Here is a 72,089-nt window from a genome sequence, read left to right as displayed (position 1 = left end):
CAGTGAGTAGGGATGGATGGAGAGAGAGAGGGAGGGGCGAGGGAGGGAGAGAGGCAGAGGGAATGGGAGAGGGAGAGAGAGTGAGTGGGACAGGCGTTGGTACGGGGGAAATGGTGAGGGAGGGTGGTGGGTGAGGGTGAGAGATGGATTGAGTAGAGGTAGAGGGTGAGATAGAAGGAGAGAGGGACCGGGGGAGGAAGGATGTAGGGTGTGAGGGAGGAGGGCAAGAGAGGGAAGGGAGGCGGGAAAGGGGAGAAGGATTGGGAAATGGGGAGAGGGTGAGGGTAAGTGAGGTGAGAGAGGGTCTGGAGAGGGGGGAGTGAGACAAATAGAGTGAAAGAGGATGACTGAAAGAGCAAGTGAAAGAGAGTGTAACTGAGAGAAAGGAGCAGGAGGGAGAGGGTTAGAGAGAGGGGAGGGGAAGAGAGAGGATTGGAGAGAGGAGGGGGGAAGAGAGAGATGGTTGGAGAGAGGTTGGGAAGGTAAAGGGAGTTGAGAAACGAGAGATTGAAAGTAACAATGAGACTGAAAGAGAAAGTGAGAGCAAAAGACAGAAAGAGACAGAGAGAGACGAAGAGAGGAACAAAGAGAGAGTCACAGGGAAAGAGATACAGAGAGGAGCAATCACTGCCCACGTATTTCCAGGTTGGAGATAGTGTAGAAGTATTTGGAGAGGTTGAGTGGGTCTACACTGGGATTGAGGAGGTGTAGGGTATAGCAATAGGGAGGGGTGTAGGGTGGGAGCAGGTTACAGAGATAGGGAGGGGTGGAGGGCTGGAGGGGGTTACAGAGATAGGGAGGTGTGTCGGGGCTGGAGGAGGTGACAGAGATCGGGAGGGGTGAGGCAATGGAGGGATTTGAAAGCAAGGATGAGAATTTTAAAATTGAGGCATTGCTGGACCGGGGGCCAATGTAATGTAGCGAGCACAGGGGGTTGATGGGTAAACAGTGTTTGGTGCAAGTGAAGACGTGGGCAGCAGAGTTTTGGATGACCTCAAGTTTAAGGAGGGTCGAATGTGGGAGACCAGCCAGGAATACACCAGAATAGTCGAGTCGAGAGGTAACAAAGGAATGGATGAGAGTTTCAGCAGCAGATGAGCTGAGGCAGATGGTGTGGTCAACCGTGTCAAAGGCTGCCGACAGGTCGAGAAGGACAAGGAGGGAAAGTTTACCTTTGTCACAGTCACATAGGATGTCATTTGTGACTTTGATAAGAGCTGTTTCAGTACGGTGAAAGTGGAAGAAACCTGATTGGAGGATTCAAACATGGTGTCCTGGGAAAGATGGCCATGGATTTGGGAGGTGACAACAGGTTCAAGGACTTTAAAGAGGAAAGGGAGTTTGGAGATGGGGCGTTAGTTTGCAAGGACAGAGCAGATCAAGGGTTTTTTGCTTTAGGAGAAGGGTGATAACCAGAGATTTGAAAGAGAGAGGGACAGAACCTGAGGAGAGGGAACAGTTAACAATATCAGCTAACATGGGAGCCAGGAAGGGACTCGGCCCCGTTCATCCGAGCACAGAGAAGCTGAGGCCCCGGGGCTGCCGGCTCCTGTGCCGAGCCCAACCCCACTCGCTCACCCCGGGTCCTGAATCCTTATCCTAGTCCCTCAGCTGGACTTGTCCTGAAGAAAACCGTCCACACACAACACCGTCTGACTCGGAGAAAGAGGGAGAAAGAGAGACGGCAGTGATCAGGTGGTGGGAATGAAAGAGAGACGGACTCAAATAAAGTGTCTCCAGAAAAAAATTAATTCACATGAGAAGATTTCCAACATCTTCAGCATTTTGACTTTTGTGAGAATGTTTTTGTTTTCTGAACAGATGTGAGGAGCTGAGAATTGAACCAGTGGAGGTGGAGGAGAGACTGTGGCTGCTGTTTCCCCTCCTGTCCTGCAGGGGGTGGTGTTAGTCTCTTCCAGCCACCACTCCCGCCGCTGGGGGTATTTTCACATCCCCAGCGATTCCTGCTGTCATTCAGTTGATGGAAGTCTGGGGATAAATATTCCATTCATGGACTGGAAACACTGGGACCTGCCTCTGGGCTGCTCTCAGTTGTTTTGTTTATTCATTAATTGAATAATTGATGTAACCGGATATTTCACCGCACTCTTGACCTGCTCTCTGAACTTGGACTGAGTCACCACATAAATAAATGTGTTTGTGCAGCAACTTAAATTCGACAGCATCATTCCGACTTCTTTAAATGTATATTTAGAATCAGAATCAAAGTGATATGCGATTCCAAAGTGATATAAAACGTATATCAACCACAGAAGTATGAAGTTGCCTGATATGGAGAAGAGTAAAATCACAGACTTCCTTCTGCTCTCCATCTCTGGGTCACTGTGATTCTCTCCCTTCCTCTGACCCCTCAGTCCCATACGGACTCGACTGGCCACTAAAATGTATCTGACTGTCAGAGCATTGAGCAACAGAATTAAAGTGAATGGGAGCAATGGGGTTAAAACCGTATCAAACCAGTCAAATCCCACCCATCCGGGCTCAGTATAATAGCTTGTCTTCATAAAACAGAACCACGGTACATTGTCGATTATCTCTCCAGGTTCATATACAAAGTAGAAGGGGATGTTTTTTGAACAGAGCAGAATGCAGGTTGTTGCTAGAACCACAGCCGCAGTTTTCTTGGTGCAATATTTTGTTTTCAGCTTCTGGCAACAAATGGCCACAAATCGATCAAAGGTGAAAGTGACGGTGAACCAGACAGAACATTCTATGGCAACAGAGAGCAGGACATTGATAACACTACACACAGGGGTGATGTCCAAGAAGGACACTGGGAAATAATAATAATTGATCTGGAATAGTATGACCTCAGTGATAACGACCAGTAGATCCGCCGTTGCCATGGCCACCAGGTAGCGAGTGGTGCAGGTGGAGAGGCCGCACTTTCCCCGGGACAGGATCACAATCGCCAGTAAATTAACTGTAAGAGGGAGAAGAGAAAAGAGACTGGAAATTACTGATCAAACATTCTCCATGTCTCACCCAGACAGTAAAGGCAGGATTTTAGCAAAAAAAACAGTGAGGACTGGGGGCAGGTCAGAGGTTAAAATTAGAAAATCTCAACCCCGACTCCAAATGACCTCTGACCCACCCACTTCCCGGTTTAACGGTGTCGGGAAAGGGGAAGGACAGACAACCGCTCCCAGGAGGTGGGTTGGTAATTTAAATATTTTAATGAGGCTGGAAGTCTCCGATTTAATCTGTTTTACAGCTTTAACTCAGTCCGGAGGGTTTCCCCGTTATACCCCATGCCACAAACAAAGACACCCAGGATTGGCGATTGGAACACGCTTATGGGCTGTGGATGGTGGAACAAATGAGACACAACCTCGATCAGATCCAAAGGGGGGAGGTACCAGATTGGATCGATAGCACACAGTTGGCCCAGTTAGCTGGACTCAGGGGAATACTGGACAACTGTATCCTAAAGGGTTTGACCAGGGTATATCCAGTAGTCCCCAATTGCGAAGTCAGCCATATCATCGAGATAGAATGGTTCTTATGATTCCCATTGTGACTGCGGATACCAGACCTCTCCATGGATGATGCCATGTGCTCAAATGCTTGGGAGGTGGCAGCTGTCATGGCCTGGATGGACTCCCGCATCATCTGTTCAAGACTGCACACGGTCTTTGGCATCTCCATCGGATGTTGCCAGGAATGCTACAGTTCCAGAATGCCCTGTGCTGTCCACAACAGAGGGTCCTCAGTAGCCTAGGCTCAGCATGGGCCTGGCCACCCACAGTCCTCTGACTGTCAGGGGCCTTGGCTTTCTCAGACAGGTGCATGGGCGTGTGTGCAGTGCTCTCACCAGCTTGTGACCCAGACTCGAAAGCTAATCGCATTCCCACCGAGGTGACAGTATCTGCGCTGGTGAAAGGTGCAGGGGTGTCATGGGACGCTGCTTCCTCAGAGGATGTCTCTTCCTCTGAGGTGCAGGAGGTGTCCTGGGCCACCAAGGCGTTGACCTACATAATACAATGAGAATAGTACACTGTCAGTCTTGATGGTGTTGATATAACGATGATGACAGCATTGTCTCAATCAGTACGATTTTCACAGTGATCATTGTGTGAATGGCTGTATGTTCACACAGGAAACCGAGCTCAATGTCACCGACTGCACGGTCCACATGTATCACTGCCAGTTTCAGGGCCTCCTCCTCAGCCTGTGTCAGTGTCTGGAGATCCAGCACTCCTCCACCAGTCCGACTCGCCTCCTGAGTATTGTGGGGTCTCTTTGCCTGGAGGAGCAAGGAGGTAGATATAAAGGATGATAGATCAGCAAGATGACACATGTCACAAGAGGGGTGCTGGGCCCAAAGTTGGGTGATGTTCTGTCTGCACTACTGAGTGAGCCACCCATGTAGATGCCATGCTCTGAGCATCAGACTAGGGTGAGTTCTTTCACTAAGGAGGACACAAATAACCTCCCAGAAATGTTAGGGAACCAAGGGTCCAATGAGAGGGAGGAACTGAAGGAAATCAGTATTAGTAAACAAATAGTGCTAGGTAAATTAATGGGGTTAAAGGCTGACAAATCTCCAGGCCCTGATAATCTGCATTCCAGAGTACTAAAGGAAGAGGGGCTGGAAATAGTGGATGCATTGGTGGTCATCTTCCAAAATTCTATGGACTCTGGAGTGTTTCCTGCAGATTGGAGGATGGCAAATATAACCCCGCTATTTAAAGAATGAGGGAGAGAAAAAATAGGGAATTACAGACCAGTTAGCCTCACATCAGTGGTGGGGAAAATGCTAGAGTCTATTATAAAGGATGTGATAGCAGAACACCTGGAAAGCATGGGTTTACGAAAGGGAAATCATGCTTAACAAATCTACTGGAGTTTTTTGAGGATGTAACTAGCAGAATAGATAAGGGAGAACCAGTGGATGTGGTGTATTTGGATTTTCAGAAGGCTTTTGATAAGGTCCAACATAATAGGTTTATGTGCAAAATTAGAGCACATGGGATTGGGTGTAATATACTGGCATGGATTGAGAATTGGTTGATGCACATGAAACAGAGAGTTGGAATAAATGGGTCTTTTTCCAGGTAGCAGGCAGTGACTAGGGGTGTACCGCAGGGATCAGTGCTTGGGCTCCAGCTATTCACAATATATGTTAATGACTTGGGTGAGGGAACTAAATGTCACATTTCCAAATTTGCAGGCAATGCAAAGCTGAGAGGGGAATCTGAGCTGTGAAGAGGATGCAAAGAGGCTCCAATGTGATTTGGACAAGTTGAGTGAGTGGACAAATGTATGACAGATACAGTATAATGTGGATAAATGTGAGGTTATCACTTTGGTTGTAAAAACAGAAAGGCAGATTATTATCAGAATGGTGATAGATTGGGAAAGGGGGAGGTGCAACGAGATCTGGGTGTCCCTGTACACCAGTCGCTGAAAGCAAGCATTCGGGTGCAGCAAGCAATTAGGAAGGCAAATGATATGTTGGGCTTCATTGCAAGAGGATTTGAGTACAGGAGCAAGGATGTCTTACTGCAGTTATACAGGGCCTTGATGAGACCACATCTGGAGCATGTGTGCAGGTTTGGCCTCCTTATCTGAGGAAGGATGTTCTTGCCATGGAGGGAGTGCAAAAAAGATTTACTAGGCTGATTCCTGCAATGGCAGGATTGACATATGAGGAGAGATTGGGTCGACTAGGCCGATACTCGCTAGAGTTTAGAAGAATGAGAGGGGATCTCATAGAAACCTCTTAAATTCTAACAGGACTAGACAGGCTAGATGCAGGGAGGATGTTCCTGATGGCTGGGGAGTCCAGAACCAAGGGCCACAGTCTCAGGACACGGGATATGCCATTTAGCCATATAAATACCGTGGCGACAAGAGCAGGTCAGATGCTGGGAATCCTGCGGCGAGTAACTCACCTCCTGACTCCCCAAAGCCTGTCCACTATCTACAAGGCACAAGTCAGGAGTGTGATGGAATACTCTCTATTTGCCTGGATGGGTGCAGCTCCAACAACACTCAAGACGTTCGACACCATCCAGAACAAAGCAGCCGCTTGATTGGCACACCATCCACAAACATTCACTCCCTCCACCACTGACGCAGAGTGGCAGCAGTGTGTACCATCTACAAGATGCACTGCAGCAATGTACCAAGGCTCCTTAGACAGCACCTTCTAAACCCACGACATCTGCCACCTCGAAGGACAAGAGCAGCAGATGCATGGGAACACCACTACCTGTAAGTTTCCCTCCAATTCACACACCATCCTGACTTGGAATTATATCGCCGTTCCTTCACTGTCGCTGGGTCAAAATCCTGGAACTCCCTTCCTAACAGCACATGGACTGCAGCAGTTCAAGAAGGCAGCTCACCACCAGCTTCTCAAGGGCAATTAGGGATGAGCAATAACTGCTGGTCTAGCCAGGAATGCCCACATCCCAGGAATGAATAAAAAAAAGAACCAAGTTGAGGAGAAATTCATTCACTCAGAGGGTGGTGAACCTGTGGAATTCTTGACTGCAGAAGGCAGTGGACGCCAAGTCATTAAATCTATTTAAGAAGGAGATAGCTATATTTCTTAATGCCAAAGGGTTCAAGGGATATGGGGGAAAAGCGGAAACAGGGTACTGAATTAGATGATCAGCCATGAACTTTTTTGAATGGTGGAGCAGGCCCAAAGGGCCGAATGGCCGAGTCCTGCTCCTATTTTCTATGTTTCAATGTTTCTTCCCTTCTGTCATAACCATGTGAGAAAGAGGTCTCGCGGTCCCTTTCAGCCTTCACCTGGTCTGACTGTAACAGGGTTTAATTTTAAACACACCGTGCTTTTAGCTCCAACAAAAACAAGAAATGCTGGAATCACTCAGCAGGTCTGGCAGCATCTGTGGAAAGAGAAGCAGAGTTAACGTTTCGGGTCAGTGACCCTTCTTCGGAACACTTTTAGCTCCCCCTGGGTGAATCCTTGTTCACCGCTTTCCAATTATAAGGCAAAGAAACCAGCACAAACAGGCTTTCTCAGGTTTAAAGAAGAAAAGATGAAATTTATTAAACTTAAACTCTAATTCAGTTAATACCTGTGGATACACACTGCGCCCCACACTAGCATGCATACACGATAGGTACATGCAAATAGAGACAGAAAAGAGCAGAAGAAAAATAAAGTGGAAAGGTCTGAGGCAATATCTGAAGAGTTGCTGTTACGGTTCTTTGAGCTCACTGTAGAGTCCTTGATTGCAGGTAAATCTTGCTTTTCATTGGGCCCAGTATTCTTCTTAAACCTTGTTTGCAGTCGGAGACTTTTCTTTCTTGGGGTTCATGTGTCTTCAGTGGATTCAGAGGCTTGTGAAAAAGAGATGGGGGCAGACAGGAGAGAGATCTTCTCAGTCCAGGAGCAAACAGCTTTCTACCCAAACTGTTTGTACAAATTCAAAAACTCAGGTTGCCCAGCAGGATAGTCCTGTGACTAGCTGGTTTGACCATGTCTGTTTGTGTATTCGGCCATCTTAGCAGTCAACCTGGAATGTGAGTTCCCCCACCCTCAACGTCTGGTGATCAAAAGTCCATTATAGTTTGAATGTCAGGGAATGACTGCTTTGTCCTTCCAAACACCGTCTATTAATATGCAAATGTACTTTCCAGCCACGGCTGATCTGTTCAACAAGTATTGCTTAACTCCAGTAACAGTTTAAAATGTTTAAACAGTTCATGACAAAATCAATGTGCCCCGTTCTTGGCAGGTGGGGGCGGGAATGACAATACATTCATCCATTTATATAACGTCATTCCTCCCTGCCCAAACTCACTGTCTTTGGGCATCGCAGTGGCACACATGTGTCACTTTGTGAGGGGGACACCCAGGTTCAGTGGAGACATGATACAAAGTGCCACTTACTTGTGCGGTGTGGAGAAGATCGTTCAGCCTCTTTTCACACTGAACCCAGTTACGCCAGATCACGCCTCGGCTACTGACCTCCTCTGCCACCTCCAGCCAGTCTGCCTTGGTCGGGTGGGAGGACATCTTCTTACCATTGCTGTGGATAAGGAGCTCCCGCCTTGCTAGCACAGCCTGGAGGAGAATGAGCAGGGAGGCTTCCCTAAACCTGGAACGCCCCTCTGACATCTTTGGATTTTTGTCTGCTCCTTTAAATGCACAGGCTATTCCGTAATGTAACTGCTCGAACTTCTGGCTGCAAGGGTCTTTTTTCAGGTTTGAAAACTAATGCAGGACTGGCTGCCCTTTAAATAGGGCCCAACACCTGTTTATCATATAACCCAACACAGGAAATCCCGCCCCCACCACGTCTTTTGTGGAGAGGGGGGTGGGGGATGCACATCGCGTGTATGTTAATGAGCCGCCGCGCTCAAGATCAGCGGTGAGCTGGTAAAATGCAGCCAAGTGTCTCCCACTGTCTCCGAGCTCGAAACGGAACAAAGAGGGCTGTAAGATAACAGTTAAATCATAAGTAGATGTGAATGGTCACCATCCATCCCCATTGTGTAGAAATAACTTAGACCTTCAAATCATTCTGGTTGGACAATAGAAGCTTTGATCAGCTGCAAATGAAAAATACTATCCTGAGTGCTTATAAGTTAGCACCGGGACCATATCACCAAAAGTTTAGGAACTCCCACAGAAAGCCCACTCAAACCCTCCTCGAATTTGAGAGAATTAATCAACTTGCCTTTGACCAGTGGGTGCGAGATCTCAAAATTAACCACAAGGTCTTAAGAGAGGTAACCTGGTCTGGCCTACACATCACTGCAGATCCACAGCAATGTGGTTGACTCTTAAATGCCCTCTGAGATGGTGTCGCAAGACACGCAGTTCAAGGGCAATTAGGGATGGGCAATAAATGCTGGCCTAGCCAGCGATGCCCACATCCATGAATGAATAATAAAAAATCCTGTGAGAGGATTTCAAAAACTATCTTTCGTTCAGCCTGAAGACTCATGTGGAAGAGCAGAGGGTTCGAACAGCCAGGAATACTGCAACCCTCACTGCTGATTACGAGCTCACGCATAGACCCAGGAGCACAGGCAATCCTTTACCTAATAACCCCCAGAAATTCAGAAAATATAGAAAAGGGGAATACGATAGGGGATGGGGTAGCCAGGAGAAAGAAACGAGGAATGAGGGTGTGAGATGTTCCCCCCAAGTCAGAAGAGAAGGTACAGGGCGCAGGACTGACAGCTGAAGACCTGTGTGTTCCCATTGCAGTAAAACAGGATACACAAGGTCAGACTGCTGGAAACTCAAGGGGAAGTCCGTCAACTTAACAGGGATCCACAAAAGCAGCCCTGAGAAGGATACCCCTGTGGGTGGTGTCGCAGATCAGACTGTGGCCCTAGCTCCCAAAATTTACCCCTCTATCAGTATCGCCCAATGCATGGTAGAACTGGACAAAATCCCTGAAAGTCACTCGAGTTGTGTCCTCTAGGGAACAGTATCCCCATATCCCCCTATGGAAATGAGCAAGTCCATCTTACTGCTCAGGGATACCAGGGCCACTCATTCCCTGATGTTGGGTAAAGACCTGACACTTCTCCCAGAATGCTCCATGAATGTCAAGACCCTAGTCAATGGTATTGGAGGAGGATACATGTCCATTCCCCTCATTGAGTTCACTTGCACTGTGACCTAGTCTCTAGACCAGTCACTGTAGGGATTGTCCCTGAGCTGTCGGTGGCTGGGAAAGATTTCCTGCTGGGTAATAATTTGGCTGGCAGTAAGGTGGTACATAAGAACATAAGAAATAGGAGTAGGGGGAGGCCATTCAGCCCCTCGAGCCTGCCCCACCATTCAATAAGATCATGGAGCTAGACCCTTCAGGGGTGCCGTCAAAAGCACATCATCACACAGAAGGTCACGGGAATTGGAACTCTCTCCTCCCAAAAAGCTGGCAAGACTGGAGGTCAATTGAAAATTTCAAAACTGAGATTGATGGATGTTTTCTTCGGTAACAATATTGAGGGATACGGAATCAAAGTGGGTAAAGGAGTTAAGATACAGACTAACAATGATCTAACTGAACAGAGAGGAACAGGCTCGGGAGGCTGAATGGCCTTCTCCTGTTCCTGTGAATCACAGAGGTACAATTAGGCCCAGGAATTGCCCAATCTGATAACCTCTTTTAGGATCACATGACCCTCCTGGAGAGCTTTGACCCTCAAAATGAGTACATGATCCAGGATGAGAAAGGGACATTGAGATTCCAGTACCCACAATCTCTCCACATGCAGTCGATCAAATGTAAGGAAAGGGTTCGATAGGAGGATTGTGCAGAAACGGTTTCTACTTGTAAGTCAGTCCAGATCAGGGCAATGTCGATATAAGATAGTCACTAACAGATGAAATAAAGAATTACCTTACACAGAGAGTGGTGAGAATGTGGAACTCACTGGCACATGGATTGAGGTAGAGAGCACTGATATGTTGACAGGGAGGCTGGATGTATACATGAGGGAGAAAGGACAAGAGGGGCATGAGGGGGACAGGCTGGGAAGAGGGAATTAGGGTGGGAGGAGGCTTGTTCAAATGCTGACGCAGACCAGTTGGGCCGAATGGCCTGTTTCTGTGCAGTAGATATAATATAATATGGCTGGTCTGTCCTAGGACGAAGTGGAGACCTCATGGGAGACTGGTAGAAGAGGAGTGGACAGTGCTCCACCAGACTGTCGTGCCCCCAGAGTATCGTACGGAAATCTGACAAATTGCCCTTGTCCTTCCAATGACTGTGGGTGTCCACAAGACCCTAGCCCAAATAAGCAGCCATTTTTACTGGCCTCAGCTGCAGTCGGATGTGGCTGAATTCTGTAAGAGCTATCGCACTTGTTAGTCTGTTCATGGTGTGGATGTTATAATGTGTGTACAGAAAGTGTGTTCATATTTCTCTTGCTTTACCGGGAAAGCAATGTAAAAAAAATGATACTCCATTCTTTTTCCATGTGGTGGAGGTGTGTCATGCCCAGTAAAGTTATGGCCTATTCATGACTTTAAACATGAACTGGATTCCGTAGAGAACCTTCTGGAACTGAATTGTCTTTTTAAATGAACCACAATGGACATTTAAGGCTACACAAGGTGGCTGCCTAGGGTCAGGTGACTTTTGCAATTTCAGCCTGGACTCAAAGTTATCTCCAGCTTCCGGAAAGTTCCTAATTGAATGACCATGGGTGGAGTGCCTCCCTTTAATGGACATAACAAAGACAAAACTATTTGTGGAATTCACACCTCAGGTTGTTTGTGGTCTGACCCAAAACTCAATATCTATGAACTCACTGTCTCCGAGCTCGAAACTTAACAAAGAGAGCGATAAGAAAACAGTTAAATCATATGTCGGTGTGAATGGTCACCGTCCATCCCCATTGTGTAGAAATGGCTTCGACCTTTAAATCATTCTGGGTGGACAATAGAATCATTGATCAGGTGGTCACCTGACTGAAACTCATCACAAATAATGAATCTTATTATTCCAAGCACCAGGGAGAAACTGGTCATTCTGCAAACAACAGGTGGAGAGACAGCAACAAAGTTTGGAAGTTGTAACATCCTATTGTCTCCAAGCCTGTTCCTTTTCAAGTCCTCCAGTCCAGAAAACTGATCTCCGAGTGATGAGACTACAGGCAACTAACTTCATGACCTGCTGAAAATCCACACCTTAGAGAGAATCCGGTAGCGACTTTGATTTACTATTCCGGCTATCAAATCCACATAATTACACTGCAGGATTAAAAACTCCTTCATCACCAGGCCCGTAATGCATCCCTTTCTTGTCAAAAACACACTGATTACAAATGTAAAGGGAAGGGAACTGGGGTTTCAGTTCTCTCTGGTTCCTGTCAGTAACAAAGACATTTAAAGTAGAAAGTGGGGAGAGATTTGATAATAAATGAGATGGTAAACTCTCTGGTTTGGATGGATTGCATCCATACATACTAAAAACATAGGGAAGCGATAGACATTATGTTCTGAGGCTCGTTAAGTGTTCACAGTAACAATATACATAGTACGAAATTTCATTATTCAAAGGATTCGAATGATGTAACAGTGCTGTCCTGCTGTTTAACTGTCAGTAAGTAGTTAACATCTTTTTCTGTTGGAGCAGTTCAATAGGAGAAAGAGCAATATCAATACATTTCACTTTATACACTTAGTACCAAACATAAAAAAAAACACTTTGCAATCAATTACATTGTTAAAACACAGAGGCAGCTTTATGGAATGGAGAGATCAGATACCTGAAACAATGATTTCAAAATAGAACTGGGTTATACAATTGTACTTAGCACAATTCCACAATGACAGATACTCCCAGTAATACATGGTCACTGGGATCAGATGTTCCACTTTGGTTAGTGACCCACACTCAGTACAATTCCATAGTGACAGATACTCCCAGCAATACATGGTCACTCGGATCAGGTGTTCCACTCCAATTCATGACCCAGACTCATTTTGATTTTACACTGACTGATGCTCCCACTAATATCTTCACTCAGAGAGTTGCCTTCACTGAGGTCGAATTCAGCATTACACAATATTCCACTAAATGCAATAACTTGAGAATTCAGACAGCCTGTCAGTTACAAACAGAGGTTTATTATCAGCTGAGACAATGGAATAAAACTGCAGAGATAATTCAGGATATTTGCCGTAAGGAAATTACATCACTGATTCAGTGTCTGTATACGGTGACCACGAGATCAGCATTTAACATTATCGGTTACAGAGTAAAACCAGAGACCAGCTCACACACACCTTTACAAAACTTCAATTGTTATAGTCACTTACCAGGAACACCAATGACAGCAAGGAAAGGATAATATATTTTCTCAAAGTTATCAATTGATCGATGCATTTTCTGTATGAAGTGATGTGTCCCTTCGTGCAGCAGACAATCTCTCTGTATTGAACTCTAACGTGACACATTGCCAGAGTCTGTAATTTATACCCTGTGGGATCTCCTCGGGGATATTGAGGTTACCACATTGTTCAAACTTTTTTTTAAATTGAACAAACCGATTACGACATCAAGTTCAGTCTGTGTTGTGATAGAATATATTTATTTCTGAGATTGAAATTGGAAAACTCCAAAGACTGGACAATTCTGATCACATTAATTAACTAATGAAAATTTGAAGCTGTATTCTCCCAGCAATGAGGTTGTTCTTTCAAACACCATCAGTCCCATCTCTTGACCTCATGTTGTTTCAGTGATGTCCTTCACTTGACTGTGGTTCGGGTGGTGAAGAGCAGATTGTGGCCATCGTCCATCTGGGCCTTGAGCTGCAGGCGCTCATTGTGAAGCACGGAGAACTGGGACTGCAGGCAATGAAACTCTGGGGAGTCCCTCATCATCTCACTGGCAAGAGTCTTCAGCTGCTCCTTGGGAGGGCAGATGGGGAGGAGGACAGGGTTAACCAGAGAGAGAGATTCACTACCCCACACCATATCTGACCAATCAGAGTAAACACAGAAACAGGAGGAGGCCATTTAGCCCCTTTGAGCCTGTTCTGATTTTTGATGCAAGTTGCAGATGTGCCTTGGGACACGGGGGAATAGATGATAGTTTTAAACCAACACACGGTCTGTTGGCTGGGATTGGGGGCCATGGAATCTTTTACCTCCACCTAAATGAGTAAATGTTTCAGACAAAAAATGGCACCTCCGATGGTACAACATTCCCTCAATACTGACTCTCCGACAGTGCAGTACTCCCTCAGTGCTGATCCTCCAACAATGCCACACTCTCTCATTACTGACCTTCTGACAGTTCAGCACTCCCTCAGTACTGACCCTCTGACAGTGCAGCACTCCCTCAATATTGACCCATCGACAGTGAAGCACTCCCTCAGTACTGGCCCTCTGACAGTGCAGCATTAGCTGAGTACTGACCCTCTGACAATTGTCATGCCCCTGTAGATTTTTTTTCAGGAATATGTTGTTTGCATTTAAGGCTTTCAAAGGATCAGTATTACTTTAAGAACCAGCAAGCCTCAGTTGTTATAGGAAGATGTATTTTCATTGCCTTAGAAACAACCATTTGGAGACTGCAATTCAAAGGGTGCATTCTCGTTACCATTGATACAGCCACTGGAAGTGAGTATTAAGCGATACATTTATTACATTTCAATTTTGAACTGGCTTTTTAGTTGAAGACTGTTTGTTCTAACAGAATACAGATACTGAGGACATGGACACAGACAGTGTTTAGCACCTGAAAAAAGAGCTCTCAGCATTTAAATTGAAGGAATAGGATTTTAATCTGTTTAATTATTATCTCTCAAAGTTTTAAAAAAGTCAAGCCAAAACGGACATCTCTGGTAATTTAAATTGAAGGAAGGGAAGTTAGACTGTGACAATCTTTTATCCCTCAAAAACTCTAAAGTCAGATTGATTCTATTGAAAGTGTTTGCAAGTTGTTAATTGTTGAAATTCGCTAGAGAAAGAAAGCATCACCTACGGTTGGAGCTAAACTATGGACTTTTCTACTGTGGAAGAACCTTTTTTTCCCACATCAGATGGCTGTAAGGACTTCAAGCAACATTCTGTGAGGACTTTAAGCAACATTGGACTGTAAATTTGCGAGGACTCTATTTTTTTTCTATTTTAAATGTTGTTTATATCTTCATAGTGTTTAAGAATTTAGCTCTTCTAATTAAAGAGTTAATTTGTTGATTTAAAGACACTTGGTTTTGTTAGCCTCATTCTGTAGTTAATAGATGGTACAATTTGGCTGGGTCTTTCTTCAATTTGGAATACTTTAAATGATATGTTAGGCGATATGTGGTGCAATGGGATTGAATTAACAGCGCGTTTCTTCCACCACAATCAGAATCGTATATTTTGACTGGGGGGCTTTGACTGGAGCGGTCGGTCTCAACATGTTTATTGGGGACTCGTCCGCGATTTGAATCACATATTAATTGTGTTTCTTGGGATTTGAATCATATCTTAATCGGGGCTTGCTCGCAGTTGAATCATATTTAATTCGGTAGCTCGTGTCTGGGATCAGAATCAGACAAATTTGGAGGGCTCACATTTGGAATCATAATAATTACTTATCTCTGGGATAACAATTTAAATTGGGGTCTTGCGTTTGGCATCAGATTAATTGTTCTTGAGTCTGGGATTTTATCAGTTGGAAACTTGATTGTTGGGATCTAAATCTGACACCAATCACAAATAAATTAAAAGAACCTGGTCTCTCGTATAATAAGGTACAGTCTATACCATTGTTATGGCATTAGTGGTTGCAATAGAGTTTTTGGGAAAGCAGAATATTTTCCTGAGTGACTTGATAACTTTAACTAAGAACAAATTAAAAGAATTGGCAGCAAAATTGGGGTTGGAATTGAAACTAGGTGCCAAAAAAGCAGAGATAATTGACATAATAGCCGAACATCTGGAATTGGTAGAAGAAGATGTTGATGATAATACAGATGAAGGGCAATACGAGGAACAAGAAGGTAAACGGTCTGAGAGTGATGCAGTGGTATTGGCTAGGATTCAGCTAGAAACAAAAAAACCTGAGGCAGAAAAAGAATTAAGAAAACTTGAATTGGAAAAAGAGGAAAAGGAAAAAGAAAAAGCAATAGCAATAAGAAAACTTGAATTGGAGGAAAGGGAGTTATAGAGAGCATTTCAGAGAGAACGTGAAAGAGAAGAGAGGGAATTTAAGTTAAGAGAGATGGAACTAAGACAAAGGGGTAGTCCTAAATCCAGGGAAAATTCAGATCAGGAAGAACCTGAATTTAGATCAGAACCCAGTGAGAAGTTGTTTAAATTTATACAGGCTCTTCCTATATTCGTAGAGGCATTTTTCATATCTTTTGAAGAAATAGCCAAATAGATGAAATGGCCAAAAGAAAGCTGGACAATGCTCATGCAGGGCAGGTTGGTAGGCAGAGCTCATGAAGCTTATACCATGCTTTCTGAAGAGGCTTCTGCAGATTATGAGATGGCAAAAAAGGCTGTTCTCGCTGCGTATGAGCTAGTCCCTGAAACTTACCGTCAGAAGTTTAGGAACTTACGTAGATTGACTGGGCAACATAATTAGAATTTGAGAGGGTGAAGCAAATGAATTTTGACTGTTGGATATGGGCATTAAAAATAGAAACCACAATGGAACCTTCAAGAATTGATTCTCTTAGAAGAGTTTAGAAACTTCATTCCTTTAGTAGGGCTTTGGTGAGACCACACATAGAGTGCTGTGTACAGTTTTAATCTCCATAGCAAAGGATCTATTTGCCTTAGACAGGGTGCAACAAAAGTTTACAGGATTAATTCTGGCGCGAGAGGTGTTGTGGACTATCAAAAGACACTTGACACCGAGATGAATGAGGGTACAAACAAACCAAGGTTTATTCAATACAAGTATGTATACAGGGGATGCAGCTCGCTCAATCCACTTGACAGAGACTGCTCGACAGTCATCGTCCACTTCACATATTTATAAACTATTGTAACAGTGCCTATGTGTCAGTACACACACTGTTCCAAATGTCCTGTTTATCTTTGAGTTCACAATGTATTCTGTTTATCATAGGTCTTTAAGACAAGACAAAAGTTTGTTAAGTAATAAAAACAAGAAATGCTGGAATCACTCAGCAGGTCTGGCAGCATCTGTGAAAAGAGAAGCAGAGTTAACGTTTCGGGTCAGTGACCCTTCTTCGGAACTGACAAATATTAGAAAAGTCACAGGTTATAAGCAAGTGAGGTGGGGGTGGGGCAAGAGATAACAAAGGAGAAGGTGTAGATTGGACAAGGCCACATAGCTGACCAAAAGGTCATGGAGCAAAGGCAAACAATATGTTAATAGTGTGTTGAAAGACAAAGTATTAGTGCAGATTAGGTGTTAACGGACTGAATATTGAACAGCAGCAAGTGCAAACGTGAAAAAAACAGTGGGTAAGCAAACTGAACAAACTAAGATGAAATGAAAGAATTGCAAAAAAACAATTGTAAAAAATGTAAAAAATAGAAAAATAACTAAAAATGAAAGTAAAATGGGGGGCTGTCATTCTCTGAAATTATTGAACTCAATGTTCAGTCCGGCAGGCTGTAGTGTGCCTAATCGGTAGATGAGATGCTGTTCCTCGAGCTTGCATTGATGTTCACTGGAACACTGCAGCAATCCCAGGACAGAGATGTGAGCATGAGAGCAGGGGGGGAGTGTTGAAATGGCAAGCAACCTGAAGCTCAGGGTCCTGCTTGCGGACTGAGCAGAGATGTTCCACAAAGCAGTCACCCATTCTGCGATTGGTCTCCCCAATGTACAGGAGACCACATTGTGAGCAGCGAATACAGTATACTACATTGAAAGAAGTACAAGTAAATCGCTGCTTCACCTGAAAGGAGTGTTTGGGGCCTGGGATAGTGAGGAGAGAGGAGGTAAATGCGCAGGTATTACACGTCCTGCGATTGCAGGGGACGGTGCCATGGGACGGGGACGAGGTGGTGGGGGTAATGGAGGAGTGGACCAGGGTGTCGCGGAGGGAACAATCCCTTCGGAATACTGACAGGGGAAGGGAGGGGAAGATGCTTTTGGTAGTGGCATCACGCTGGAGGTGGCGGAAATGGAGGAGGATGATCCTTTGGATGTGGAGGCTGATGGGGTGGAAAGTGAGGACAAGGGGAACCCTGTCACTGTTCTGGGAGGGAGAAGAAGGGGTGAGGGTAGAGGTGCGGGAAATGGGCCGGACACGGTTGAGGGTCCTGTCAACCACAGTGGGGGGAAATCCTCGGTTGAGGAAAAAGGAGGTCATACCAGAAGCACCGTCATGGAAGGTAGCATCATCAGAGCAGATGCATCGGAGACAGAGTAACTGGGAGAATGGAATGGAGTCCTTACAGGAGGTCGGGTGTGAAGAAGTGTAGTTGAGGTAGCTGTGGGAGTCGGTGGGCTTATAATGGATATTAGTAGACAACCTATCCCCAGAGATGGAGATAGAGAAGTCAAGGAAGGGAAGTGTCAGGGATGGACCATGTAAAGGTGAGAGAAGGGTAGAAATTGGAAGCAAAGTTGATAAAGTTTTCCAGTTCGGGGCGGGAGCAGGAAACGGCACCAATACAGTCATCAATGTACCGGAAAAAGAGTTGGGGGAGGGGGCCTGAGTAGGACTGGAACAAGGAATGTTCGACATATCCCACAAAAAGACAGGCATAACTCGGACCCATGCAGGTACCCATAGCGACACCTTTTACTTGAAGTAAGTGCATGTAGTTGAAGGAGAAGTTGTTCAATGTGAGAACAAGTTCAGCCAGGCGGAGGAGGGTGGTGGTGGATGGGGACTGGTTGGGCTTCTGTTCCAGGAAGAAGCGGAGAGCCCTCAAACCATCCTGGTGGGGGATGGAGGTGTAGAGCGATTGGACGTCCATAGTTTGTTAAGACCGTACTAAACTAATCAGTTCTCAACCCTTTTACTACCTACAGCTGTGTGTCATTGTCATGCTGAGCTTACAGTTCTATTTCACCGAACACATACTTTTCCACTCTACCTATCTGTCTTAGCTACTATTTTTTCCCTTACAAGAGGGTTGTCCTGTGTGGAGAGTTTGAGTAAATTGGGCCCATACTGTCTGGAGTTCAGAAAAATGAGAGCTGATCTCAGAATCTTATGCCTCAATGTGGCGGTGTGACAGGGTGGATGCAGAAAGGCTGTTTATCTGGCTGGACAGTCTAGAACTAGGGACACTTTGGTTTCACGATAGGATTTCGGATTGTGATGAGAAATTGCTTCCATCAGAGGGTTATGATTCTCTGGAATTCTCTACCCCTGAGGGCTGTGGATGTTCAGTCATTGAGTATATTCAAGACTGAGATTGATTTTGGGATTTTAAGGAAAGTGAGGGATATGGAGTTGAGGTTGAGGGTCAGCCATGGCCTTATTGAATGGTGATGCAGGCTCAAGGGGGTGAATAACCTACTCTGCTCCTAGTTGTTGATATTCTTCTGTCTGGTATTCTCTGACCTATTAAGGTTGCAGCTCCTGTTTTAATAGTTAAGGGGGCTGTTCCTCAGTCTTGTTTGCACTTCAGCTCCATGTGTTGTGTCTAATCTGTAATTACTCTTAAAGAATCCACGGAAGTTGGCTGGTGAAAGGTATATCAATATTTTATTCACACACGAAATCATCAAAGTACAAGCTCTCACTACTTGCACAGTACACTACCCGTCAAACACAAGGTGACCAGTATCAGACTTGCGGCTGCTCTTCTGTTTTCTGAGCCCTTGACTCAGGGGTATCTTCTCGAGTGTTCTTCCCCGGGGTTCTCTTCCCTTCCCCAGTTTCAGTCATAATGACATAATGATAATTCCTTATTTGGCTCAGTGAGAACCTGTTCATTTCTTTACAGTTTCCTATTGTCTACTATGAGTCTAATCGTATCCCGTGTCCAATGAGACACCTTTATCTGGTACGTGCAAGGACAGTGTCTGGGATCATCAATATGTCTTTTCTGTACGATCGATAACTCCTCGGCCATCTGAGTGCTGTGGCCCCTTTCTACCCTGACCCTAACACACTGTTCATTGTTGTGTGACTAGCCCCTTTGTTTCAACTAAGTTCTTATGTGTTTTTACTGGGTCTACACATGCTCCTGAACTTTGGGTACCTGGTGCGGATGGGGGTTAGGCCGCCAGGGGGATCTCATCAATCTGCTGCTGGGCGTGGTCAAGGTGGCGGTTCACAGGTCCAGGCTGGGGGCTGGGGGTATGAGGGCAGTTGTCCGTTGTGATTTCCTGCCCCTCTTCTGAGGTTATGTTCATGCCCAGTGTCCCTGGAGAAGGAGCATGTAGTGTCCGCCAGTCCCCTTGTGACCTTCCATGACTGATGAGCTGGAGTCTATTATCGTTGTGGATAATTGGGTTGCAACTAAATTTTTATTTTGTTTGAATAAGGTTATTAATTACAGATAGACATAAGGGAGGCCTGGGGAATAAAGGCCCTGTCGACAAAAAAAAGTCACGTACCCAGTCAAGATCCCTGTATACTGATCAAACACTCCCAGTGCAGCTACAGCAAAAGAAACCATGTACACTGTCTCTTCGTCTGTCCGTCCTCAATGTGTTTGTCGAGGGGTGAGGTTGTGGGGGGGGGGGGGGGCAGCTGAGAGAGGGAGGGCGTAGAGGAAACAGAAGAGGGAAAGAGAGTGCATAGGACAGGGGTTCAGCTGGGGAGATGGTGAGGGAGGATGGTGAATGAGGGTGATAGATGGATCAGGTAGAGTGAGAGGCAGTAGAAGGTGTGATGGTGGGCGAGAGGGGGCGAGGGAGGATGTAGAGGGTCAAGGAGTCGGGCAAGATAAAGGGGAGTGGGAGGGAGGCAGGAAAAAGGGAGATGGAGAGGGTTTGTGTGGGTGAGGGGTAGGTAGTGAGAGAGTTTGGCGAGGGGGGTGGGAGAGAGACTGACAAATAGAGGGAAAGACGGTGACTGAAAGAGTAAGTGAGGGAGAGTGTGAGTGGGGAGCGAGAGAGAGAGAAAGGGACAGAGAGAGGTTGACGGTGTAGAGGGAGGTGAGGGAGTGAGGAAAGAGAGATTGGGAGCAAGAAAACGACAAAGAAAGTGAGAGCAAATGACAAAGAGAGACAGAGAGAGAGACAAAGAGGGAAGGCAGAGGGAAAGAGAGACAGAGAAAGCAAGAGACTGAAAGAGAATGTGTGGGCAAGAGAGAGAGAGAGAGAGAGACAAAGATACAGACACAGAGAGAGATAGAGATAGACACGTTCTGAGAAACTGTGTTGGAGAGGGTGAGAAAGTGACAGGTTATCTTTCTATAACCCCTTTAATGTTATTAAATAATGTTATAAAAGTCCCAAGGGGCTTCACAGAAGCATTATAAATCAAAATTTGACACAAAGCTACATAAGGTGACAGTAGGATAAACAGATGGGGTTTAAGGGGACAGGGAGAGGCAGAGAGGTTTAGGGAGGGAATTTCAGAGCTTAGGGCCCAGGCAGCTGAAGGCACGGTCACTAATGGTAGAAAGATTAAAATCAGGAAAGATTAACAAGACAGAATTAGCTGAGCGCAGAGATCTCAGAGTTTTGTAGGACTTGAGGACAGTAGAGCGAGAGGCAGGGTTTTAGCATCTACAGGATGTTAGAGATAGGAAGGGTTGTAGGGCTGGAGGAGGTTAGAGATTGGGAGTGGTGTAAGGGCTGGAGGAGATTATACAGATAGGGAGGGCTTCAGGGGCTGGAGGAGGTTATAGAGATAGGGATGAGTGAGGCAATGAAGGCATTTGAAAATAAGGATGTGTGTTTAAAAATTGAGGCGTTGCTAGACCAGGAGTCAAAGTAAGGCAGCGAGCACAGGGGGAGATGGGTGAACAGGGTTTGGTGTGAGTTAAGACATGGGCAGCAGAGATTTGGATGATCTCAAGTTTGAGGAGGGTAGAATGTGGGAGACCAGCCAGGAATGCATTAGAATAGTTGAGTGTAGACGTAACAAAGGAATGGATGAGGGTTTCAGCAGCGGATGAGCTGAGGCAGGGGTGGAGTCGGGAGATGTTACAGAGGTTGAAATAGGCGGTCTTAGTGATGGAGTGAATATGAGCTCGGAAGCTCATCCCAGGTTGTGAACAGTCTGGTTGAGTCTCAGACAGTTGCCAGGGAGATGGATGGAGTCGGTGGCTTGAGAACAGAGTTTGTAGCAGCACCGAAGAGAATGGCTTCTGCCTTCCCGATACTTAAATGGAGGACATTTCTGCCCTCCCAGTGCTGGATGTCAGATAAACAGTTTAATAATTTATCAACAGTGGAAGAGTTGAGAGAGGTGGTGGTGAGGTAGAGCTGGATGTTGTCAGTGCACATGTGAAAATTAACAGTGTATTTTCAGATGATGTGACTGAGGGGCAGCATGTCGATGAGAAATAGGAGGAGGCCAAGGATAGATCCTTGGGGACACCAGAGGTAACGGTGTGGGAGCAGGAAGAGAAACCATTGCAGGTGATTCTCTGACTATGATTAGATAGATAAGCATGGAACCTGGTGAGAGCAGTCCCACCCAGCTGGACGACAGTGCAGAGGTGTTGGAGGAGGATGGTGTGGTCAACCGTGTCAAAGGCTGCAGACAGTTCGAGAAGGACGAGGAGGGAAAGTTTACATTTGTCACAGTCACATAGGATGTCATTTGTGACTTTGATAAGAGCTGTTTCAGTTCGGTGACAGGGGCAGAAACCTGATTGGAGGATTCAAACATGGTGTTCTGGGAAAGATGGCCATGGATTTGGGAGGTGACAACACGTTCAAGGACTTTGGAGAGGAAAGGAAGTTTAGAGATGGGGCGTTAGTTTGCAAGGACAGAGTGCGTCAATAAAGTGGCTTTTGTAAAAACAGTTTTGTTTCTGAGCAGATGTGAGGAGCTGAGAATCGAACCAGTGGAGGTGGAGGAGAGACTGTGGCTGCTGTTTCTCCTCCAGCCCTGCAGGGGTTGGTGTTAGTCTCTTCCAGTTCCCATGCCCACTCCCGCTGCTGGGGGAATTTTCACACCCCCAGCGATTCCTGTTTTCATTCAGTTGATGGAGGTCTAGGGATAAATATTCCATTCATGCACTGGAAACACTGGGACCTGCTTCTGTGCTGCTCTCAGTTCTTTTGCTTATTCATTACTTGAATAACCGGATATCTTACTGCACTCATGATCTGCTCTCTGAACTTGTGTTTGTGCAGCAACTTAAAGTCAGCAGCATCCATCTGAACTGTTGAAATATATATGATTAAAGGCTCTGTTTGATGACCACATAACCACTAGGTGGTTCAGTACTTGCGCATGTGCAAATGCAGCCTCATTCACTGAAACGTCGCTATCTATGACATTTTTGGCAGCTGCCAGTAGTAAAGATGGCCCTGCTCAATATAACACAAAAACAAAAGAAACCCAATGCCCACAGTTGCTGTGATTTCCACCTCCATCTCACCCCTAACAGTATCCCGATTCCTCCTGCCATCACGCTTCTCTTCGCCGCTGCCTCCCGCGCTTGTTTGCGTGCTCCCAGCTCCCTGATTCACCTCACCCTTCCAACTGTGGGCTACTTGCTGCCGGCCTCGCTGCTCCCTCCTGCTTCAGTTCCCCGATCCCTCCCACTTCCGCTCCCTCCCGCTACCGCTCCCTGGCTCCGGTCCGTTCGCTGTTTCCCTCCCCTCCCTATCTTGTCAACCTCTGACTCCCATGCAGGGAAGAGATGCGGAGATCACGGGAGTGAGCGTAGACCAGAAGCGGGAGGGAACAGAGAGCAGTGGCCAAGGGGGGAGAAGTGGTGAGGCCGGGAGTGAGCGGCTGACGGGGTTGGGGAAGGGGTGAAGCGGGCAGCGAGTGTCCGAGGGGGGAGAAGTGGTGAGGACGGGAGTGAGCGGCTGACGGGGATGGGGAGGGGGTGAAGCGGGCAGCGAGTGTCCGAGGGGGGAGAAGTGGTGAGGACGGGAGTGAGCGGCTGACGGGGTTGGGGAAGGGGTGAAGCGGGCAGCGAGTGTCCGAGGGGGGAGAAGTGACGAGGCCGGGAGTGAGCGTCAAGCAGACGTTGCACGAAGCAAAGACGTTATCACGCGTATGTGCAAATAAGTCTTGTGAAGCTGGGTGCTGACGTAGACTGCACATGCACGGCATCGTACTGACAGCAAGAGTCAGTTCTGCACATGTGCAAAGTTGGGAGCTCTCTGGGCTGCGTTGTCAGGAGTCACTTTGTTAATTGAATAATTGATGTAACTGGATATTTCACCGCGATCTTGACCTGCTCTCTGAACTTGGACTGAGTCACCATGTAAATAAATGTGTTTGTGCAGCAACTTAAATTCTGCAGCATAAATGCGACTTCTTCAAATATATAAGAAGAATCATCATCGAAGTGATATCCGATGTTGAAGTCATTTAAAACGTAGACCAACCACAGAAGTATGAAGTTGCCGGATATGGTGAAGAGTAAAATCACAGACTTCCTTCGACTCTCCATCTCTGGGTCACTGCGATTCTCTCCCTTGCTCTGACCCCTCAGTCCCTTACGGACTCGACTGGCCACTAAAATGTGTCTGACTGTCAGAGCGTTGAACAACAGAATTAAAGCGAATGGGAGCAATGGGGTTAAAACCGGATCAAACATGTCAAATCCCACCCATCCAGGCTCTCTAAAATAGCTTGACTTTATATCACAGAACCACGGTACATTGTCAATTATCTCTCCAGGTTCGTATATAAAGTAGAAGGGGATGTTTTTTGAACAGAGCAGAATGCAGGTTGTTGCTAGAACCACAGCCGCAGTTTTCTCGGTGCAATATTTTGTTTTCAGCTTCTGGCAACAAATGGCCACAAATCGATCAAAGGTGAAAGTGACAGTGAACCAGACAGAACAGTCTGTGGCTGCACGGAGCAGGACACTGTTAACACTGCACACAGGGGTGATGTCCAAGAAACACACTGGGAAATAAAGAGAATTGATCTGATTCAATATGACCTCAGTGATAATGACCAATAGATCCGCCGTTGCCATGGCCACCAGGTAGCGAGTGGTGCAGGTGGAGAGGCCGCACTTTCCCCGGGACAGGATCACAATCGCCAGTAAATTAACTGTAAGAGAGAGAAGGGAAAAGAGACTGGAAATTACTGATCAAACATTCTCTGTGTCTGACCCAGACAGTAAGGGCAAGATTTTAGCACCAAAAACAGGGGAGTTGGAGACGAGTCAAAGGTTCAATTTAAAAATCTCAACCCTGACCCCAACTAACTGACCTCTGACCCCCCCACTTCCAGGTTTAACAGAGTCGGGAAAGGGGATGGACAGACAACCGCTCCCAGGAGGCAGGTTGGTAATTTAAATATTTGAATGAGGCTGGAAGTCTCTGATTTAATCTGTTTTACAGGTTTAACTCTGTCCGGCCGGGTTTCCCCATTGTACCCCACACCACATACAAAGACACCCAGGATTGACGATAGGAGCAGTCCCCCATCCAGGATCCGATCACTTACTCAGGATCATTCCGCACAATGCTGGGACCCCACCCCACCTTCCCCATGATGGGACCCTCACCAACGCCCAGAATCAGACTGCACCCCATAGATCAGACCTTACCGTCCCCAGGATTGGAGTTACCCCACCGACCGTTGGATAGAACGCCACCCTATGGGCTCGGAACCCCTCTCCCAGGATCAGACCACCTGTGTTTGGACGCCCCGAAAAATCAGGTCCCCCATCATGTCTTGGATCATGCACTCCCCCCGCCCGCTACCCCGAACTGGACAGGGATAGGAGACCCCTCCCCGGGGATGAAGATCAAACACTCCCCCTCCCCCTCCCATCCCTCTCCTCCTCCCAAGACTCGGACTACACTGCAGGATAGGAGTTCCCTCCCCGGGAATCGACAGACCAGTGATTGGAGATGTTACCACTCACTCCCCCTCTGGAGATGGTGACTGGACACCCACCAATATCAGGCATCTCCCCCAAAACACCAGGGTCAGCATTTGGACCACCCTGGTCCTGAGGCCTGCTCCAGAGTCCGCCCTGCCCGACTGGAAGCCAAGCCTGTCAATCAGGCTGACTTCAGGGCGGGGAACCTGTCAAGGATCAAAGAGGCAGTCTGTGGAGTTAAAACTCTGAAACTCTGCTCCCCACCTATGTCACTCACCCCTGTTAATATCCAGGAATAAACATTGGAGTAAAAAGAAAATACTGAAACTGCTGTAAATCTGATCAAAATAGGAGAATGTTGAAAACACTCAGCAGGTCAGGCAGCATCTGTGGAGAGAGAAACAGAGTTAATGTTTCAGGCTGATAGGCTTTCATCAGAACTGGAAGATATTAGAGATTAACAGTTTTAAATCAATCATGTAGTCAGTGAAAAATGGGTTATAGGGGGAGGAAAGAAAAAAGGGAAGGTCTGTGATAGGGTGGAGAGCAGGAGTGATTCAATGATAAAAGAGATGATGGTGCAAGGTGAATGGGACAATTAAAGAAACAGAGGATGGGTCCAGAGGAGGTGTAAATGGTTACAGCAGAATAACAGAGGGAGAGGGGAGCATGGAAAATCAGGCCAAGAGGAGAAGGCTCCAGTGGCCAGGAAAAGTGATGGAGAATGGTGGGTAGACCCCAGGGGTGTGGACCAGCCTGCCAGCTGTGATCCAATTGGTGATCCCCACCCCAAACACCAGCCCACACTCCCTCCACTCCCAGTGACTCTGGTGTAACCATCCTCCATTACCAGCACAGGCCGTCCCAGAAAGTGGGAGCGACAGTTATAATCTGAAGTTTTTAATCTCAGTATTGTGTACAATGCCTAATTAAAAAATCCTGGTGCTGTTCCTCATTGAACTTCAGTGGAAGAGTGTAGGAGGTCGAGGATAGAGTGGTCAGAATGAGAGTGGGATGTAGAATTAAAATGACAAGTGACCAGAAGCTCAGGGTCACACTTACAGACTGAACGGAGGAGTTCAGCAAAGCAATCACTCAATCTGTGTTTGCTCCTCTCCCAATGTCCAGGAGATTCCATCGTGAGCAGCGAATACTGTTAATAAATTGAAAGAAGTCCAAGTAAATCACTGTTTCACCTGGAAGGAGTGTTTGGGGCCTTGGACAGTGGGAAGGGAGGAGGTAAAAGGGCAGGTGTTACATCTCCTGTGCTTACACAGGAAGGTGCCTGGGGAAGAGGAGCTGATGTTGTGGGTGATTGAGGAGTGGATCAGGGTGTCACAATGAGTTGGGAGGAAGGGAGGGGAGCAGAATATATGTTTGGTGTTGGACTTAGCTGGATGTGGTAGAAATGTTGGAGGATGATGTGTTAAATGTGGAGGCTGGTGGCGTGGAAGGTGAGGACAAGATCCCATCCACTGTGAGTTTAAGGAGAGTTCGGATTTACTGGATGTTGGAGCAGAGAGGGGCAGACTGACATGGACAGAAATGTAAATGGAATTCTGCAGCACAGCTCCGAGCTCAGAAGGAAGGAAGTCTCGCGTGTTATGGAACAGGGAGGGCCAGAATGACCCAGTGGATGAGGCTTCAGAGCCTGAAGAAGGGAGTGAGATCACTGAGGGGAGGAACTAAACTGTCAAATAGTGGAGAAAATATTCAATTAAACACTGAGGGACATTTAAGGTAGAAAGTGAGGAAATACTTGATGAAGTAATCAGAGAAAGATAGCAAACTCTCTGGTTCTGATGGATTGCATCCACATAGACTAAAAAAGAAAGGTAGAGATAGCAGAGGCACGATTATCTGTTCATTAATAATCATCAGAACATAGAACAAGTCTAAAAAACTAGAGACTGATTAGCATAATGTCAGTGATAGAAAAGATAATGGAAACCTTATTCAAGGATGTAACAGAAATGCATCCAAAAACATATTATATAATGAAGAGTAGTCAGCATATATTCTAAAAGGAAGGTAATACTTGACCAACCTTATTGAATACTTTGAATAATATCAGAAAGAGTGGATAAGACTAATACAGATGATGTAATATACATTGATTTTCTGAAGGTCTTCGATAAGGGACCACACAGCAGATTCATGACTAATCTCAGAGCCAGTGGAGTTCGGGGATAAGCAGCAGAATGGACAGTGAGCTGGCTACAGAAACAGAGAACAGGGAGTAGGGGTGAAAGGCATTTCCTCAGATTGGTGGAAGGTGGGAAGTGGTGTTCCACAAGGATCAGCGCTGGGAACTTTGTCATTCACCATTTACATAAATAATATGGACTCGGGAAGCAGAAGCACAATGTCAAAATTTGCAGACAAATTAGAGTTGAGAGTACAGTTAATACAAAGGAATAATGAAACAAATAACCTGAAGACATGATTAAGAATAATTAATAAACTTGCACAATGGACATTTAAATAGAAAATGAATTTCTGTCAAGTTAATTGTGAGGTGCTGAATTTTGATCAGAAGAATAAGGTTCCCTTATATTCCTTGGAAAATAAGCATCAGAATGGGGTCGAGGGGAAAAGCGTTTCAGGGGACAGATTCACAAATCATTTAAAGTAGCAACACAGGTTAACAGGGCCATAAAAATACAAACAAAGCACTGGAGTTCATTTCTAGAGGAATGGAATTGAAAAAGCAAGGAGCTGATATTAAACTAATATCAAACCTTGGTTATACAACACTTAGCGTACTATAATAAAAGCAAAATACAGCGGATGCTGGACATCTGAAATAAAAACAAGAAATGCTGGAAATACTCAGCAGTTCTGGCAGCATCTGTGGAGAGAGAAGCAGAGTTAACCTTTTAGGTCAGTGACCCTTCTTCAGAACTGGCAAGTATTAGAAATGTAAAAGGTTATAAACAAGTAAAGCGGGGGTGGGGCAAGAGATAACAAAGGAGGAGGTGTAGATAGGACAAGGTCACAGAATAGCTGACCACAAGGTCATGGAGCAAAGGCAAACAATAAGTTAATGGCGTGTTGAAAGACAAAGCATGAGACAGATAGGGTGTGAATGGACTAAAAATCGAACAGCCGCATGTACAACATGGAAAAAAAACAGTGGGGAAGCAAACTGAACAAACTAAGATAAAATAAAATAAAATAAACACAAAAAAATATGGAAAAAAAGGAAAAAGAAAATAAATAACTAATAATAAAAGTAAAATGGGGGGCCTGTCATGCTCTGATATTATTGAACTCAATGTTCAATCCAGCAGGCTGTAGTGTGCCGAATCGGTAAATGAGATGCTGTTCCTCGAGCTTGCGTTGATGTTCACTGGAACACTGCAGCAGTCCCAGGATAGAGATGTGAGCATGAGAGCAAGGGGGAGTGTTGAAATGGCAAGCAACTGGAAACTCAGAGCCCTGCTTGCGGACTGAGCGGAGATGTTCCGCAAAGCGGTCACCCAGTCTGCATTTGGTCTCCCCAACATAGAGGAGACCACATTGTGAGCAGTGCATACAGTATACGATATTGAAAGATGTACAAGGAAATCGCTGCTTCACCTGAAAGGAGTGTTTGGGGCCTGGGATAGTGAGGAGAGAGGAGGTGAATGGGCAGGTATTACACCTCCTGCGATTGTAGGGGACGGTGCCATGGGAAGGTGACGAGGTGGTGGGGGTAATGGAGGAGTGGACCAGGGTGTCGTGGAGGGAACGATCCCTTAGGAATGCTGACAGGGGAAAGGAGGGGAAGATGCGTTTGGTAGTGGCATCACGCTGGAGGTGGCGGAAACGGTGGAGGATGATCCTTTGGATGTGGAGGCTGATGGGGTGGAATGTGAGGACAAGGGGAACCCTGTCGTGGTTCTGGGAGGGAGGGGAAGGGGTGAAGGTAGAGGTGCGGGAAATGATCCGGACACGGACGAAGGCCCTGTCAACCACACTGGGGGGGAATCCGCGGTTGAGAAAAAAGGAAGACGTATCAGAAGTGCTGTCATGGAAGGTAGCATCATCAGAGCAGATGCGTCGGAGACAGAGAAACTGGGAGAATGGAATGGAGTCCTTAAAGGAGGTAGGGTGTGAAGAAGTGTAGTCGAGGTAGCAGTGGGAGTCGGTGGGCTTATAATGGATATTAGTAGACAACCTATCCCCAGAGATGGAGATAGAGAAGTCGAGGAAGGGAAGGGAAGTGTCGGAGATGGACCATGTAAAGGTGAGAGAAGGGTGCAAATTGGAAGCTTCCGGTTGCTTACCATTTCAACACTCCCCCCTGCTCTCATTCTCACATCTCTGTCCTGGGATTACTGCAGTGTTCCAGTGAACATCAACACAAGCTCAAGGAACAGCATCTCATTTACCGATTCGGCACACTACAGCCTGCCGGACTGAACATTGAGTTCAATAAATTCAGAGCATGACGGGCCCCCATTTTGTTTTTATTTTTAGTTACTTTTTCTTGTTTCTTTTTTTATATTTGTTTGTGTTTATTTTATTTTATTTTATTTTATCTTAATTTGTTCAGTTTTCCTCCCCACTGTTTTTTTTCATGTTTGTACTTGTGGCTGTTTCAGTCCATTCACACCCTATCTGTACTAATGCTTTGTCTTTCAAGACACCATTAACATATTGTTTGCCTTTGCTCCATGACCTTCTGGTCAGCTATTCTGTGATCTTGTCCTATCTACACCTTCTCCTTTGTTATCTCTTGCCCCACCCCCACTTTACTTGTTTATAACCTTTTACATTTCTAATAGACCGCAATTGTTGACAACGCGATCGGTAGGTGGCGCTGTTTTGGCACATGCGCAGATACAGCATGTGCCACGAAAACGTCACAGCCTGCGACTGTAGCAGCTGCCAGGACTAAAGATGGCGCTGCTCAAAAAATCACAGAGATGAAACCTAACAAACACGTGGCAGAATACAATGGCCGGAGTGAGAGAGTGGAGCGGGCCGGGGAGATCAGCGCGGGGGCCGGGGAGATCAGCGCGGGGGCCGGGGAGATCAGCGCGGGGGCCGGGGAGAGCAGCGCGGGGGCCGGGGAGATCAGCGCGGGGGCCGGGGAGAGCAGCGCGGGGGCCGGGGAGATCAGCGCGGGGCCGGGGAGATCAGCGTGGGGGACCGGGGAGAGCAGCGGTAACGGTGCCGGGGAGGGGTGGGGCGGAGAAAGAGGGAAGGGTAAGGGGGGGAGAAAGAGGGAGAGGGAGAGAAAGAGGGAGGGGAGGAGGAGAGAAAGAGGGAGGGGAGGGGGAGAGAAAGAGGGAGGGAAGGGGGGAGAGAAAGAGGGAGGGGAGGGGGGGAGAGAAAGAGGGAGGGGAGGGGGGGAGAAAGAGGGAGAGGTAAGGAAGGGGGAGGGGGAAAAAGAGGGAGAGGGAGGGGTAAGGAAGGGGGGAGGGGGAGAGCTGGGGGGAGAGGGAGGAAGGGGAGAGAGTGGGGAGGGGGAGAGCTGGGGGGAGAGGGAGGAAGGGGAGAGAGTCGGGGGGGGAGCAGCGGAACGGAAGAGGAGTGCCTTTTTCTGTGCATGCGCCATAAGCACAACAGCAAAAGACTTACTGGCCAGTCCCTGGACCCGGTGACACCAAGGTCTTCGCACGCTCGCTCCCCGTGGCTCTCTACGGCCTCTCGCTTCCGGTCCTCTCCATTCAGCCGTTCCCTCCAGCTGCGGATGCCCAATCCAGTTGCTTTCTCCCCTACCCAGTTGCTTTCTCTACTTCTCCTCAGTACTTCAGGCATTGCAACTGTTTGGTCCCTGCATTTTGCACGCTCCCTCTCCCCACCCCTCCCTGCACTCCCCACCCCTCCCCCTCTTCACCCACCCCTCCCTCTACCCCCCCACCATAGTTGAATATCTGAAGTGCAGTTGCAAAGTCGGGGAAATAGCATGCAAAACAAAACCTCAACAATTCTGGGTTTAATTATTGAAAAGTTTTATTAAGTTCATTAAGTATCCAAGGAACTGCTGTGCATGGATACATGAGTGTTGTGTCCAGCATTCCCGTTAGACAGACAGGCCGAGTCTCTGCTATGCACAGCTAAAGAGATTGTTCCTGGAGAGCCTTGTGGTGAATGAACGCTTGGCTCTCTATTCCACTACTGTATTGTCCATGTGAAGAAGGCAAAGTCACAAGAGTCTGAGCTCAGTCTATTCTTGGTGAAAGTTCCCCAAGCGCATCCCAATGTGCATTCCCAATTCATCCATAAATGCAATGTTCTTTTCCACATCGTGATGAGCTCCGCAGCATGATCTAGTTGCCTTCGTTGCTTGAATGCTGACCTTAAGTCTCAAGGATTGTTTTCTCGACGGCATGTTTTACATGAAAAGAAATAAAGCAAATCAGAGTCAGAGCTTGTCTCCCTCCATCCACTGAAATTACTGTTGTGCACACCTTTTTAAGTTCTGCAGTGAAGGCACCAATTGATAACGTCGCCAATGAAGCACTTATTACCCACCTCAGATGAAGGAATCATCACATCCTTGCGTCATCTCCTGCACTGCCTCCTTTGCTTGAATGCCGTCCTTAAGTGTCAAGGATTATTTTCTCAAGGGCACGTTTTACATGAAAGAAAATAAGGAAAGAACATCAGTGTCAGAGCTTCCCTCCCTCCAATGAAATTACTGTTGAGCATGCTTTGTGTTCTGCGGTAAAGGCATGTACTGATAACACCGCCAATGAATCACTTAGTACCCACCTCAGCTGTAGGAGTCAGGATGATGTAATTGCCCCTATCTCGTGATGGTTCAATGCTGCTCTCAGGGAAAACATGAATGATGTGAGGGTGCTGGAAAAGAAGCACATTTCTTTTGGGCTCTGAACATAAAGCTGGCCATTTAGCCCAGCAGTTCCCTGCCAGTGGTTATGTTACTCGTGCGTCTTTCCATCCATTCCCATTTAATCCTGCCTACTACTATCACCAGTTGTGTTCACAGCAAGAGCATTCACATTCGTGCTACCACTGGACACGGCATGCTTGTTTCTTTTAGTGCTCAGTCTCTTCTTGCTGAATGTTCCCCAAGTGCTTGACCCCTTTGGATGCCCTCTCTGCTTGACAGGCAGCAACTGGCAATTGCGGAGTCTCACAAGGCTCTGCATGGTTGTTTCAACGTCGGATGGGGAGACAGGTGGCTGTGTGTCCATGAGCACTGCCCTGATGGGTGTAGGAGCAGGTAACTGTGTGCCCATGTGCACTGCCCTGATGGGTGTAGGAGCAGGTAACTGTGTGTCCATGTGCACTGCCCTGATGGGTGTAGGAGCAGGTGACTGTGTAACTGAGCACTGCCCTGATGGGTGTAGGAGCAGGTAACTGTGTGTCCATGAGCACTGCCCTGATAGGTGTAGGAGCAGGTAACTGTGTGTCCATGGGCACTGCCCTGATGGGTGTAGGAGCAGGTGACTGTGTGCCCATGAGCACTGCCCTGATGGGTGTAGGAGCAGGTAACTGTGTGTCCATGTGCACTGCCCTGATGGGTGTAGGAGCAGGTAACTGTGTGCCCATGAGCACTGCCCTGATGGGTGTAGGAGCAGGTAACTGTGTGCCCATGAGCACTGCCCTGATGGGTTTGGAGCAGGTAACTGTGTGTCCATGTGCACTGCCCTGATGGGTATAGGAGCAGGTGACTGTGTAACTGAGCAGCAAGGAGAGGGTACCGCAGGTAGGGGAAGTGGAGATTTGAACAGGCAGGCATATGTATGGTCCATCAGATCATTAGGCCAGGGGGTGAGACGCTCAGGATCCAGGGTTTGTGACACGTGACTGATGTCCAGCGCGCGGCCACCTCCATCCGAAGGTGCTTCCGGGCAATTGTTGGGCATAGTAAATGGCTCCATCTCATCAGCCAGTCCTTGCTGCCAGCGGAGAGTCTGTTGCCGCAGCCAGTCCAGTCTCCTCATGAATGCTGCCGTTCCACTCTGCAGAACGGCCTGTTGTAGCTGGTACAATTGATCTGAAAGCAAGCGGTATTTTTCATTGTGGCTGAGGGGCCTTGGCTGTTCCTCTGTAATCACAATGGCAGCAGCCATGCCTGTCGTCGTTGGTGTCTGAGATGCACGCCAGCGACAATTGGGGGCGAGCCTGTCCAAAGGCAGACCCAGATGCCTCTGCACAACAACAGCATGTTTGCAGGGCAACAAAGTCTGAATGGAGAAGATGCAGCTGCAGGTAGCCTGGCCATCATGTATCTGCAGTGTGTACTGTTTGGCGCCAGAAATCACAGTCACTGTGCCTTCATCCTGCTACATGCGGTGGCCCAGCCAATGGAAATGTTTTCAGAGCAACTCACAACAGGGGCTGGAGAACATGCGGTGCCCCAGACAATGGAAATGTTTTCAGAGCAACTCACAACAGGGACTGGAGAACATGCAGTGCCCCAGACAATGGAAATGTTTTCAGAGCAACTCACAACAGGGACTGGAGAACATGCAGTGCCCCAGACAATGGAAATGTTTTCAGAGCAACTCACAACAGGGACTGGAGAACATGCGGTGGCCCAGACAATGGAAATGTTTTCAGAGCAACTCACAACAGGGACTGGAGAACATGCAGTGCCCCAGACAATGGAAATGTTTTCAGAGCAACTCACAACAGGGACTGGAGAACATGCGGTGGCCCAGACAATGGAAATGTTTTCAGAGCAACTTACAACAGGGGCTGGAGAACATGTGGTGTCCCAGACAATGGAAATGTTTTCAGAGCAACTCACAACAGGGGCTGGAGAACATGCGGTGGCCCAGACAACGGAAATGTTTTCAGAGCAACTCACAACAGGGGCTGGAGAACATGCGGTGGCCCAGACAACGGAAATGTTTTCAGAGCAACTTACAACAGGGACTGGAGAACATGCGGTGGCCCAGACAATGGAAATGTTTTCAGAGCAACTCACAACAGGGACTGGAGAACATGCGGTGGCCCAGACAACGGAAATGTTTTCAGAGCAACTTACAACAGGGACTGGAGAACATGCGGTGGCCCAGACAATGGAAATATTTTCAGAGCAACTTACAACAGGGACTGGAGAACATGCAGTGCCCCAGAAAATGGAAATGTTTTCAGAGCAACTCACAACAGGGACTGGAGAACATGCGGTGGCCCAGACAATGGAAATGTTTTCAGAGCAACTTACAACAGGGGCTGGAGAACATGCGGTGTCCCAGACAATGGAAATGTTTTCAGAGCAACTCACAACAGGGGCTGGAGAACATGCGGTGGCCCAGACAACGGAAATGTTTTCAGAGCAACTTACAACAGGGACTGGAGAACATGCGGTGGCCCAGACAATGGAAATGTTTTCAGAGCAACTTACAACAGGGACTGGAGAACATGTGGTGGCCCAGACAATAGAAATGTTTTCAGAGCAACTTACAAAGGCAGAGCAGCTTACCTTGGAACAATCTCCTGTGTCAAATAAAAATGAAGCAAGTCTCCAAAAGGAATAAATAATTCAGATAAAATGCGAGAAAATGCCCGACGAAACCTCTCCTCCTTCCACTTTCAAAAAGTCGCGCCGAAGCTTTGACGCTTGCGCAGAGGCCAACCTGGCGCATTGCCCGAGGAAGACGAAATAACGCGATGACGTCATCTGCGCATGCGCACAACGGTCCTGGCAGCTCGGACCGCAGCGCATGCGCAGAGATGAGGAGACTGTGTGTGCATGCGCGAACCTCGCGTCTGCGCATGCGCAACGCGGTCCTGGTAAGCCGGACCGCAGCGCATGCGCAGGGGGCATGAGGCCGTCTGCGCATGTGCGCACCGCGGCGCATCCTGATGACGTATCCGATGAAGTAGCGTTGTCATGAATTACTTTGATTTCCAAATGGAAATCTGCTCCTGTACCTCACAAGTCTTATTAACCACACTCCGTGCATTCACATACAAGCACATTAACTCTGATTCAGATTTTATTACTTTCTTCCTTACTCTGACCCCACCTAATAATGGCACAGTGGTTAGCACCACAGCCTCATAGCTCCAGTGACCTGGGTTCGGTTCTGGGTACTGCTTGTGTGGAATTTGCAAGTTCTCCCTGTGACCGTGTGGGTTTCTGCCGGGTGCTCCGGTTTCCTCCCACAGCCAAAGACTTGCAGGCTGATAGGTAAATTGGCCATTGTAAGTTGCCCCTAATGTCGGTAGGTGGTAGGAGAATGGTGGGGATGTGGTATGGGATTAATGTAGGATTAGTATAAATGGGTGGTTAATGGTCGGCACAGACTCGGTGGGCCGAAGGGCCTGCTTCAGTGCTGTATCTCTCTATGTCTCTATTCCTTACTCTCATGCTATCTATCTCCCCCAGTATTCTGTGCACGTTGGAATTCTTCTCTAATACTTACTCTTGGTTCCCAGATCCCTGACAAGTTACCAGTTTTTCTTTCCTCCAATCTGAGCTCCCTCTCAGGTTCCCATACCCATGACAATTTAGTTTAAACTCTCCCCAAAAGCGCTTGCAAATCTCCCTGCAAGGATATTTGTCCCAGTCCTGCTAAGATGCAACTCGACTATCTTGTACAAGTCCCACCTACCCCAGAACTGGTCCCAATGTCTCAGAAATCTGATGCCCTCCCTCCTACACCATTTCTCCAGCCATGTGTTCAATCACTGAATTCTCCTATTGCTATGCTCACTTGCATGTGGGACTGGGAGTAATCCGGAGATTACTGCTTTTGAGGTCCTGCTTTGCAATCTCCTTCCTTGTTCCCTAAAATCTGCTTTCAGGAACTCATCCCCCTTCTTACCTATGTCATTGGCACCAATGTGGACCACAACTTCTGGGTTTTCACCCTCCCCAGAAGAAAATCCTGCAGCCATTCCATGACATCCTTGACCCCGGCACCAGGGAGGCAACACACTATCCTGGAATCACGTTTACTGCCGCAGAAATGCCTGTCTGTTCCTTAACTAACGAATCCCCTATCACTACTGCTCTTCCACTCTTCTTCATCCCCTCCTGTGCAGTTGAGCCACCTGTGGTGCCACAAACTTGGCTCTGACTGCAGTCCTCTGAGGAACCATCACCCTCACCAATATCCAAAATGGAGAACCGATTAGCGAGTGAGATCATATGAGGGGACTCCTGCACTACCTGCCTGGTTCTCTTAGACTGTCTGGCGGTCACCCATTCCCTATCTGCCTGCATGCTCCCAACCTGTGGTATGACCACCTCCCGAAACCTATTCTATACCTCGGCTAATAAAGGAATGGATTCCATATGCCTTCTTAACCACTTTATTGGCCTGTCCTGCTACCTTCAGAGATCTGTGGACATTCACTCCATGGTCCCTCACTTCCTCTGCACATCTCAGTGTTTTCCCATTAATCTTGCATTCCTTTGCCTTGTGTGACCTCCCCAAATGCATCACTTCCCACTTCTCCAGGTGGAGTTCCATTTGCCACTTTTCTGCCCATCTCCTACTTGCTGCATTTCCCTGGATTCCATGGGATTTTGTTTTATTTTTTTAACCAGTCTGGCATGTGGGATCTTGTCAAAAGCCTTGCTAAAATCCCTGTGGACCACATCAACTGCACTACCCTCATTTATCTTCCTTGTTACTTCTTCAAAAAATTTGATCAAGTTGGTCAGACAAGATCTTCCCTTAACAAATCTATGCTGACTATCCTTGATTAATCTGTGCCTTTCTATGTGAATATTTATCTTGTCTCTCAGAATTGATTCCAATAATTTGCCCACTGCTGAGATTAGACTGACTGGCCTGTAATTATTCAGTCGATCCCTCGCTCCCTTTTTAAAGAGGTACAATGTTTGCAGTCCTCCAGTCCTCTGGGACCACACCTGTATCCAGTGAGGACTGGAAAATGATGGTCAGACTTTCTGCTATTTCCTCTCTTGCTTCTTTTAACAACCTGGGGTACATTTCATCCGACCCTGGTGATTTATCAACTTTCAAGGATGCTAATCTCATTAATACTTCCTCTCTCCCTATGTTGATCACATCCAATACTTCACACTCTTCTTCCTTAAGTACAATATCTGCATCATCCCCTTCTTTTGTGAAGACAGACACAAAGTATTCATTAAGAACAATACTCACATCTTCCACCCCCACACATCGGTTACCTTTTTAGTCTTTAATGGGCCTGACTCTTTCCTTAGTTATCCTCCTACTCTTAATGTATTGATAAAATGTTTTTAGTTCACCTTGATCTTTCATGCCCTCTCTTTACTTTACTAATTTTCTGTTTGATTTCACTCCTCCACTTTCTATACTCCTCTCGGCTTTCTGTAGTATTCCTGTGTAACAGACATGAGGGACTGAATGACCTCCTCCTGTTCCTGCCTAACAGGCTCAAGGGGCTGAATGGCCTCCTCCTGTTCCTGTGCAACTGGCTCAAGGGGCTGAATGGCCTCCTCCCATTTCTGTGTCACAGGCTCAAGGGGCTGAATGGCCTCCTCCTGTTCTTGTGTTTACTCTGATTGATCAGACATGGTTTGGGGCAGTGAATCTCTCTCTCTGGTTAACCCTGTCCTTGTCCTGTGTCTCCTCCCCACTCTCCCCTCCCCAGGAACAGCTGAAGACTCTTGCCAGTGAGATGGTGAAGGACTCCCCAGAGTTTCACTGCCTGCAGTCCCAGTTCTCTGTGCTTTACAATGAGAGCCTGCAACTCAAGGCCAAGATGGACGATGGCCACAATCTGCTCTTCACCACCTGAACCACAGTCGAGTGAAGGACATCACTGAAACAACATGTGATCTAGAGATGGGACTGATGGTGTTTGAAAGAACAACCTCATTGCTGGGAGAATACAGCTTCAAATTTTCATTAGTTAATTAATGTGATCAGAATTGTCCAGTCTTTGAAGTTTTCCAATTCAATCTCAGAAATAAATATATTCGATCACAACACAGACTGAACTCAATGTTGTAATCTGTTTGTTCAATTTTGAAAAAAAAGTTTGAACAATGTGGCAACCTCAATATCTCCGGGGAGATCCCACAGGGTATAAATTACAGGCTCTGGCGACGTGTCACCTCAGAGTTTAATACAAAGAGATTGTCAGCAGCACGAAGAGACACATCACTTCACACAGAAAATGCATCTACCAATTGACAGCATCTTGAAAATATGTTACCCAATCCTGGCTGTTATTGGTGTTCCTGGTAAGTGACTATAACCATTGAAGTTGTGTAAATCTGTGTGTGAGCTGGTCTCTGGTTTTACTCTGTGACTGATAATGTTAAATGCTGATCTAGTGATCACTGTTATACAGACACCCGATCAGTGATATCATTTCCTGATGTCAAATATCCTGAATTATCTCTGCAGTTTTATTCCATTGTCTCAGCTGATAATAAACCTGTTTGTAACTGACAGGCTCTGTGAATTATCAAATTATTGCATTTAGTGCAATATCGTGTAATGCTGAATTAGACCTCAGTGAAGGCATCTCTCTGAGTGAAGGTATTAGTGGGAGCATCAGTCAGTGTAAAATCAAACTGAGTGTGTGTCACTAACCGTGTGGAACACCTGATCCCAGTGACCATATATTACTGGGAGTATCTGTCACTGTGGAATTGTACTGAGTACAATTGTACAATCCAGTTCTATTTTGAAATCATTGTTTCAGATATCTGATCTCTCCATTCCATGAAGCTGCCTCTGTGTTTTAACAATGTAATTGATTGCAAAGTGGTTTTTTGCTGATGTTTGGTAATAAGTGGAGAAAGTGAAATGTATTGATATTGCTCTGTGTCCAATTAAACTGCTCCAACAGAAACAGATGTTAACTACTTACTGACAGTTAAACAGCAGGACAGCACTGTTACAGCATTCTAATCCTCTGCATAATGACATTTCTTACTCTGAATATAGTTACTGTAAATACTTTAGTTATTTTAGTGATGATGAATCCCCTTCCCCCAACATGGTCCTGAGAATCTGTGGGTCATGAGTGGTGAATTTTATTATCTGTCTATTACACAGGATGAATATTGGGCTGTGTTTATTGAATCGTCCACTTCTGTAACTGATTATGGTTTGACAGATCAGTTCTTATCTCTGGTTCAGAGTCTCAACACATGTAACCTGTACCAATCTCTGCCCTTAGCTCAGTGAGGTGTGTCCCTGTGAGGAGAGACACCGATAACTGAGAAACAGACATATCATGTTTTCATAATACAGAGATTAGGCCGAGGGCAGTAAATAATAACATTAGTAAACTGAAATAAATAGTACACTTCTCTCAGTTCTGGTATTATTCTGCTGAAAATAATTGCACCTTCTCCAGTGCATCAATATCCTTTTTGTAATATGGAGACCAGAAATGTACACTGTATGCTCAGTGCTGTATAACCAAGGTTCGATATTAGTTTAATGTCAGCTCTTCACTTTTCAATTCCATTCTTCTAGAAATGAACTCCAGTGCTTTGTTTGTATTTTTATGGCCAATGTATTTTTATGGCCAATGATTTGTGAATCTGTCCCCGGAACCCCTTTTCCTCTTGACCCCATTCAGATGCTTATTTTTCAAAGAATATTAGGGAACCTTATTCTTCCAACCAAAATTCAGCACCTCACTCTCAGGTAGGCGGAAATCAATTTTTCATTTCAATATCCGTTGTGCAAGTTTATTCATTTTTATTATTGTGACAGAAAACACACCTGCCAAATGGAAATATATTAATTTGGTCATATGGAATATTATTTGAGCGTTCACTGGACTTTGAAATAACCTATTTAAAAAGACCAGAACAGTGGCTGAAAACATTGCTGCACATTTGCATGCTAAGGGACAGTTGCCCACAGAGACAATGTGACTACTCCCGGATTCAATTAGCCAGATAGGTTTTGTCAATATTGATTATCAAGAGACATTGAGAGTCACTGAATGTGTAAGAGCCAGCATTCCACACGCCACCACCCCCCCCTGCCCCCTACTGAGAATATCTGGTAAGCTTTGAGGAATCCACAAAGCTCGCAGGCAAGGCTTTTTCAAACAAGGAACTAGTCACATGACTAACCTGCTTGCCAACCTGGTGACTGACTAAATTGTGCTCACAGTAAAGTTTTGAGGCAGAATGCAACTGACTTTCAAGAAGAAAGCACCTTTCTCTCTGTCTGTCTCCTTCTCACGCAAAGTTCCATGGACCTACGGAAGTAATTTAAGCCTCAAGACAGAAGACTTGCAGCTTTCTGGTACCAGCGAAACAAGTTTGAAAGTGTGCACTGGCCCCCAACGAGAACTTCAAGGCTTAACTTCAATCAAAGCCTTTGCATCCAACGCAAAACCAGTAATTGATTTCCATCTACTACTTCAAATTTTCCCCTTTTAAATTCTTTCTTCTCTTCCCTATCTATTTGTGTGTGTGTTTATCACGTAAGCATGCTAGTGTGGTTGTGTTGCATATTTTTAGTAGTTATAACTGAGTTCCAGTTTTAAGGTGAATAAACTTACACCTTTCTTGTTTACACCTCAGAAAACCTATCTGATTGATTCCATTTCCCTTACAACTAGAGAGCAGTGAGCAAGGACTCACTGAGGGGAAGCTCAAAAAACACTGTTTTAAAAGTTAAAGCCTGTTACGGCCAAACTAAAAAAAGGCCGAGAGGGGAGCCCTGGACCCCTTTCTCACCTGGCCGTAGCAATTATTCTCAGATATGTTGTTGCATTCTTCCTCTGTATTAACTCTCCTCTCAATTGGATCAGTCTGCACTCCTTCCCCACCTGCCAAAAGCACAATAAGGTTCCACTTGTCCTCATCTTCCACTCCACTAGCCTCCATATTTAACACATTATCCTCCAACATTTCTGCCACATCCAGCTAACTCCAACAGCAAACATAAATTCTGCTCCCCTCCCTTCCCCCAACTCATTGTGACACCCTGATCCACTCCTCAATCACCACCACCATCAGCTCCTCTTCCCCAGGCACCTTCCTGTGCAAACACAATCGATGTAACACCTGCCCTTTTACCTCCTCCCTTCCCACTGTCCAAGGCCCCAAACACTCCTTCCAGGTGAAACAGTGATTTACTTGGACTTCTTTCAATTTATTAACAGTATTCGCTGCTCACGATGGAATCTCCTGGACATTGGGACAGGAGCAAACACAGATTGATTGATTGCTTTGCTGAACTCCTCCATTCAGTCTGCAAGTGTGACCCTGAGCTTCTGGTCACTTGTCATTTTAATTCTACATCCCACTCCCACTCTGACCTCTCCATCTCCAACTTCCTACAATCTTCCACTGAAGTTCAATGATGAGAAGCACCGGATTTTTCGATTAGCCATTTTATTGCATCTCACACTCAACATTGAGATTAAAAACTTGAGATTATAACAGTCGCTCCCACTTTCTGGGACGGCCTGGGCTGGTAATGGGGGATGGCTACACCAGAGTAACTGGGAGTGGAGGGGGTGTGTGCTGGTGTTTGGGGTGGGGATCCCCTATTGGTACACAGCTGGCAGGCTGGTCCACACCCCTGGGGTCTACCCACCATTCTCCATTACTTTGCCAGGACACTGGAGCCTTCTCCTCTTTCCCAGATTTTCCATGCTCCCCTGTCCCTCTGTTATTCTGCTGTAACCATTTACACCTCCTCTGGACCCATCCTCTGTTTCTTTAATTGTCCCATTCACCTTGCACCATCATCTCTTTTATCATTGAATCACTCCTGCCCTCCACCCGATCACAGACCTTCCCTCTTGTTCTTTCCTTCCGCTATACCCCACTTTTCACTGACTACATGATTGCTTTAAAACTGTTAATCTCTAATATCTTCCAGTTCTGATGAAAGCCTATCAGCCTGAAACATTAACTCTGTTTCTCTCTCCACAGATGCTGCCTGACCTGCTGAGTGTTTTCAACATTCTCCTATTTTTATCAGATTTACAGCAGTTTCAGTTTTTTGTTTTTACTCCAATGTTTATTCCTGGATATTAGGGATGAGTGACATAGGTGGGGAGCGAAGTTTCAGAGTTTTAACTCCACAGACTGCCTCTTTTATCCTTGACAGGTTCCCCGCCCTGAAGTCAGTCTGATTGACAGGCTTGGCTTCCATTTGGGCAGGGCGGACTCTGGAGCAGGCCTCAGGACCAGGGCGGTCCAAATGCTGACCCCGGTGTATTGAGGGAGATGCCTGACATTGGGGGGTGTCCAATCACCATCTCCAGAGGGGGAGAGAGTGGTGACATCTCCGATCACTGGTCTGTCAATCTCCAACCCCAGGGAGGGGTCTCCTAACCTGCAGTGTGGTATGAGTCTGGGGAGGAGGAGCGGGAGGGGAGGGTGAGTGTCTGGTCCCCAACCCCGGAGAGGGGTCTCCTATCCTGCAGCGTGGCCGGAGTCTGGGGAGGAGGAGCAGGAGGGGAGACGGTGAGTGAGTGTCAGATCCCCAACCCCGGGGAGCGGTCTCCTACCCTGCATCGACAGGCAATGGTTGAGATGGTGGTCCCACGGGTCATGGATCTGGTCAGGGGAAAATGATTCCCGTTCCTCCGGCCTGGGTATTCTGCTGCGGGGAGGTAACTTCACCATCTCCCAGGTTAAGGAGGTGGTGGACAGTCGCCTCCTCATAGCAGATGCAATGAACAACAATGCTCCGCTCCGGTTGATCAGCGTGTATACCCCTGGTAGGGAGGCACATTCCCCTAATGAAAACCTCTTATAGAGCTGCGAGTTGTAAAGAATATTGTAGAGAAAGTGCTTGATCAGATTCCTGTGTTCTGGGCCTTCTCTTTACTTACCTATCGTGTTTGTCATGTTATAGCGAGCGACTGATCATCTTCCAGCAGCGCCCACTGCTGCTGGCGACGTCCAGGCCGGTCATCCTAGGCGATGACTTCAACTCCATCATTGATGCAGCTGGACGATCCGGCAGTGACAACAGCAAACTGGACGCTATGTCCAGATTCCTAATAGAAACAGTAAAAGATGCCAAACTGCACAACGTCTTCAGCAAACCAGCAGACGGAGCACAGCGTCGATACACCTGGTCAAGATTGGACGGGACTGCCCATTCCAGGATTGACTTCCTGTTTGTGTCCCGTGCAGTCACGGTCAGATCCACCGATGTCAAGCTGGTGTTTTTCTCCGACCATTGCCTCTTACTGGCCGACTGTCACTTACAAGATGACCAGCGGGTTGGCAGGGAGACATGGAAGCTCAATGCTACAGAGAACGTTGAGGAACTCAAAAGGGATTACAAACGTTGGAGAACCGTGAAACCCCTCTTTGAGTCTCCAGTTCACTGGTGGGAGGCGATCAAGGAGAACATCAAGAGGTTCTTTATCTTCAAAGGTGTTCAGAGGGCGAGAGATAGACAGAGAGAAATGTCCCGACTCCAGAAAAGAATGCAAAATCTGCTCCGGCTGCAGTCGATGGGGGTCGAGGTCAAGGAGGACCTCCAAGAGGTGAAGAGCTAGCAGGCCTCGCTCTTTGCCACGGAGGCCTCCAAGATCATCTTCCATTCCAGAGTCCGCTCCATTGAACAGGATGAGACGTGCTCGCGTTACTTCTTCCAAAAGGTACACAGAGAGAGCTCTGTGATCAGCAGCCTGAAGGAAGAGAATGGCTCGGTTGTGTCTTCGCAGTCCAACATACTAAGGATCAGCAAATCCTTTTATGCTGGGCTGTGTGGTGCGAAGCCCACAGACAGCAGAGTCTCCCAGTCCTTCCTGTCATCTATCACAGAGGTCTTAGATGACAGCATGAGGGAGAGACTGGACAAGCCGTTAACCCTGGGCGAGCTGACAAAGCCGTCAAGTGCTTCGAACCGAGTAAAACACCCGGAAGCGATGGATTACGGTTGAGTTGTATTCGGCCCTGTGGGACTGGGTCAGCCCGGACTTGCTGGAAGTATCCGAGAATATGCTCCTGGCCGGCAGCATGTCAGAATCCATGAGGAAAGGAACCATCACCATCATCTGCAAGCGGAAGGGGGAGAGGGCAGAAATCAGAAATTGGCATCTCACTGCTTAATGTTGACCACAAGATTCTGTCCAAAGTCATCGCCAGTCGAGTCAAGTCTGCTTTGGAGTTGGTGATTCACCCTGACCAGATCTGCACAGTACCCAGCAGTAAGATCTCTAACAGTCTCGTGCTACTCAGGAATATGATCGTCTGTGTAGGGGTCAGGAGGGTGGACACCTGCCTCATCAGCCTGGACTAGGAGAAGGCTTTTGACAGGATATCACACACCTACATGATGGACGTGCTTTCTAAAATGGGGTTTGAGGAGGGAATCTGCAATTGGATCAAACTGCTCTGCACAAACATCAGTAGCGCAGTCTCAATCAATGGGTGGGAATCAGAAAGTTTCCCGATCAAATCTGTAGTCAAACAGGGCTGTCCTCGCTCCCCTGTCCTGTTGTTTGCTGTATTGAACACTTTGCTGAGTCTATTAGGAAGGATGGGAGCATAACGGGGGTGACAATCCCAGGCAGCGGAGGCACTCAGGTTAAAACCTCCCGATCCATGGATGACATCACTGTTTTCTGCTTGGATACACTGCCCATTTGCAGATGAGCATCTGCAACCAGTTCGAACTGGCCTCGGGAGCCAAAGTTAACCACGGCAAGAGCGAAGCCATGTTCTTTGGGAAGTGGGCTGACCGATCCTTTGTCCCCTTCACCGTCAGGTCAGACTACCTGAAGGTGCTGGGGATACTCCATAAGCTGAGCATGTGGGAGCAGCGATCGCTCTCCATTGTGGGTAAGAACCTGGTCATCAGGTGCGAGGTGCTCACGTTGTTGCTGTATGTGATGCAGGTCTGCCCCATACCTCACTCCTGCTCTGTGGCGGTCACCCGAGTCATTTTCCGCTTCATCTGGGGATCCAAAATGGACCGGGTCCGGAGGGACATGATGTTCAAACCTCTGGATAACGGCCAGAAAAATGTACCCAACGTGGCCCTCATCCTGATGATCAGCTTTGTGTGTGGCTGCATCAGGCTGTGTGTGGACCTCCAGTATGCAAACTCCAAGTGTCACTACGTGCTGAGGTTCTCTCTGTCCCCGGTGTTGCGAAGGATGGGCCTGGTCACATTGCCGTGGAACGCTCCATGCAGTTGAACCGTGCCGTACCACCTATCCTTCGTGGAGCAGTTTCTGCGGGAAAACTCCTTTGACCACCAATCCATCAGGCAGTGGTCTGCACGGAATGTCCTCAAGGCCCTCCGGGAAAAGGAGATGGTGGATCTGGTCGGATGGTTCCCTGAGCAGACCGCCAAAGTCATTTGGCGGAATGCCTCATCACCAGAACTTTCAAACAAGCAGCATGATGTAGCTTGGCTGGTGGTGAGAAGAGTCCTCCCCGTCAGATCCATCCTGCACGCATGGAGTCTCACACCCTCTGCACAATGCCCTCGAGGTGGCTGTGGTGGGGAAGAGACGGTTGTCCACCTCCTTCTGGAATGTGTCTTTGCAAAGCAGGTGTGGAAAGAGATGCAGTGGTTTTTGTCAAGGTTCATCCCAAGCAGCTCTGTAACACAGGAATCTGTGCTCTACGGGCTGTTCCCAGGGACGCACACCGAGATAAACATCAACTGCTGCTGGAGGACTATCAATTCGGTGAAAGACGCCCTTTGGTCTGCCCAAACCTTGCTGGTCTTCCAGCGCAAAGAGTTGTCCATGACCGAATGTTGCGGACTGGTATATTCCAAGGTCCAGGACTACGTGCTGAGGGATGCACTAAAGCTTGGGGCAGCCGCTGCAAAGGTTCAATGGGGAAAGACCACTGTGTAAGGACCCCCCCACCAAGCTGAACTGAGGGGCTGGTTCCATGGAAAACCCCTTGGGCTGTATCCAGGAAATATTTGTTTGCTGCAAAAGGGACATGGCAGGTAAAATGAAATGAAAGGGTTGTGAGGCAACTCACTCCTGTATTGAAGGAAACTGATCTCCTTTGCACTCTTTGTATTGTTGACTTGGTGCTGTTTTGGACTGTTTGGTAATGTATTTTTTACAGTTTTTTATGAATAAAGTATATTTTGTAAATGAAATAAAAACCCTGCAGTGTGGTCCGAGTCTGTGGAGGAGGAGCAGGAGGGGAGGGGAGGGGGAGTGTCTGGTCCTCAACCCCAGGGAGGGGTCTCCTATCCTGGTGATCGGTCCCAGTCCGGTTCGGGGCACGAGGTTGGGGAGAGTGTCTGATCCAAGACAGAATGGAGGAACCTGATTTTTCGGGGATTCCAAACCCAGAAGAGGGTCAGTTCCTGGAAAAGGGGGTCCCAGTCTGTAGGGAGGGTCCCATTCAGGGAGGAGAGTCCAATCCCATTTGGAAGAGTATGAATCTTGTGGTGACGATGTCCGATCCGGGGTGGGGGCGGAGATGGTGAGATGCAGCTCTGGGGGATGATCCCAAAGGAGCAGTCCAATCCTGGAGTGGGAGAGGGGGGGACTGTTCCAATCACCAATCCGGGGCATGGGGTGTAACGGGGAAATCCAGCCGGACAGCGTTAAACCTGTAAAACAGATTAAATCAGAGACGTCCAGCCTCATTCAAATATTTAAATTACCAACCCGCCTCCTGGGAGCGGTTGTCTGTTCATCCCCGTCCCCAACTCCATTAAACCTGGAAGTGGGCAGGTCAGAAGTCGTTGGGGTCAGGGGTTGAGATTTTTAAACTTTAACCTCTGGCCCGCCCCCTCACCCCCAGCTTTTGGTGTTGAAATCCTGCCCTTACTGTCTGGGTCAGACACGGAGAATGTTTGATCAGTAATTTCCTGTCTCTTTTCCCTTCTCTCTCTTTCAGTTAATTTACTGGCGATTGTGATCCTGTCCCGGGGAAAGTGCGGCCTCTCCACCTGCACCACTCGCTACCTGGTGGCCATGGCAACGGCAGATCTACTGGTCATTATCACTCGGGTCATACTGTACAGGATCAATTATTATTTCCTGGTATCTTTCCTGTACATCACCCCTGTGTGTAGAGTTCACGCTGTCCTGTTCCGTGCAGCCACAAACTGTTCTGTCTGGTTCACCATCACTTTCACCTTTGATCGATTTGTGGCCATTTGTTGCCAGAAGCTGAAAACAAAATATTGCACCGAGAAAACTGCGGCTGTGGTTCTCGCAACAACATGTATTCTGCTTTGTTTAAAAAACATTCCCTTCTACTTTACTCATGAACCTGGATTGATAATCGACATTGTACCGTGGTTCTGTTATCCAAAGCCAAGCTATTATACTGAGCCTGGATGGGTGGCATTTGCCAGGTTTGATACAGTTTTAATTCCATTGCTCCCATTTGCCTTAATCCTGTTGCTCAACGTTCTGACAGTCAGACATATTTTAGTGGCCAGTCGAGTCCGTAAGGGACTGAGGGGTCAGAGCAAGGGAGAGAATCGCAGTGACCCAGAGATGGAGAGCAGAAAGAAGTCTATGATTTTACTCTTCACCATATCCGGCAACTTCATACTTCTGTGGTTGGTAAATGTTTTATATTACTTAAACATCGGATATCACTTTGACTACAATTCTTTTTATATATTTGGAGAAGTTGGATTTATACTGCTGAATTTAAGTTGCTGCACAAACACATTTATTTATGTGGTGACTCAGTCCAAGTTCAGAGAGCAGGTCAAGAGCGCAGTGAAATATCCAGTTACATCAATTATTCAATTAATGAATAAACAAAACAACTGAGAGCAGCCCCGAGGCGGGTCCCAGTGTTTCCAGTCCATGAATGGAATATTTATCCCCAGATTTCCATCAACTGAGTGGTATCACTGGCAACTGTCTGAGGCTCAACCAGACTGTTCACAGCCTGAGATGAGCTTCTGAGCTCATATTCACTCCATCACAAAGACCGCCTATTTGAACCTCTGTAACATCTCCTGACTCCACTTCTGCCTCAGCTCATCTGCTGCTGAAATCCTCATCCATTGCTTTGTTCCCTCTAGACGCGACTATTTGAATGCATTCCTGGCTGGTCTCCCACATTCTACCCTCCTTAAACTTGAGGTCATCCAAACCTCTGCTGCCCATGTCTTAACTCACACCAAACCCCATCTCCCATGTGGGGACAGATCAAAAGTAAGCTAATCAGCTAACAAACTAACTGTGCAGTTATGGAGCCATTTTATAAAAAATAACAAGCAGAAACTAACAGGACAGCTGCAGATAGCTTAATAGTATTCTTTATTGCTTAGCCTATTGTTTAATAATCAGCCTAACAGTTCAAGGAGGGGGGATGTGAAACTACTGATATAAGATGCAAGAATAAAATGCTGGGACGAATGAACCAATCAGGCACTGATAACAGAAGTCTGCAAACCATTCAGAAACAAGGGGGTGGGGGGCGTTACTAGTTTGTTTGACGAACTATAAGAAATGCTTGCTGTAGTGAGCACATGTTCTTTTGTTTTATTCTTTTGTTTTGTTCTTTTGCATGTTCTTTTGTTTTGCTTTTTGTTCCTTTTGTACCTTTGCAATTTAACAATCATATACTGCAATAAAGTTTCTGAAAGATACGGTCGGACTTTGTCTCTCTTTGTAACTGGTGGGATCCAACAACTTGGCTTATTCGGCAGGATTGCTGGAGGATAAAGACCGAAGCCCTGGACATCGGACCTATATCGGCCCCTGGAGGTAAGGACTCCGTAAAAAGTCCTCGGCCGTTGTCTAGTTTCGGTTCTCCACCATTTGATCCCGAACTCTTCCGAGGCTCGAGACCCCCTTTATAGACGTCTAAATTGGCGGTGTTTGATGGTAATACACCAGCCCAGCTGAAAAGCTCCATGGTACCTGCATGGTACACTTTGTTGGGAGTTTTCTATAGACCCCCCCAATAGCAACAGAGACATGGAGGAACAGATTGGGAGGCAGATTTTGGAAAGGTGCAGAAGTAACAGGGTTGTTGTCATGGGTGACTTCAACTTCCCTAATATTGATTGGAACCTCCTTAGTGCAAATAGTTTGGATGGAGCAGTTTTTGTCAGGTGTGTCCAGGAAGGTTTCCTGACTCAATATGTAGATAGGCCGACGAGAGAGGGGACTATGTTAGACTTGGTGCTTGGCAACGAACCAGGCCAGGTGGCAGATCTATCGGTGGGACAGCATTTCGGTGATGGTGATCACAACTCCCTGACCTTTACTATAGTCATGGAGAGGGACAGGAGCAGATGGGATGGGAATATATTTAATTGGGGGAGGGGGAATTACAATGCTATTAGGCAGGAACTGGGGAGCATAAATTGGGAACAGATGTTCTCAGGGAAATGCACGACAGAAATGTGGAGGTTGTTTAGGGAGCACTTGCTGCGACTGCTGGATAGGTTTGTCCCGATGAGGCAGGGAAGGGATGGTAGGGTGAGGGAACCTTGGATGACAAGAGATGTGGAACAGCTAGTCAAGAGGAAGAAGGAAGCTTACTTAAGGTTGAGGAAGCAAGGATCAGACAGGGCTCTCAAGGGTTACAAGGTAGCCAGGAAGGAACTGAAGAATGGACTTAGGAGAGCTAAAAGGGGACATAAAAAAGTCTTGGTGGGTAGGATTAAAGAAAATCCCAAGGCGTTCTACACTTATGTGAGGAACAAGAGGATGGCCAGAGTGAGGGGAGGGCCGATCAGGGATAGTGGAGGGAACTTGTGCCTGGAGTCGGAGGAGGTAGGGGAGGTCCTAAATGAATACTTTGCTTCAGTATTCACTAGTGAGAGGGACGTGGTCGTTTGTGAGGACAGCGTGGAACAGGCTGATATGCTCGAACAGGTTGAGGTTAAGAGGGAGGATGTGCTGGAAATTTTGAGTGATATGAGGACAGATAAGTCCCCGGGGCCAGACGGGATATACCCAAGGATATTACGGGAAGCGAGGGAAGAGATTGCTGCGCCTTTGGCAATGATCTTTGCGTCTTCAGTGTCCACTGGAGCAGTACCGGATGATTGGAGGGTGGCCAATGTTGTTCCCTTGTTCAAGAAAGGGAACAGGGATAACCATGGGAATTATAGACCAGTCAGTCTTACGTCGGTAGTGGGCAAATTATTGGAGAGGATTCTGAGAGACAGGATTTATGATTATTTGGAAAAGCATGGTTTGATTAGAGACAGTCAGCATGGCTTTGTGAGGGGCAGGTCATGTCTCACAAACCTTATTGAATTCTTTGAAGATGTGACAAAACACATTGATGAAGGACGAACAGTGGATGTGGTGTATGTGGATTTTAGCAAGGCGTTTGATAAGGTTCCCCATGGTAGGCTCATTCAGAAAGTAAGGAGGCATGGGATTCAGGGAAAGTTGGCTGTCTGGATACAAAATTGGCTGGCCCATTGAAGTCAGAGGGTGGTAGTAGATGGAAAGTATTCAGCATGGAGCTCGGTGACCAGTGGTGTTCCCCAAGGATCTGTTCTGGGACCTCTGCTCTTTGTGATTTTTATAAATGACTTGGATGAGGAAGTGGAAGGCTGGGTTAGCAAGTTTGCCGATGACATGAAGGTTGCTGGAGTTGTGGATAGTGTGGTAGGCTATTGTAGGTTGCAACGGGACATTGACAGGATGCAGAGCTGGGCTGAGAAGTGGCAGATGGAGTTCAACCTGGAAAAGTGTGAAGTGATTCATACTGGAAGGTCGAATTTGAATGTGGAATACAGGCTTAAAGACAGGATTCTTGGTAGTGTGGAGGAACAGAGGGATCTTGGGGTCCATGTCCATAGATCGTTCAAAGTTGCCACCCAAGTTGACAGGGTTGTTAAGAAGGCGTATGGTGTGTTGGCTTTCATTAACAGGGGGATTGAATTTAAGAGCCGCAAGGTTATGCTGCAGCTCTATAAGGCCCTGGGTTTGACCACACTTGGAATATTGTGTTCAGTTCTGGTCGCCTCATTATAGGAAAGATGTGGAAGCTTTAGAGAGGGTGCAGAGGAGATTCACCAGCATGCTGCCTGGACTGGAGGGCATGTCCTACGAAGAAAGATTGAGGTAACTAGGGCTTTTCTCATTGGAGCGAAGAAGGATGAGAGGTGACATGATAGAGGGTTACAAGATGATGAGAGGCCTAGATAGAGTGGATAGTCAGAGACTTTTTCTGAGGGTGAAAAGGGCTATCACAAGGGGGCATAATTTTAAGGTGATTGGAGGAAGGTTTTGGGGAGATGTCAGAGGTAGGTTCTTTACCCAGAGAGTGGTGGGTGTGTGGAATGCGCTGCCAGCGGTGGTAGTAGAAGCAGATACATTAGGGGCATTTAAGCTACTCTTGGATAGGTACATGGATGATAGTAGAATGAAGGGTAGGTAGTTAGTTTGATCTTAGAGTAGGTTAAAGGTTCGGCACAACATCGTGGGCCGAAGGGCCTGTACTGTGCTGTACTGTTCTATGTTCTATGTTCTATAAGAAGCCCCACGGCTCGAGACCCCCTCCCCAACACTGGTACAATGACTGACGAAGGAAACCGACAGTTGCCAACCACCGTAAAAGGCGGGCGGGCCCTGCCAGACATTTCTGAAGATGAAATTCTTTGGCAGTTAAAAGGATATATAGAGCAACAGTTTAATTTGGCTAAATCCTGTACTGAAATTGAACAGAAATACGGTGCCTCCAAGGGACAGTGGTCCCTGGAAGATATAAAGAGAGCTTGGAGAAAAATGACCCATTTAAAGGATAAAGAACGGACCCAAATGGTCCTTAGTCGTAATGGGCCAGATCCGACAGCGTAATGAGATTATCCAACAAGCTCAACGCGATCGTGACCTGACTAATGCGAAAGACCAACTGAAAGCGGTTTGCGAACAACTGAGAAAGGTAAAGCTTAAATTAGAAAAACTAGAAACTGAAAAAGCAAGGTTGGAAACCGAAAAGAAAGAACGTAAAAAACAATTATAAGAAGAACAGGCAACGCAACCGAAGGGACCGGGACCGCCCTGCGGACGCCGCTGACCACAACCGTCTCGCCTGTACCCGAATCTGGAGTCGTTACTATAAGAACTACGAAAAACGCAACAGCGTGAAGCCGGGAGAGGAAGCTGAGTCCTCCAGGGAAGAAAGTGGTACTGATGAGGAGTTTCCTTTTGCGCGGCTCGCCCCCCTTAAACAGAAACACGTTAAGGTCAAACAGAGAAAGAAGACTACAGACAGTAACGAGGTGATCACATCTGAACACAACACTTAGTGGATGCATGTCCTGGCAGATCCTGAGAAAATTGATAAATGGGCCAAAGAATTGCCTGACCCGAAAAAGGGGGGTCAGAAGAGGTGGGAACAGTTGAAACGTCTGAAGGCAATTTACCACCTCCACCCATGGGACGGGGCACAGATTTTGACTGTGATGGTGCCCGGGCGAGCGGGGCGAAGACTGAACAGAGAGGTCCAAACTGTTTTGGGCGAGGACGAGCAACAACTAGATGCCGGATGGGCCGTGATTAGTCAGTGGCTGTGAGCGTACTGTCCGGAAAGACGGATTGGAATAAAATTACAGCCTGTCAGTAAAAAAGATACCGAAGAGGTGCAGGAGTATGAAGAGAGGTTCAGATCTGCTTGGCTGGAACACTCGGGGATAATGGACATTGCTCCAGAGGATCTGGACAATACCCATTTTGTGCCTTTGAAGTCTGCCTTTATTGCAGGGCTAAAACCAGAATTATCCAAGATGCTGAAGGTAACCTGACCAGAGTGGGAAGACACGCAGTTATTTGATCGATGCAGTCAGCTGGACAGGGACATGGGAGCAAAGCTCCGAGCTCTGCAGGCGGGTTGGACACCCAAAGGCCCAAAGAGGGAGCAAGATAGGCAACCCGGGGCATGCCACTACTGCAGGAAGGAAGGCCATTGGGCTGAGATGTGTAGAGCGAAGGGACGGGGAAGAGGACAGCAAGGATACAATCCGGCACCGAGACCAGGTCCCTCCCCTGAGGACAATGACCACGAAAAATTCAAACAGTTGTCACCCCAGCAACGGAAGGAGATACTGGTGGTACTTGGTGCGGCAAAAAACTCACGGAGCCCTCCCTCGCCCTTTTGGTGCCCCTCCTGGCACTAATAGAACAACGAAGAGATGGATTGTATATAACCGCAAGGGTGGGCGATTAAGATATAGACTGCCGAATGGATATCGGAGCCGAATTAACGTATCAACCTCAACGATACGGGAACTCTATACCGATGGATGGTAAAGTTAAGACTGCTCACGGGGCTGGTGGCCATGGGTTGGTGATCAGGAAAACTCAGCCCATACGCTTTGGTCTTGGTCCACACGAATTGATAACACCAGTCTGGATAGGTCCGGTGGACCAGGCCCTTCTGGGTATGGACGTTCTGACTCAGCTGAACTCCTCGTTGCATTTTGAAGGCGGCCAGTTAACATGGTCTATCAGAAATCTGAAGAAGGAGGAGCTGAGGGAGCACCCAATATGGGCTTGGGATAAGAACGATTGTGAGCTACTTGAAATGGAACCGGTAACGTTTACAGGATCCGCTCCGCCCTGTACTAAACAATACCCCATTAGTCCAACATCTATTGCAGGAATCTGACCCGTAATTAGACAGCTAGAGGAGCGAGGCGTGCTGGTTAAGACACACAGTACCTCCAACAGCCCTGTGTGGCCAGTACGGAAACCAAACGGGACCTGACGGCTTACTGTTGACTATAGAAAGGCTAACCAGTGTATTGATCAAAAGACTCCTCTGGTAGCTGACCCCTCCACAGTATTCAATGCCCTGAGGCCGGAACATGAATGGTTCTCTGTTATCGACATGGCCGATGGATTTTGTTCGGTGCCACTGGCACCTGAGGACCAACCGTGGTTCGCCTTTCCCGTTCGACAACAACAGTACACCTGGACCCGGCTGCCACAGGGTTTCCACAACAGCCCGACGGTGTTCCACATGGCCCTACAAAACCATTTGAGGGAGTTACCTTCCATACACTCCACGGTCATCCAGTACGTGGATGACATCCTGTTAGCCTCTGAAACGGAAGAACAACACGAACAAGATCTGCGTACCCTGCTGGACCACCTTCATCGGAGAGGACACAAGGCCAGTATCGACAAAGCAAAGAGCTCGTGTCCCTGGGACAAAAGATTTCAAATGGAAAGAGGGAACTTACCTAGGACAGGATCACAGCCATCCGGGCTGCCAAACAGCCCACCACTATCCAGGAGATTAGGTCCTTTCTGGGTTTGTGTAATTTCAACAGAAATTGGATCGACTCCTACACACAACTGGCTCAACCGTTAAATGATCTCTTGAAAGGGAAGTGGGCCTCGAAGGAAGCGGTCACCCTTACGAGAGACCAACAAGAGGCCTTCGAGAATTTAAAGAGGGCCTTGTGCTCGGGGCAGGCCCTGGGAATCCCCAACAACGGGAAACCGTTTACCCTGTTTGTACGTGAAAAAGAGGGATACATGACTGCCATATTGACACAGGAGCATGGGGACCAACAGAGACCTATTGGATACAATTCGAGAAAATTGGACACGGTGGCCCGAGGATGGGGCAGTTGCTTAAGAGCCATGGAAGCTTCATGCCAAGCTGTGATGGCTACTGCAGGTCTGGTATTGGATCATAAGCTAACAGTCAAGTATCCGCACACCGTCCACACATTGCTGTCCATGAATAGAGTATCCCAAGTGACAGCAGCCAGAGGGACCCGATGGACAACAGTCCTAGAGGCCCCCAACCTCCACATAGTCCGAGTCAGCCCGGTAAACCCAGCAAATATGTTCCCGTTGCCTGGGGAGCATGAAGGGGAAGAGCATGACTGTGTGGAGGCTATGAGAGAGACAGAGGCAGTAAGCTTAGCGGCGGAGGAGGCACTGCACAATCCGGATTTAATCCTTTTTACAGACGGCTCCTCCTTTGTTGACAATGGTACCCGGAAAGCAGGATGGGCGGTGAAAACCCTACACGAAATTAGGGCGACTCCGAACAGAACTACGGGCCTGAGTCCATTTGAAATAATAACAGGGAGACCCATGTCTCTGCCGGGAACAATTGATTTGCAAAAAGCTGATTGTCACCTGATGAGTGACGCTCTACTAGAATATTGTCAGAACTAACAAATGCTATCAGTTCTGCTTCCTCGCAGATATCGGCAGCTTGGGGTGTCCCACCAGAAGGAGGGCACGACATCGTCCCGGGAGTCTGGGTCTACGTGAAGAAAATACATAAAGAACCATTGGGCGCCAAGTGGGAGGAACCTTTCCAGGTGCTACTGACCACCCAGGCAGCAGTCAAAGTCGAAGGGAGGAAAGCCTGGATACATGCCTCTCACGTCAAGCGAGCGACCCGTGACTAAACATCGACCTGCTATCAGGACCATTACCAGAGAAACTCAAACAATCCCCAACTCCCACCTTCCTCTGGACCATGACCCCACCACCGAACATCAAGCCACTGTCCAAAGGACTGTCACTGACCCCATCGCCTCTGGAGATCTTCAGTCTACAGCTTCCAACCTCATAGTCCCGCAACCCCGGACAGCCCGCTTCTACCTCTTTCCCAAAATCCACACACGGGACTGTCCCGGCAGATTCATTGAGTCAACCAGCTCCTGCCCCACTGAACTTATTTCTTCCTATCTTGACTGTATCTTTTCTCCACTGGTCCAGTCTCTTCCCACCTACATCCGTGACTCTTCTGACGCCCTACGTCATTTTGACAATTTCCAGTTTCCTGGTCCCAACCGCCTCTTCTTCACTACGGACGTCCAATCGCTCTACACCTCCATCCCGCACCAGGATGGTTTAAGGGCTCTCCGCTTCTTCCTTGAACAGAGGCACAACCAGTCACCATCCACCACCACCCTCCTCCGCCTGGCTGAACTTGTTCTCACATTGAACAACTTCTCCTTCAACTCCACTCACTTCCTTCAAGTAAAAGGTGTTGCTATGGGTACCCGCATGGGTCCTAGTTATGCCTGTCTTTTTGTGGGATATGTCGAGCATTCTTTGTTCCAGTCCTACTCAGGCCCCCTCCCCCAACTCTTTTTCTAGTACATTGATGACTGCATCGGTGCTGTTTCCTGCTCCCGCCCTGAACCGGAAAACTTTATCAACTTTGCTTCCAATTTCCACCCTTCTCTCACTTTTATATGGTCCAGCTCTGACACTTCCCTTCCCTTCCTCGACTTCTCTGTCTCCATATCTGGGGATAGGTTGTCTACCAATATCCATTATAAGCCCACCGACTCCCACAGCTACCTCAACTACACTTCTTCACACCCTACCTCCTGTCAGGACTCCATTCCATTCTCCCAGTTTCTCCGTCTCCGACGCATCTGCTCTGATGATGCTACCTTCCACGACGGTGCTTCTGATATGACCTCCTTTTTCCTCAACTGAGGATTCCCCCCCCCACTGTGGTTGACAGGGCCCTCAACCGTGTCTGGCCCATTTCCCGCACCTCTACCCTCACCTCTTTCCCCCCCTCCCAGAACCGTGATAGGGTTCCCCTTGTCCTCACTTTCCACCCCATCAGCCTCCATATCCAAAGGATCATCCTCTGCTATTTCTGCCACCTCCAGCGTGATGCCACTACCAAACGCATCTTCTCCTCCCTTCCCTGTCAGCATTCCGAAGGGATCGTTCCCTCTGTGACACTTTGGTGCACTCTTCCATTACCCCCACCACCTTGTCCCTGTCCCATGGCACCTTCCCCTGCAATCGCAGGAGGTGTAATACCTGCCCACTTACATCCTCCCTCCTCACTATTCCAGGCCCCAAACACTCCTTTCAGGTGAAGCAGCGATTTACTTGGACTTCTTTCAATGAAGTATACTGTATTCGCTGCTCACAGTGTGGTCTCCTCTACATCGGGGAGACCAAACGCAGACTGGGTGACTGCTTTGCGGAACACCTCCGCTCAGTCCGCAAGCAGGGCTCTGAGCTTCCCGTTGTTTGTGATTTCAACACTCCCCCCTGCTCTCATGCTCACATCTCTATCCTGGGATTGCTGCAGTGTTCCAGTGAACATCAACGCAAGCTCGAGGAACAGCATCTCATTTACCGATTAGGCACACTACAGCCTGCCGGACTGAACATTGAGTTCAATCATTTCAGATCATGACGGGCCCCCCATTTAACATTTATTTTTAGTTATTTTTTTATTTTTTACAATTTTTTTTTGTTTATTTCATTTCATCTTAGTTTGTTCAGTTTGCTTACCCACTGTTTTTTTTCTTGTTTGTACTTGCTGCTGTTCAATCTTCAGTCCGTTAACACCCTATCTGTACTAATGCTTTATCTTTCAACACACCATTAACATATTGTTTGCCTTTGCTGCATGACCTTCTGGTTAGCTATGTGGCCTTGTCCAATCTACACCTTCTCCTTTGTTATCTCTTGCCCCACCCCTGCCTCACTTGCTTATAACCTTTGACATTTCTAATATTTGCTAGTTCTGAAGAAGGGTCACTGACCCGAAATGTTAACTCTGCTTCTCTTTCCACAGATGCTGCCAGACCTGCTGAGTGATTCCAGCATTTCTTGTTTTTATCTCACCTCCCACGTTATGAGTTTGGGCGACGGATGGTTGGACTCCGCAGGGACCTCAATGGTAGAGGGTTTGATCTTTTTTGTTATAATCATAATTTTGTATTTTACGTTTTTGCTTCTTAAGTACTGTTGTAAACAAATAACTGAAGCCCCTGCCAAGCATATGCCCTGACAGAGCTCCCATCATCCCCTCTTGTGGCACAAGTGGACAACGTATTAAGCGCAACCCCTCCGGGTGTTGAAGGCTGTTTCTGGACAAGTAGAGACCATTAAAGGCACTAAGGTGGGATTGATTGAATGATTCTTAAAGAAGTTTGACGAATCAAAGCTGGGACTGTTGGGTCAGATTAAAAGTAAGCTAATCAGCTAACAAACTAACTGTGCAGTTGTGGAGCCAATTTATAAAAAATAACAAGTAGAAGCTAACAGGACAGCTGCATATAGCTTAATAGTAGAGTATTGTTTAATAATCTGCCTAACCGTTCAAGGAGGGGGGATGTGAAACTACTGAAATAAGATGCAAGAATAAAATGCTGGGACGAATGAACCAATCATGCACTGATAATAGAAGTCTGCAAACCACTCAGAAACAAGGCGGGGGGTGGTGGGGGGTGGGGACGTTGCGGGGCATTACTAGTTTTGTTTGAATAACTATAAGAAAGGCTTGCTGTCGTGAGCACATGTTCTTTTGTTTTATTCTTTTGTTTTGCTCTTTTGCATGTTCTTTTGTTTTGCTTTTTGTTCCTTTTGTACCCTTGTAATGGAACAAGCATTTACTGCAATAAAGTTTCTAAAAGTTACGGTCGAACTTAGTCTCTCTTTGTAACTGATGGGATCCAACATCCCACCATCCCCTGTTCTCGCTACCTTACATTGAAATCCATTCCTTCAATTCCCTCCACTGCTTCACCCATCCCTATCTCTATAACCTCCTCCAGCCTCCACACCCCTCCCCGTCTCTAACATCCTGCAGCTGCTAAACCCTCCCAATCTCTAATCTCCTCAACCCCTGCAAAACTCAGAGATCTCTGCGCTCCTCTAATTCGGTCTTGTGAATCTTCCCTGATTTTTATCACTCCCCCATTGGTGGCCTTGCCTTCAGTTGCCTGGGCCCTAAGCTTAGGAATTCCCTTCCTAAACCACGCCACCTCTCAGTCTCCTTAAAGGCTCCCCTTAAACCCCATCTCATAGAGCCATACAGCACAGAAATAGGCCTTTCGGCCCATCGTGTCTATGCTGGCCATCAAGCACCTATCCATTAAACTCCTATTTTCCAGCTCTTGGCCCATAGCCTTGAATACTATGACATTTCAAGTGCTCATCTGAACACTTAAATATTGTGAGGGTTCCTGCCTCTACCACCCTTTACAGGCAGTGTGTTCCAGATTCCAACCACCCTCTGCACAAAAACATTTTTCTTCAACTCCCCTCTAAACCTCCTGCCCCTTACCTTAAATCTATGCCCCCTGGTTATTGACCTCTCCACTAAGGGAAAATGTTTCTTCCTATCTACCCTATCTATGCTCCTCACAATTTTGTATATCTCAATCAGGTTCCCACCCCCCCACCCCCGCCACTTATCTGCTCCAAGGAAAACAACCCCAGCCTATCCAGTCTTTCTTCATAGCTGAAATGCTCCAGCCCAGTGAATCTCCTCTGCACCCTCTCCCGTGTAATCACATCCTTCCTATAATGTGACGATCATCCGACTATCACTGTATGTAGCTTTGTGTCAAACTTTTCTTTATAATGCTTCTATGAAGCAATTTGGGATGTTTTATAACAATAAAGATAACCTGTCACTTTCACACCCTCTCTAACACTGTTTCTGTGTCTCTCTTTACCTGTATCTTTGTCTCTGCTTCTTGTCTGTCTTTTGCCCACCTGTTCTCTTTCAGTCTCTTGCTGTCTTTCTATGTCTCTCTTTCCCTTTACCTACCTCTTGGTCTTTCTCTTCATCTCTATCTTTGTCTTTTGCTATCACTTTTGCTTTGTCTTTCTCTTGCTCCCAATATCTTTCCTCACTCCCAACTCACTCCCCCCCCCAACCTCCCTCTCTCTCTCTGCCCCCCCCCCACCTCTCTCTCTCTGCCCCCCCACCCCACCACTTACACTCTCCCTCACTTACTTGTTCAGTCACCCTCTTTGTCTCTTTCCCTCCCCAGACTCTCACCCCTGCCCCTCTCCTTTCCTGCCTCCATCTCGCCTGACTCCCTGAGCCCCTATATCTTCCCTTAGCCAGTCCCTCGCCCCCTCTCATCCACAGTCACACCCTCTACTGCCTCTCACTGTAACTGATCCATCGATCACCCTCATTTACCAACCTCCCTCACCATCTCCGAAGAAGGGTCACTGACCCGAAACGTTAACTCTGCTTCTCTTTCCACAGATGCTGCCAGACCTGCTGAGTGAATCCAGCATTTCTTGTTTTTGTTTCAGATTTCCAGCATCCGCAGTATTTTGCTTTTATTCCCTCACCATCTCTGCAGCTGAACCCAATCCCTATGCACTCTCTTTCCCTCTCCCGTTCCCTCTGTCTTTTTCCTCCCTCGCACGACCCCCCTCCCCCTTGCCCTCGACAAACTTAGTGAGGAGGGATGAAGAGAGAGAGTGTACAGGGACTTTTTTTTTGCTCTTCCTGCATTGGGAGTGTTTGATCAGTGTACAGGGCACATAACTGTGTATGTGATAGGATATTTTCAAATTTGTCGACAGGGCCTTTATTCCCCAGGCCCCCTTTCCATCTATTTGCAATAATTAACTTTATTCTAAACAGAAATAAAAATTAAATTAAAACACGATTATCTGCATTGATAATACGCTCCAGCAACTTGCAATACACATCAGTCATTGAAGGTCTCGAGTGAACTGGTGGACACTGCATGCTCCTTCTCCAGGGTCACCCGGGCATGAACATAACCACGGAAGGGGGCAGCCAATCAGGATGGACTCCCCCACCGACGGCCCACTGCCTGGACCTGTGAACCGCCACTTTGGCCACCCTCAGGAACAGACTGATGAGGAGATCCTCCTGCCGGCCTACCCCCCTCCGCCTCAGGTACCCAAAGATCAGGAACATGGAGCTGAAGTGCAAACAAAACTTGAGGAGCAGCCCCTCCAACTATTCAAACAGGGGCTGCAACTTTAATATGTCAGAGAATACAAGGACATTAAAACATCAAGAACTAGGAGCAGGAGTAGGCTATACACCCCCTTGAGCCTGCACCACCATTCAATAAGACCATGGCTGACCCTCAACCTCAACTCCACTTTTCCACCCAATTCCCTCGATTTCTTAGAATTCCAAAATTTAATCGATCTCAGCCTTGAATATACTCAGTGACGGAACATCCACAGCCCACAGGGACAGAGAATTCCAAACATTCACAACCCTCTGAGGGAAGGTATTTCCCTTCATCTTACTCCTAAATGGCCGCTCCTTTATCCTGAGACTATGCCCCCTAGTTCTAGACTCTCCAGCCGGGGGAGAACAGCCTTTCCACATTCACCCTGTCACACCCGCTCACTGAAACAGAAGATTCTGAGATCAGCTCTCATTTTTCTAAACTCCAGTTTACTCAAACTTTCCTCATAGGTCAACCCTCTTGTAGGGGGAAAAATGGGGAAGACAGATATGTAGAGTGGAAAAGTACATGTTACTGTAAGCTCAATAAGATAGTGACAGATCGCGGTCAACAGTAAAAGGGTTAAGACCTGATTAGTAGAGTTTGAACAAACCCTTTGTCTTGTCTTAGAGCTAAGCAGAATTCATTGTGAGCTGAAAGATAAACAGGACAGGAACAAAGTGTGTACTGGCACATAAGCACTGTTACAATCGGGTATAAATGTGTTAAGTGAACAACGATCATCAAGCAGTCTCTCGAGTGGATCGAGCGAACTGCAGCACTGGTATGCATATTTATATAGAATAAATCTTGGCTTGTTTGTACCCTCAGTCGTCTCCATGTCAAGTGTCCTTTGGTAGTCTGCAATACCTGTCATGCCAGAAATTAAATCCTATGAACTTTTGTTGCACCTTGTCGAAGGCAAATAGATCCTTTGGTACAGAGACCCAAACTGGACACAGTACTCTAGGTGTGGTCTCACCAAAGCCCTGTACAATTGCAGCAAGAATTCCTTACTATACTACTCGAAGCCCCTGCAATAAAGGCCAATTTTGTACGAAGTGAGTTAATACTACAGGATTCAGACTAGAGAACACAGTGGGATGTGGAACTGCTACATCAACAATAGTTCATTATTGAGAATACATACTTGTCCCAATAGCTAACCTCCTTGAAGAGAAAACAGAAACCATGTTAGTTCGTTGTTGCAGCTGTGATTTCCTTGAAATTGCTGGCATTCCGGTCCTTGTACAATTTCACCTTGTTATGACTTCCTTTCAAAATATTGCAGGAATTCCAACTATGCTCAGATGTCTTCCACTGAACAAAAACCCTTTTCTCAGCTTTTAAAACACACATAGAATCCCAAGTTCTGAGTACAAAAAGGATGGTGTGTGGCTTGGAGGGGAACTTGCAGGTAGTGGTGTTCCCATGTGTCTGCTGCCCTAGTCCTTCCACATGGTAGACCTCACAGGATCTGGTTAGACTTCCAGGACCAACATGAAGCTTGTTTGTGCTCTCAGGAATGTCAGGTTGGCAGCTCAGCTCCAGGTCAGAAAGTTGTGGGGCTCGAGATGGGAAATCAGGATAAGAGACACTGCAGCCCAGTGCTGAGGGTCTGCTTTGCTGCCAGAGGTGCTGTCCTCACCCAGCAGTGCTAAGCCAAAACCCCTCTCACCTCATTCTCCCCATTCCAGTAATTAAAATCAGGATGTTAAAGATTCTATCACAATATTCCCCCCTGAAGTGATGCTAAACCTTTATAAAATACTAGTCTGGCACCAGCTGGACAATTGTGTCCAATTCTGGGCACCACACTTGAGAAAGGACAGGAAGGATTTGGTGAATGTACAGAAGAGATTTACTAGAATGGTTCCAGGAATGAGGTTATTACAGTTACACAGAGAGACTGGAGAAGCTGGGGTTGTTCTCCTTAGAGCAGAGAAACCTAAAAGGAGATTTGATCGAGGTGTTTAAAATCATGAAAAAGGTAATTCAGGAGAAACTGTTTCCAATGGCTGAAGGATCGATAAGCAGAGGGCACAGATTTAAGGTGATTGACTGAAGAACCAGAGGAGACAGGAGAAAAACATTTTACACACAGAGAGCTCAGGGTTTGAAATTCACTGCCTGATGCATCCTTTTAAACCCATTTAACCCTTCAAAAAAAAAACACATCAGTAAAGGTGAGACAGAGGAAGGGAAACTATTGGTTACTGTTGAGGCTTGTAACGATGGAGCCGGTGAGACCTGAAAAGTGAGGTGATATAATGAGTGACATTTAGAGATGGATTGAGATTAATTGAAGGAAAATAACGGCAGCTGGACAAAGGGACACATGTTAAATCGGGGGGATTATTTTATTTTCAGTCAATTAAAAATAGAAGTCCTAAAAAATCCTCAACATTCTCCAAACCAAACAACTGTGAAACCCACAGCTTGTAGCCTTGTCCCAGTTGGTAGCCTATTAGATGAAATGTCATGCATTCAAGACCCACTCCAGAGACCTAAGCACATAATCTAGGCTGAGACTTTGAGAGCAGTGCCGAGAAAGCGCTGCACTGTTGGAGGGGCACCCTTTTGGATAAGGTATTAATCTGACGCCCTGTCTGGATGTTAAAGATCACTTGGCACTTGAAAAGAGCAGGGAGTCCTCCCATTGCCCAAAGCAACATCCCTCCTTCAAAACAGCATCAGAAACAGATTAATCTCTCAGTCATTTATTTCACTAGCATGTGTAAAATGGCTGCCTCATTCATGGAAAACTTGCATTGATAATACACCTTTTATAACCTTTGGATTTCCGAAAGCACCAAGTGCAGTCACTGTTGTCATGTAGACATTTGCCTGTGTAACAGCCACAACACACACCAAGTGACTGCAGATTACAAACCATCGTGGCAATTACTGAGACGTGGTTGCAGAAAAGCCAGGTTTGGTAATTGAATATCCAAGGGTACTCAGTATTTTGGAAGGATAGGCAGGGAAGAAAAGAAGGTGGTGTAGCTTTGTTAGTAAAGGAAGAGATCAGTGCTGTAGTGAGAAACGATATAGGTACTGGAGATCAAGATGTACAATCAGTCTGGGTAGAAATAAGAAATAGCAAGGGAAAGAAGTCCCTGGTGGGAGTAATCTATAGGTCCCCAAACAGCAGTTCTGCAGTGGGGCACAGTATAAACCAGGAAATACTGGGGGCTTGTAAGAAAGGTACCGCAATAATCGTGCGTGATTTTAATATGCATATCGACTGGATTAATCAAACTGGCAAGGGTAGCCTCGAGGGAGAGTTCATTGAATGTATCTGAGACTGTTTTTTGGAACAATATGTTGTGGAACCAATCAGGGAGCGGGCTGATCTAGATTTGGCATTGTGTAATGAGGTGGGATTAATTAATGATCTCATAATTAAGGATCCTCCAGGGAAGAGTGATCATAGCATGCTAGAATTTCAAATTCAGTTTGAGGGTGAGAAACTGGAGTACCACACTAGTGTTCTGGAGTTAACCAAAGGTAATTACATAGGCATGAGGACAGATTTGGACTGGGCAGGAAGACTAAAAGGTAGGACAGTTGATGAGCAGTGGTAAATATTTAAGGAGATATTCAATTCCTCCCAACTAATATATATTCCAGAGAGGAAGAAAAACCTTCATGGCTAAGCAAGGAAGTTAAGGATCACATAAAGACAAAAACGAAGGCATACCATATTGCAAAGGCCAGTGGCAGGCTGGAAGATTGGGAAACTTTTAAAGATCAAACAAGGGTTAAGAAAAAAGTAATAAATAGAGCAAAGGTAAATTATGAAAGAAAATTGTCACAAGATATAAAAATGGATAGCAAAAGTTTCTAGAAGTATATCAAAGGGAAGAGAGTAGTTAAAGAGAATGTTGGCCCCTTGGAGGATGAGACTGGGGAGTTAATAGTGGGGAACACAGAAATGGTGGAGACACTAAATCAGTATTTTGCCTCAGTTTTCACGGTGGCAGACACTCGTACAATCACAATAGTAACAGGTAATGCAGACGTTATAGAAAGGGAGGAACTTAGAACAGTCATCACTAGGGAAAAAGGACTGAGCAAACTATTGGGATTGAAGGCAGACTAGTTCCCAGGGCCTGATGGCCTACATCGTAGGGTCTTAATGGAAGTGACAGCAGAGATAGTAGATCCATTGGTTATAATATTCCAAAATTCCCTGGATGCGGGAAACGTTCCATTGGATTGGGAAAGAAAAGCCCTTATACAAAAAGGAAGGGAGGCAAATAGTAGGAAACTATAGACCAGTTAGTTTAACATCTGTCATTGGGAAATTGTTAGAATCCATTTTTAAGGAAGTAATAACAGGACATTTAAAAAGTCAAAACACAATCCGTCAGAGTCAGCATGGTTTTATTAAGGGTAAATCGTGCTTGACTAATTTGCTACAGTTCTTTGAAGATGTAAGAAGCAAAGTGGATAATGGGGATCCTGCAGATGAAGTATATCTGGACTTCCAGAAGGTGCCACATAAAAGGTTAATACACAAGGTAAGATCACATGGGGTTAGGGGAAATTTATTAGCGTGGATAGAGGATTGGCTAACCAACAGAAAACGGAGAGTCGGGATAAATGGGTCTTTTTCTGATTGGCAAGATGTAACTAGTGGGGTGCCACAGGGTTCAGTCCTTGGGCTCGAACTATTTACAATCTATATAAATGACTTGGATGCAGGGATAGAAGATACTATAGACAACTTTGCAGATGACACTAAAATAGGTGGGATAGTAAGTTGCAATAAAGAAATAAGAAATTTACAAATGGATGTGGATAGGTTAGGTGAATGGGCCAATATTTGGCAGATGGAGTTTAACGTGGGTAAGTGTGAGGTTATCCATTTTGGTCAGAAGAATAGAAAGGCAAATTATCTAAATGGAGAGAAACTCCAGAGTGCTTCAGCGCAGAGGGATCTGGGTGTCCTCATGCATGAATTGCAGAAAACTAGCAGGCAGGTACAGCAGGTAATAAGGAAAGCAAATGGAATTTTGGCATTTATTGCTAAAGGAATAGAGTATAAAAGTAGGGAAGTGTTGCTGCACTGTACACGACATTAGTGAGACTGCACCTGCAGTATTGCATGCAGTTTTGGTCCCCTTACTTGAGGAGGGATGTAGTTGCATTGAAAGCAGTTCAGAGGAGGTTCACTGGATGGAGTCCAGAGATGAGGGGTTTGTTTTATTTATTTTTCTTTAGAGATACAGCACTGAAACAGGCCCTTCGGCCCACCGAGTCTGTGCCGACCATCAACCACCCATTTATACTAATCCTATACTAATCCCATATTCCTACCACATCCCCACCTGTCCCTATATTCCCCAACCACCTACCTATACTAGGGGCAATTTATAATGGCCAATTTACCTATCAACCTGCAAGTCTTTGGTGGTGGGAGGAAACCGGAGTACCCGGCGAAAACCCACACAGACACAGGGAGAACTTGCAAACTCCACACTTTTGAAGAGAGGTTGAGCAGTTTAGGCCTTTACTCTCTGGAGTATAGAAGAATGAGAGGAGATCTAATTGAGATATATATGATTAAGGGGATTGACAAAGTAGACGTAGAGAGGATGTTTCCTCTAGTGGGGCAATCTAGAAAAAGAGGTCATAGTTTCAGGATAAATGGTAGCAGATTTAAAACAGAGATGAGGAGAAATTACTTCTCTCAAAGGGTCATGAGTCTTTGAAATTCACTACCCCAGAGTGTGGTGGATGCTGGGACATTGAGTAAATTTAAGGAGGAGATAGACTGATTAATTAGCAATGGGTTGAAGGGTTATGGAGAACATGCAGAAAAGTGGAGTTGAGGCCAAGATGAGATCAGCCATGATTGAATTGAATGACGGAGCAGGCTCGAGGGGCTAAATCGTCGACTCCTGCTCCCAGTTCTTATGTTCTTATGTTTCTGGACACAGTTAGATCAGATCAACTTACTTTAGTGTCTGCAATCTCGAGTCCTTGTTTCTGCAGTGTGTCTTTCAAAGGGACCACCTTCCGGTTTAGTGAGTTCAAGAAAGCAACTCCTTTATTCTGCAGGGGAGACAGGAAGGAAGTGTAATGAGCTGTATTACCTGGATACCAGACTAGTTCTGTAAAGTTACTAAGTGGAAGAGAAGCCAGAATTACCCCATGATAAAGTTTACAGGAGACCCCAGTCCACCTTCATGTACTGACTGAGTTGTACATTTCCACCATTCCCCCATCACCATTCTCACCTTTGAGAAGGGATCCCATACCTTGCATGTTGTGATGAATTCAATTCTCTCTCTAAATTTGTGCTGCTTGTGAAGTTTCGAGTCCCTGCACAAAAGACAGATGAACATCCCGATGTCTCACAGATCAGGGTCAGTTTCTCTTGGTGTTCCTGGCACAGACGCCTCTCCTCCTCAGTCACCTCCTGCAGACCAGTCAGCCTGTGAATCTTGTCCACCACATCCTCAAGACACAGTTGGGCTGCAGGGTCAACTCTGCAGCATCTTCACCACACTGGGGGCAACAGACAGACCCTCCCTGCAACTTTCTGGAGGACACATACAGGAGCGGCAGAAATTACATTCACAGTCCACTAGGACAGGATCAACAAATAACCCAAGGCAAAGCGGACAGATGAGAGCTTCTCCATAGCTCCCATCCTCTGCACTACAAGACATGAAACAATCAATCCCGAGACTGGACAGTTCCCCAACACTTCTTCCATCCTTCTAACAAACTGTGCACTCACAGCAGAGGAATGAATCAGGTACATTCCTTCCACATTCATGTGTTTTATTGGATCCCTTTCCATCTAATTGAATTTAATTCATTCCCCAATGCTGCAAAGTTGGGTTGCCTGGTAAAGTGGATCTCAGAACTCAGCTCCAATGATGATTGACAGATGTAGCAACTTCCCCATTAACCCTGTCAGTACCTTTGACTGGAACCTGTTGAAGGGGCCAATTGTCCCACTCTCTCCAGCACAGAAGCAATACATTCTACAAGTGCCCTCCCTGAGATACTATTGGACCTGACAAACTAAAATGATATTGTGATGTTAAATGAAGATTTGATTCTGCCGCTCAATGACATCGCCTGTATCCAGCAGAGCTCACTTGTCATGGAGTCTCTTGGATTGGGGAATGAAGCTGCTGACATTGGTGCCAACAAGCTGGATCTCCTGCAGTTACAAAGTGGTGAAGTGTCTGTGTTCCCAGTTAACAGTCTGCAGGACTGTAATAACAGGGTGATAATCACTGTGGAGGATGGTTAAATCCTCTCCTCAGCTGTAGGTGCATCTCAATCTGAAATGTGATGCTCTGATACCTAGTCAATGTTATGTATTGAATTTGTACCGAATGAATGTGGCCCCTGTATGATTTGATACTGATGTGACCCTGAATGATTGTGTCCCATACATACATGGACCAACATCATTCCCAGAGTGTGATGTGTTGGGAAATTTCTTCTCGAAAATTCATGAAAAAATGGAGGATGATAGAATCAAACAGCACAGAAGGAGGCCATTCAGCCCATTGTGCCTGTGTCAGCCCGTTACTTGATTTATCCAATTAATCCCACTCACTTGCTCTTTCCCTGTCGCTCTGTATTTTATTTCCCTGTCAAGTATTTATCCAATTCTCTTTTGAATGTTGCTATTGAATCTTCTTCCACCGCCCTTTTTGGGCAGTGCATTTCAGATCACAACTTACTGTTGAAAAAATGTTTCCTCATGTCATAGAAACATGGAAAACAGGAGCAGGAATAGGCCATTCAGCCCTTCAAGCCTGCTCCACCATTCATTATGATCATGGCTGATCATCCAACTCAGTCACCTGTTCCCGCTTTCACCCCATATTCTTTGATCCCTTTAGACCCAAGAGCTCTTTCTAACTCCTTCTTGAAAACATACAATGTTTTGGCCTCAACTGCTTTCTGTGGTAGTGAATTCCTCAGGCTCACCACTCTCTGGGTGAAGAAATTTCTCCTCATCTCAAACCTGAAAGGTTTACCCCGTATCCTTAGACTTTGTCCCCTGGTCCTGGACTCCCCCACCATCGGGGACATCCTTCCTGCATCTACCCTGTCAAGTCCTGTTAGAATTATATATGTTTCTATGAGATTCCCCCTCACTCTTCTGAACTCCAGCGAATATAATCCTAACTGACTCAATCTTTCCTCATACGACAGTCCCACCATCCCAGGTATCAGTCTGGTGAACCTTTGCTGCACTCCCTCGATAGCAAGAACATCATTCCTCAGATGAGGAGACCAAAACTGCACACAATATTCCCAGTGTGGCCTCACCAAGGTCCTGTAGAATTGTAGCAAGACATCCCTGCTTCTGTACTTGAATCCTCTCGCTATGAAGGCCAACATACCATTTGCCCTTTTTACTGCCTGTTGCACCTGTTTGCTCACCTTCAGCTACTGGTGTATGAGAACACCCAGGTCTCGTTGCATATTCCCCTCTCTCAGTTTATAGCCATTCAGATAATAATCTGCCTTCCTGTTTTTGCTACCAAAATGGATAACCTCACATATATCCACATTATACTGCATCTGCCATGCATTTGCCCACTCACTTAACTTGTCCAAATCACCCTGAAGCCTCTTTGCGTCCTCCTCACAAGTCACCCTCCCATCCAGTTTTGTGTCATCTGCAAATTTGGCGATATTATGTTTAGTTCCCTCATCTAAATCATTTATCCTGTGAATAGCTGGGGTTCGAGCACCGATCCCTGCTTTACCCCACTAGTCACTGCCTGCCATTTGGAAAAATATCCGTTTCCATCTGCCAACCAATATTCTATCCATCACAATACACTGCCCCCAGTCCCATGCGCTTTAATTTTACACATTAATCTCTTATGTGGGACTTTGTCAAAACCCTTCTGGAAGTCCAAATAAACCACATACACTGGCTCCCCCTCATCAACTCTACTAGTTACATCCTCGAAGAATTCTAGTAGATTTGTCAAGCATGATTTCCCTTTCATAAATCCATGCTGACTCTGTCCGATTCTACCACTGTTCTCCAAGTGCTCTGCTATAAAATCTTTGATAATGGACTCCAGAGTTTTCCCCACTACCAATGTCAGACTGACTGATCTACAATTCCCTGTTTTCTCTCTACCTCCCTTTTTAAATAGTGGGGTTACATTAGCTACCCTCCAATCTGTAGGAACTGTTCCAGAGTCCAGAGAATCTTGAAAGATGACCACCAATGCATCCACTATTCCTAGGGCCACTTCCTTTAGGACTCTGGGATGTAGATTATCAGACCCTGGGGATTTATCTGCCTTCAATCCCACCAATCTCCCCAACAACATTTCTTTACTAATACTGATTTCCTTCAGTTCCTCCCTCTCACTAAACCCTGTGTTCACCAACATTTCTGGTCTGAGATTTGTGTCCTCCTTTGTGACGACAGAACCAAAGTATGCATTTAGTTGGTCAGCCATTTCTTTGTTCCCCATAATAAATTCCCCTGTTTCTGACTGGAAGGGAGCTACATTTGTCTTCATCAATCTTTTTCTCTTCACATACCTATAGAAACTTTTACAGTCAGTTTTTATGTTCCCCACAAGCTTACTCTCGTAATCTATTTTCCCCTTCTCAATCAATCTCTTGGTCCTCCGTTGCTGAATTTGAAACTGCTCCTAATCCTCAGGTCTGTTGTTTTTTCTGGCGAATTTGTATGCCTCTTCCTTGGATCTAACGCTATCTCTCATTTCCCTTGTAAGTCATGTCACCTCTGGTTCTTTTGATGATCACCTTCAATCTGTGTTCTCTGGTTACTGATCTTCCTACTAGTGGAAACAGTTTCTCCTTATTTTCTCTATGAAGATCAGGGGATGGGAGAAGGAAATCAATGGGCTGAATGGCCTCCTTCTGTGCTGTAATGACTCTGTGACTGGAGTAGAGCCTGGTCATGTGACCCTGTAACACCTCAAATGAGAGGAGCTTGACCTGATTTGTGACATCATCCTGGCTGATGTGTGATTGGCTCCTGGCTGCTTTGTGATGTTGGCTGGAGGCGGCTTTACGGCCCTGGTTCCACATCAGTGGAGTTACTGAGGGAGGAGCTGGAGTCGGCAGCTGACACTGTGAGTGACTTTACACCATATCAATAGGGAAATGGAAAGAAAAGAACAATTTCATATTAATGTAAGTAATTCAAACAAATGTCATTAATTACAAAAATATTCAAATTAAATATAATCATAGTCACACACATAGTCTCACTGTATTGAAGTTACGGATTCTAGAATTAATCTTCATCACTTTAATATTGAAAGATTCTTGGAGTGAACAGTATCTCAGGAAGCTGGAGAGAGAAGTTGAATCATCACCACACTAACTGGGACTGGAGAAAGGTCTCTGGGTTCACAGAGCAGATCTGGTGGCTCCAAGACCCTCAGTATTGAGGATGGGATGAAACATCAGCTTCAATGATTGTAAAGGTGAGGAACTTTACCGAGATTCCCATCAGTCCAGGATTTTGTCGAGGTGACAGTGTAACCATGAGGCTCGGACTTTGATGAAACAAATTGACTGTAGTTTAACCCGTGTGTAAAGTGAGTCTATACCTCACCTGGGAGGACCTGACACTGACATGCAGAGGGATTTTTAATCTGTCTGCTTACCATGCTGTATCAGAGCTTGTGTCAAAGAGTTTGTACACTATGTTTAACACAGGCCGTAACTGAGTTGGCTGTGCTTGGTGAACCAATTTAGAAAGAGTTTTACACTGTATCTAACGCAGGCTGTACCTGCCCTGGGAGTGTTTTCTGTGACTGTGTAGAGGGAGATTTACTCTTTATCTAACTGAGACTGACTGACTGCCTTCATTGACCATTTCATTCAAATACCAGTGTAAGATCACTCCTGGACAGTCAGCTCCAAAGGGAGCTCCTCACTGTGCACGTCCATCCATGGCCATTTGCTGCCATCTGCTGCTCTTCTTCCCCCTAAATCCTCTCTTCTGCTGTTGAAGTTCCCCTGATTCTTACAATTGGTGCATTAAAACCCAAACTTCACCACTGGTCGCGATGCCTTCAGTTGCGGAGGCCCCAAGCTCTGGAATACCCTCCCTACACCTCTCCGCCTCTCCACCTCACTTTCTTCCATTAAGACACTCAGTAAAACCTACCTCTTTAACCAAGCTTTTGGTCATCTGACCTAATATTTCCTTTTGTGGCTCGGTGTCATTCTTCGTTTTA

General features: G+C 46.6%; 1 protein-coding gene across 1 annotated transcript; it reads right to left on the bottom strand.

Annotated features, from left to right (window-relative positions):
• Positions 1 to 23,680: 23,680 nt before the first annotated feature.
• Positions 23,681 to 41,114, bottom strand: LOC137345780 (probable G-protein coupled receptor 139). The gene is made up of 2 exons (XM_068009034.1): positions 40,941 to 41,114; positions 23,681 to 24,559 (listed from the first exon to the last, which is right to left on the bottom strand). The coding sequence occupies exons 1-2, from the start codon at positions 41,112 to 41,114 to the stop codon at positions 23,681 to 23,683; spliced, it is 1,053 nt and encodes a 350-aa protein (XP_067865135.1).
• Between the last annotated feature and the right edge of the window lie 30,975 nt (positions 41,115 to 72,089).

Source organism: Heterodontus francisci, chromosome 29 (assembly GCF_036365525.1).
Source record: "Heterodontus francisci isolate sHetFra1 chromosome 29, sHetFra1.hap1, whole genome shotgun sequence".
NCBI lineage: Eukaryota > Metazoa > Chordata > Chondrichthyes > Heterodontiformes > Heterodontidae > Heterodontus > Heterodontus francisci.
This window is presented reverse-complemented; position numbering and strand designations above follow the sequence as displayed.

Excerpts from the sequence above, each read along its gene's own strand:
- LOC137345780 (XM_068009034.1), bottom strand. The coding sequence starts at position 41,114 with ATGTTGGAGGATAATGTGTTAAATATGGAGGCTAGTGGAGTGGAAGAT. Across the intron at positions 24,560-40,940 it reads AGAATAATTGCTACGGCCAG|TTACTGGCGATTGTGATCCT; the intron begins GTGAGAAAGGGG and ends CTTACAGTTAAT.